Source organism: Crinia signifera, chromosome 3 (genome assembly GCF_055691185.1).
Source record: "Crinia signifera chromosome 3, ASM5569118v1, whole genome shotgun sequence".
In the NCBI taxonomy this organism is placed as follows: domain Eukaryota; kingdom Metazoa; phylum Chordata; class Amphibia; order Anura; family Myobatrachidae; genus Crinia; species Crinia signifera.
Window position 1 is genome coordinate 207,363,950 of NC_139219.1, and position 72,089 is coordinate 207,436,038.

Genomic DNA, 72,089 nt, shown 5'->3' on the forward strand with positions numbered 1-72,089 from the left:
AATGGTTGCCGAACATTAAATTATATTTTTCCCTTTCACAAATAAAAGTCAGTCTAGACTGACTTTTATTTCTGATGGAGATGGCCAAAAAGGCGGCGGGCACTGATGTCATGTGACATCAGCCGCCCGCCCTGATCAAGAATCGACCCGCCTGCGTTCACAGGGGAATGCCCAGCATTTTTATGGGGACACCCATAAAATGCTGGGGTTCCCCTGCTCCAGCCCTCTTTCTGACCACCCTCCTCCCCTGACAGTGTGAATGCCTCAGTAAGTGTGATACTGGCCAAAGGCATTTTCACAGTGGGTTGGAAGTGCACATGCACATATTTGTGCATGTGCACACCCCACCACTGGAAACGGCCCCATCCATTCAAACCCGAATCAGGCCCCATGTTTGCAAATGAAACACCAAAATAAGACTTAAATCAGAAAGGCTGTATAGTAGAGCCCAGGACTGTAAGTAGAAAAGGTCTGTGGAGTAGGAGGAGAAGCACTACCTGTGTTGACTGTAGGTGGGGACCATAATGTGCCTTGTGACCCAGTACTGAAACAACTATCCAATATTTAGGGAGGGTGGAAAAGCCTCCCCCAGACGCCCCCATGCTCTGGGAGTATTTATTCCAAGGGTACTCCTCTTGTGTATACTGTGTGTTATGTATCCATATATAGGAAGTCAATTATCAAATACACAGCACCTACTGTACTTAGACAAGTATGTGGAAGTATTTTCTTATTTAAATTAATTGTATGGTGGAGTTATTATAATGGGGAAATGGTTATGATACTAAAATACAGACACTTGAGAAAACACTATACAGTATATTCATATTTTCACCTACATTTATTAAAGATAAATACTCATAGATTCCACAGATGATAAAGAGCATTGTTGTGCCGCAATCCAATTCATTATTCAAAAATGATTCAAGTTTATTTTGTTTTCATATTGGTTACATATGAAACACTGCTAAGCTGTAAATGACCCAATAAGTAGAAATATATTATCACATATTTTCTGGAACACAAAAATACTTACTTTTCCATATCTCCATAAATATTATGGCTTAGGGGATATTTATCAAATCTCCAAGAGAGATAACATTTTGAGAGATAAAGTGCTATTCAATCATCTTTTACCTTACAGGCTGCGTTTGGAAAATGATAGTAAGGAACTGATTAATAGTGACAAATAGTAGTCAACAGCCAACGGCCCTTATTCTGGTCCATTCACAGCATGAGGCTGATGTTTTTTTATGCAAATACGAACAGACTGTTCCCCGGGTGCACGCACCCAGGACAGCGGGCAGGGGGCGGAGAGGGGCGGCGGGCAGCCCCATTAGTATATGGGAACACCCAGCGTTTCATGGGCGTTTCCATGAGAACGCTGGCTGTTCCCGTGCTAATGAGGCCATGACGCGAGTGCGGGGAGCTGGCAGCTGACATCACCAGATTCCTTCCCAGCTTGCACGCATATGTGAGTGACTTAAGAGTCACTTTTATATGTGTGCACCTTCCACATCTTTTGATGGTCAGCGGCCATCGAAAGATGTGGGAGGTTTCCCCTGCCCTGCGAATGGATGGTGCTGCTCCATTCACAAGCCCCTGCGATCGAGTTATCCTTGCGAATGGGTAGCACCAGCCAACCATTAGCAAGGCGGGTTTGGTGGACTCGCAAGGCTGCAAATTCGAAATCAAGCAGAATAACCCCCAACATTTGCTTAGCTTTTTGATTTCACAAGGCTATAAAGAACTCTAGGACCTAGACTACTGTTTATCTTTAAATGTATCCAGTTGGAGAGCGCCAATTAGGATGAAGCTGCCAATTAGAATCCTTCATATCAAAAATGGTTATGTTGACCAGTCTCATTTCATCTCATCCACATACACAGAGATAACAAATGAGCTCCTTTTGTTACACCTTTGTCAGTGGCTTTTCAGCACCTTTACAGTTAAGACTACACATTTCAGCTTTTCAGTTTTTGCTTCCATTACATAGCAGGCTTTATATTCTGGGTCATCAGTTGTTGACCTTTGCCTTCCATGTGCAAAGGCATTTCAGCACTCTGTTCCTGACTCCAAGTAGCTTCATCTCTGATCACAGCTAGCAACCATGCATTTTGCAGCTTTCCCTGCATTTTTTTAACCTCAGGTACTCCAATACCCATTGTCTTCATTTACAGGGCAATTTATTGCATTTTATGGTATTGGATTTGGCTGCTTTTAAAAAGCTCTTCAGATTCTATTTCCCTGCTCTATTACATCATTTTTTTTTTCTATTCTTTAAGCTGTGACCTTTTTGTGACTTGAAAACTGTTTTCACTTAAGAGTGCTCTGAACAACCATCAATCTGTTTTGATATATATTTGGGACTGCTGGGACATGTACATCTACTGCTAATATATTATGATCCACAAAGAGTGTGCTGTACACTATACAGTATATTTCTAGAATACTGCAGATATCCCTATATCTTGGCTGTGTACGTCAAGGCGTCTCTGTGTCACTGGGGGTCCCTAATAATGGGTATGGGTCTGGGGTGTGGGCCCCCAACATACAGGCACAGGCTGACTACTCCAGGGCAGCACACAAATGAAAGTTAGTAGGGGTTAATAAGAAGCACATAAGTGCTATGTAAGAGAGTGAAGGTGTGATTAAAATAATACATACAATGTGATAAGGAAAAACATAAGTGTAAGGGTGTGCTAACCTGGAGCAGACCAGCCATACCAACAAAGCCAGGGATATCTCCGGGTAAGCTGGCTCTCAGATGTTGTAAGCCATTATCAGGTGGCCTTACACTGGGCTATTAGGCCCAGACATATATGTTATTGTCAGTGGCGGAGCTAAGTTTTGGGCGCCCCCCCCCCCCCCACCGCCGCCCATGCAACCCCCCCCCCCCCCCCCCCAATCCCCCGCAGCCTTACCTATCTCGCTGGTCCCGGCGGCTCCGTTCTTCTGCTGAGGACCACCACAAAATGGCAGCCCCCATACAGCAAACAGTTTCAGAGAACTGTGTGCTATATGGGGGCGGCCATTTTGTGGTGGTCCTCAGCAGAAGAACGGAGCCGCCGGGACCAGTGAGATAGGTAAGTCTGCGGGGGATTGGGGGGGGGGTGTAACTATAGCACCGCAGCCCCTGGTGCCCCCACATGCACAGCGCCCCCCCCCCCCCCCCCCCACGGTGGCGGGGGCTGCGGTGCTATAGTTACGCAGCTGGTTATTGTGAATGGGATGGGTTAGGGAGTGTGAGTCCCCCTTTGTTGGTATGGCTGGTCTGCTCCAGGTTAGCACACCCTAACACTTTATTAACATTTATGTTTTTCCCTATCACATTGTATGTATTATTTTAATCACACCTTCACTCCCTTACATAGCACTTATGTGCTTCTTATTAACCCTTACTAACTTTCAATTGTGTGCTGCCCTGGAGTAGCAGGGCCGGATTATAATGGGGGCACAAGGGGTCAGTGCCCCTGGGCCCCCCTCTAGCTAGGGGCCCCCTGTGGTTGGCATGTATTTAAAAAAAAAAAATTCTTTTTTTAGCTAAAGGTTTTGTGCATGGGAGTGGGTAGTGCTGCAGCTTCACCTATCTGCCAATGTGACAATGATTAATGGTGCTGAGCATTGGGAGCCAAGTGTGCAGTGCATTACTGGGAGTTGACTAAGTCCCATGACACTTTGCACCAGAGGGCAGAGACTGAGACGTTTGTGCTGAGCTCTGATTGGTGGAGCTCATTACATGCTACTCAGGCCCATGGATAACAGCAGCAGCAGCAGCCTAGTCATGGGAGGGTTTTTAATCAGAGGCAGCACTGGGACTGTGAGGTCTCCTACAGAGTAAGGTGCAGAGGGACAAACACAGGCTTTTCATGTGGTATGTATGTATTTATGTATGTATGTATGTATGTGTGTGTGTGTGTGTGTGTGTGTGTGTGTGTGTGTGTGTGTAAGTATGTATACATATATATATATAATCTATCCCCTGAAGTTACCCATTGACCAAGTTTATACTGCCTTTACTCTGTGTTTTGCCAGTGTAATATTCCCCCATGCAGTTTTGCGGCCAGTAATGACAAGTGCAAGGGGGCCCCCCTGTCTAAAGTGCCCCGGGCCCCCCAAAGGCTTAAACTGGCACTGTGAAGTAGTCAGCCTGTGCTGGCATGTTGGGAGCCCACACCCCAGACCCATACCCAATATTAGGGACCCCCAGTGACACAGAGACGCCTTGACGTATGGCCTGGGGGCTTAGCCCTATATCTGCAGATATATGCAACCAAGATCTCTGTATTATGTAATAATCATGTGTATATTTTTCACTCAGTGTGCAATTGGGATACAAAATTTTTTTTTTCCTAACCAGAATTACCCCTCCCTTTTGGCACCTGAGCGACACACCTCTGATTGAGCAGCTTGCCAACAAATGTGTTGTGTAGTTGAGAAAGGGATAGATGGGTCAGCATTAGAAGGGATTTCTGACTCCTGAGTGCCATTGGAGAAGCTAGGGGTAGCTCCAGGTAAGCTGGCTCTCAGATGTTGTAAGCCATTATCATGTGGCCTTACACTGGGCTATTAGGCCCAGACATATATGTTATTGTGTATGGGATGGGGTTGGGAGTGTGATTCCCCCTTTGTTGGTATGGCTGGTCTGCTCCATGTTAGTACACCCTAACACTTTATTAACACTTATGTTTTTCCCTATCACATTGTATGTATTATTTTAATCACACCTTCCCTCTTACATAGCACTTAAGTGCTTCTTATTAACCCCTACTAACTTTCATTTGTGTGCTGCTCTGGAGTAGTCAGCCTGTGCCGGCATGTTGGGGGCCCACACCCGAGACCCATACCCAGTATTAGGGACCCCAAGCGACACAGAGACAAATTGATGTAAGGCCTGGGGGCTTAACCCTACATCTGCAGATATATGCAACCAAGATCTCTGTATTATCTGATTATTATGTGTATATTTCTCACTCAGTGTGCAATTGGGATACCAAATGTTTTTTCCTAGCCAGAATTACCCCTCCCTTTTGGCACCTGAGTGACAACACCTCTGATTGTGCAGCTTGCTAACAAATGTGTTGTGTATTTCTAGAATACTATCAAGCAGTTTCTGCATGTTTAGGGATCTTGGTACTTGTAGTTCTACAGTTACCTTTACAACATCATCCAGCTACACTACATCATGCGGGTCATTCTGGTTCTTGCGCTCCCCTGCGCGTTCACATGGGGGAACGATGTTTTGTTTCTGCACATGCGCATAATGATTTATGCACATGTGCAGGCTATCTTGACGGGCAGACTTGGTGACTTGTGTAGTCGCTGGCCCATTTGCAAGGTGCAGTGCGGGTGGGGTGGCGGTCCCGGGTCGCTCCCATGAGGTGTGTCACATGACATCAGCTGCAGGTACTACTTCAGCCGCAATATAATAATAAGCCAGTCTCCACTGACTGGTTGTGAGGGGATATGGTGGCGGCGGGGGGGAATTGATTCCGCGGGCGGTGGGGCAGGCCCTCTGGAACTTGAATTGCATTTCTAGGCTATGAGCTTGGCAGCTTACAGAGTCAACCAGAATCAGGGTCCATCTATGTTACATATTTTTTGTTAACTTTTTCCAGTTTCAGCCAAAGCTGCTACCTCACACTGGAAGACTCTCCCTCCCCCTATCAGACTCTCTATTTCTTTACAAAATTTCAAACAGGCTCTCAAGACCCACTTCTTTATCAAAGCCTGTCATCTGTGATCCTAAGTCACAGCGCCACACACCTTGCTCACTCTCTCCCCTCTGTCTTACCTTTGTCTCACAATCCACTTTAGACTAAAAAGCTCTGATGAACTGTGCTTTTCTTTCCAAATTTATAATATCATCTTACTGCATTAAGTGCTGTATTAACAGATTTGTTCTTTTAAATTGTTTATGCTTTGATATACAGAAAAGCATCACTCCTTTTATATCCATAATCTATCCTCTGACTGGGGGTAAGAAGCTGGCGGGTAGTTTCCCGGTGGACTGACACACCCATTGGGCTGCCTGTGACCAGGAGGGGATATAGAGTGATAGATTAGTGACGTGGGTGTGTTAGGGGGATGCTAGCAAGGGCGTTACTACCATAGGTGCAAGGGGTGCAGCTGCTATGGGGCCCAGAGCTGAGAGGGGCCCACTTTGCCTGTCAAAGTATCATATGCTGTATACATTGTTCAGCATTAGGTGATAAATAGGGGCCCTTACAAACTTTTGCTATGGGGCCCACATGTATCTAGTTACGCCACTGGATGCTAGGGGATGCAGTTTAAATCCCGGCGGTCGGGATCCCAGCGTTCAGAATCCCGACGCCGGAATCCCGACCGCCGAAATCCCAACAGTTTCTCCCTCCGTGGGTGTCCATGACACCCCTGGAGGGAGAATAAATTAGCGTGCCGAGCGTAGCGAGGCACCGGGCCCGTAAGGGGGGGCGATCCACATCCCCCCTTGTCGGGATTTCGGCGGTCGGGATTTCGGCGGTCGGGATTCCGGCGTCGGGATTTTGAATGCCGGGATCCCGACCGCTGGGATTTCATACTGAATCCGATGCTAGTGTTGATGAGTTGGAGAGTTGAAGGTGGCAGGATGGTGATGTTGGCATCTAGGGAGCCATTTTTTTTAAAAAGCGCCACCTTAAATTCCCAATCCTTCCATGACACAAGTGAATTAAAAGTAATGGAACTAGCATAATTAGCATAGAGTCGCAGACACAACTGCGGGAAAAGAAACAAGGACTCATGCACCTGTGTCCAACTCAGAATCAGGCCCTATGAGGAGGGATCCCGCCCACTTTAACAGACCCTCACCCCCTTAAAAGACCCGCCTCTTTGAGGGCTACTTCCAGAAATGACCTAGCCTTTTCATACCAATTCTTCCATTCTGGGGGTTGTTGATGTACAGTGATATTACATAATAAGAGGTGGTTATGTAGTAATTATTCAAACTGCTGCTTTAGAGAAAGAATTATATCTATTGCATTTCTATAAAAATCTCTGCATATCACTGAATAATCTTTCTTTGAGATAAATGTGTGTGTCAAATGGAAGTGATTGTACTAATGCAGATATATTGTCATTTGCTTTTATGAAATAAATAATTGGTAAATGTTTTTATTTCTATTCTTATGCAAACCTGCACTTTGTATAATTGGTACTTGTTTCCTAGCAGGGCGCCCACGATCGTATGGCATCTTATGCATTGTATTGCATGCCATATAGCCGCATGCGATGCGATTTTAAATTGTATAAGCACCCTAATGGGTGTTTCAATGTTAAATGGCCCCCCTATACAATTTTTAATTGTATAAGCACCCTAATGGGTGCTTACAATGTTAAATGCACCCCCACGCCACCCCACTATAAACACCAACCCAAAGCGTGGCAAGCACAGCGAGCCCGCGAGGGGCAGCGGTACGCGTCCTACTACCTTTTCCTACCCCCACTATCCCCCACTATCCACCAAGCCTGGAGCGTGGAGAGCGCAGCGAGCCACGCGTATTACTTTACATGTATTCCGCGTCCGCTCGCCGTGCTTCAGGCTCAGTGGCTCACTGCGCTCACCACACTATCTAAAATCAACTCCACAATTTAAAATTGTATAACATCGGGTGCCATCACGTTGCATCGCATCGCATACCATTGTAAGGCTTATACGATGCGATGGGCGCCGTGCTAGGAAACAAGTACCGTATAATTAATAATCCAGTCAGGATAAGTTATACCTCTTTCCCACTGCTGCTCTTAAACGGTAAATTACCAATTTTTTTAGCCTTTTTAAATGGGTAGAGCTGCAGTGGGAATGCTCCAGGTTGTTCTACCTTTTAACAAATAGCGGCATTTGTTAAACGGGTAAAAATCAGTGTTTCACCCGTCTAAAAGCCGTTTTTTTTAAGCAGTGGGAGAGAGGTATTCATTCTGCCCGTTAAAAAAAAAAAATACGCCATGCCCCCCCAACACCCCCCCCCCCCCCCCCCACACACACACACACACACACACACCTCTGCTACAATATGTGGACTATGGTTCAGTTATTTCATAAAATATATTAGCACTAGCATATACAGTACAGTACACTTTTCTTAACAATCTCTTATATATTTAGCTACATGTGTCAATCATTCTGGTAGTGTGTCTATAACGCTGGGCGGAGTCAAGGCTCAATTAGAGCCTCTTTTACTCCGCCCACACACAGTCCCAGAATGACAGACAGGAATCCATGTGGCAACTTCCTACACATGTAGTAAATATATAAGAGACTGGCCTGCAGTGGCCGATGATCCATTTGCACCCCACTTCCTGCAGGCAGATAAACTACTGTGCAGAGGTTGCTCCTACCCTACCTGCTGCTGGGGACACTTACAATCAGAGTCCCGCTGCCACTCCCCGCCCAGACCCGACCCCGCCTGCCCCCTCCTTCCCTGTCCTCATCATGCTGCCGGGGAACTTGCTATGGCTTTTGAACACATAGCTGCCAGAGCTGCCCCATCCCTATAATCCCCCTATGCTCAGTCCCCCCCCCCCTCCCCACCCCTCTCTCCCACCACCGCTAAACAGCTTACCCGGGTACAGATGGGGCATTCGCACAGGAAGTGGATCTTTTGGACGGATCGGATAAACGAGTGAGTGAGCCGCTGCTCACAAACAGGTGATCCGTCAGTTTAGTTTTCCATTACAATGCATTTGCCTGAGCTCAGCACTGCCACCTGTGGCAGCTGAGATGTACTAACTCTGGAGACTGAGTACAGTGCTGCGACTGCAAGTGAAAGAAAGAATAACAAGGCTGCTCTTTTTTGTGACCCATTCTGCCCATCTCTATTCCCGGCCATGTATATTGCTAAGCAGGTCCCCGCCCAAAACCAACCGTCCCTGTCATCGTCCACCCCTCTGCCGCTTAAAAGCTGACCTGGCCAGGTATGTGTGTGTGTGTGTGTGTCCGAAACAAGTCCCCACCCAGACCTGACTGTCCCAGTCACACCCCACCTTGCTCCCATCTCCCACCGCCGCTAAACACCTACCCCGCCCAGGTATATCACTGAGCAAGTCCCCGCCCAGAACTCCCCGTCCCTGTCACCACCCACCCCACACGCCTCTCCCACCACCACTAAACAACTGTGTCCGGAGAAAGTCCCCGCACAAACCCAGCTGTCCCAGTCACGCACCACCCGCTCCCATCTCCCACCACCACTAAACACCCACAACTCCTACACCACCAGTATTTCCCCACCAGCCCCTCCTACACAAACCATATTTCACGCAATAACTGCTTTCCCCGGTTAAGGGGGCGGAGCCCCTTAAAATGGTGTGAAGAGCGCCCTTATGGCGCCATGAATCACCTAGTGGGATATATTTCTACAAACATACTGTAATTTGACACTTATTGGAACAAATGCTGAATATGGGTTTAATTAATTATGTGTTTCATAATTTTGAGTGTGGGATATATCTGCAAATGCCATATACTGTAGTACTATAGAATCTACATGTATTACATGCATTTAATGATTTGTTTTAATATAATATGATATTACAGTAGGTCTGTTAAAAGCACTGTAAGTGCGTTATGTAAGTAACACCAAAATTGCCACCAGAGTGCTTGTGTATGTGACTTTCCCCTGCTGTCCATCATTTCTATGTGTGTCACCACTTCTCTTATGACTGTGTAAAGACTTCAGGTGCCTGGGGGTGATATGCTGGAGCAGCTGTGACTGCCTTATCCTTAGCTATCTCTGTGTATGTGCATGAGTATGGATCATTCGGTCAACCCAAGAAAGGTCGACACTGGAAGGTTGCCAAAAACGAAATGTCGACAGGGTCCTTAGGTCGACCGACGGAAGGTCGGCAATGCAGAAGGTCGACACATTTTTTTTAGGCATCTAGATCTAGACGTCTAGTTCTAGACAGTGTCTAAGTGTACGGCAGCCACCTTGCATCGCTACCAATGCTTCGGGCACGGTACCTTGCTGCACTCGGCACACTATTCTCCCTCCATGCCCTAGTGGTTTGTAGGGCATGAACTACCACCTGTTCTGGAACCACAGTGGGGAAAAAAAATCCCTATCGACCTTCTGCATTGTCGTCCTTCCACCGGTCATCCTAAGGACCCTGTCAACGTTCAGTCCCTGTTGACCTTGTGCCTGTCGACCTTTCTTGTGACTAATGACGAATCCCATGTGCATGAGTCACTGTTTTGGTTACAGGCTGCCATTATATACTGCCCTGTATGTCTCTGGACAAAGAATCTGGTGGGATGAAAACCTGCAGCGCTATTTTAGTGAGAGACACAGGAAACTTATGCTGAATATATAGCTGGAGAGGGTTCATGCATATCTATCTATCTGCTGCCCACCCCCTGCACCCGAATCACGGGCAAATTTTCATGGGAACGCCCAGCCACTCCATGCTCTATGCCTGCACTGCTGTGTGCAAGCAACAGCAAATAATCAATTTGCCATGCCCGCTCTCACAGAGGCTGCACATGCGCATAAATACGCATGCGCATGTGAATGAGCAGTCTCTAAAAATGTATGAATGCGCAGGGGAGCGATTCAACTATAATCACCCCCTATTTGTACAGTGAGTTTGTTGACCTCACAATGAAGGTTTTGGGATCCTGACATACATTTTTGCCCATTAGACCATTATACTAATGCGATTGAACTGTAAATGTCCTCATTTATAACATGTGTGTAATATTTAAGGTACTTGTTTCCTAGAAGGTGCCCAGTTTTCCTACGTACGCTAACGTAGTGAAATTGCATCGCATGACGTTATAGGAGCATGCGATGAGTGCAATGTGATGCGATTTCAGTACCGCTCCCGCTCCCTGTCATTCCTGCCCCACGTGATTTTGTGACAGGAGTAGAAGCATCCCTCAGAGCTGCTGGTGAATTATTGCTGAATTATTGAAAGTATTCAAAATGGCTGGATAGTTCGACATCTTTAGCTTGCCTCAGACAGAGGAGGGGGCGATACACTTTTTCCAAGACCAAGAACTCCATCCGCTGGTGCAGAATTGAGCAAATGGGCACGTATTGCGCCTCTCAGTGAAGGAGTCGATGTGGTGGTGCCATGTGAATGTGTGCCGGCTGAAGGTGAGTCTCAGTGCGGCACACTGGTTTGCAGGGTGCCGCTTACCGTTTTTGACCTTGGTGCGTTTCATTTACTCCTGGGCACAGGAACTCACCTCCATTGACTATTGTGGGCAGCAGCTTAACATCTCAAAGAAAACTGCGGTCCTGTACAACCGCTGGGTGCGGGAGCCTTGCACCCTGGACATTATGGGGCAGCCACAGCGGCGGATCGGTGGACCTGGCCACATTGTGGAGGTGATGAGACATTATTTGTTAAGCGCAAAAAATAACGCAGGCCGGATTTTACCACAGCAGTGGATTTTCAGTGGAATATTTAGGGGAACCGGATATTGTTTCCTGAAAATGGTGCCCAGGCGTGATGCCACCACAGTGATGGACTGTATTATTGAGAATATAGAGACAGGCACCACTATCTATACAGACTGCTGGAGGGCATACAGCACTCAACAGCTCGAACTGGCAGGATACCAGCATTTCACAGTGAATCATCGGTACAGTTTCATTGACCTGGCCACAGGGGTTCATACCCAGAATGTGGAGAGATTGTGGGGCGCATGTAAATGGCGCAATAAGTGTCAAAGAGGCACAGCGCGACATGCAAACTTATCTACAGGAATTCATGTGGATAAAGACATTGGGATGATCCATTCCACCGTATAGTCCAAGCACTTAAGCTCCTCCCTAAGAATGCTTAAGTGTGGTTTTATTTGTTGATTTTTAAGCATTAATGTTGTTGTTTTTGAAGTTCATATATTCTTATTATTTTCATTAATTATTGTAATCAATGTTCTTAATTATTTATGCTTCTTCAATGAAATTATTTCAGTAAATTACAGTTCTTAGTTAACACATGTTGTCATTACTGTGTCAGCTGTATGATTTTGCAGGCGTGAATGTGTTCCTAAAACACCACCACTATACACACCACCCCGAAGCGTGGTGAGCGGCGGCAGAATGCGTCGTCCGACCTTTTCATACCCCCACTATCCACGTCAGCTTGGAGTTGATGTGGCGAGCGCAGCGAGGCGAGCACAGCAGAATTTATGTAAAGTAATCCACGTCCGCTCGCCACGCTTCGGGCTCATTGGCTCGCTGTGCTTGCCACCCTACATAAAATCAACTCCACGCCGACGTGCATAGTGGGGGTATGAAAAGGTCAAAGGACGCGTTCACTTCAGGGTGGAGTTGATACTGGGGGGTGGCGCTAAACAGTGGCATAAGTGCTTTCATTGTAAGCACCAATCACACTTCATCCTATGACATCTCATAGTAAAGCACACATCGCATGGGTGCTTCTACTATGAAATATCGCATCGCATCACATCGCACCTTGTCTATGGTGCCCTCTGATCCCATGCGATATTTCATTGTATAAGCAGTCCTGTGCACTTATTATGGACATTGCATCGCACAGCACTATAGACGCTGTGCGATCCGATGTGATGCGATTTCACTACGGAGAATAGCCCAGTACACAAAATGCGTACTGGGCACCCTGCTAGGAAACAAGTACCATTTTTAAAAAGACAAAAAAAACTTTACGCAACTATTATTATTATTATTATTTTTTTTTTAAAATGTCCACAATCTTGCTGTATAAATGTATTAACAAATCTATATTTTTGTTTAAACAATTATACTGAATCAGGTACATCATTTGATAATAAAAATCAACAATTTTAGGGAATTTTTTTATTTAAAAAAGTGGTTAACCAACATTACACTAGTCATGATATCTGTCACATATTGAGATCCTGAACAGTAACTACTTTTATTATTATTTTTAGTATAACTTCGTTTGCTTTTTTTAGACCACTGTAATTATTTTAAAAACCTTGCCGGAGGTTAAAACCCTTGTCTGGAGCACTGGAGGATTGTTGACATTTTCATTAACCTTTTTGTGCTACTTCACAAAATATAAATGTAAACACAATTAAATAAATTTTCTTCATAAAATAACTTCTTAATTAAACAATTTCTACTCATTTTTAAGTTTGAATATCTGACAATAATGTGTACAGATTGCATTAAATATTCTAATGTGACATATGTATAACCCACATTAATCAAAGTTCCATAAATAAAAATGTTAATGAATATTTCAAACCAACCTTTTTCTATTATCAGTCTTGTTTAAAAATAAAACATGTTTTGATTTTGTTTTTGCATGTACTTTTGTATTCCAATCCCTTACATTTAGCTATATTTTTTGAGAAAGTAATATTTTGCATTTATATTACCTTTTCATGTGTCGCTTTCACAGTTTCCTAAAGTACAGTAAATTGCTTCCATAGATGCAACTCAGATAGTTTTTGTTCTTTGATAAATTTGCTGAATCACTTGATACAGTTAAGACCAGTTACAACTTTTCCTGTGTTGCAGTTGCATTATGGGCTGCATGCCACAGCATAGTGTAAAGTGTAAGGTAGCGGTGCTCCCGCTACCCATTGGTATGAATGGGGGAGCCACTGGCTACAGGAACGTGTGGGATATGGCAGCACCATGATACGCTTCCTCTCGCAGCTGCAACATAAAATGACAAATCTGTGTCACGTTTAGAATTATTTTTTGTCAACTTTTCAACACTATATTCCATTTTCTTTTGAAAATATGGCTCTGATTGAAAATAGGTAGACACACATATTTATTTGCTTTAAAGATGAAAAGAATAAATAATGCAATGAAAGCATATTTAGTCTTTTATGTCTAAAAGATCCTTGAAAGTTTTCCACTGACAGCTAAATGGTAACTTCAGCTACTGTAGTTTGGTGTTAATTGCACTAAATTGTTCACTTTTATCATGTAAAAAACTAATAGTACCAATGAATATATGGTAATATTACATTATTTAGAAAACAAAGTTTCCATGAGAAATCAAAGCAGAAACTAGCAATATTCAAGGCTCGGTGAAATCAATGTTTAGAACATCACCAGAGAGTTATGCTTAGAAACTGAACTATAAATACAGTACATGGCCAAAAGTATATGGACAATTCTAATTATTTATTCATCCATTTCAGCCACACCTATTGCTTACAGGTCCCTGCAATCAAGCATACAGCCAAACAGTTGTAAAATGGGTGATACTGAAGAGCTCAATGAATTTTGGAAGGGCTTAACATATTGTGAAATGAAAATGTTTAGGAAAAATTACAGCCTAGATTCAAAGCAGTAGAAAACACAAGCTTGAAGGTAGTATTAAATGAAAAATAAGTAATTGAGTGTTTTTTATAGCATAAGTTTCAAACAAAGTTTATTGGCAAATTCAAAGTATAGTGGGCAATTGAGAGGTCTTGTTATCTTTTTTATTGAACCACTCTTATAAATGCTCGCTATTAATCATGGAAAATGCTCTAAGATCCAATTATACATATTATATCCAATTATCCATATTATTTGAATTTGCATTTCCAGAGCCAAAGACGGAAGGTTATGGCCTATTTAGATCAGTTCTTCTGCAGTGTGGAATATATTGAAAAACCTTAGATAGATATCCACATCCTTCAAAAAGAGGAGCATGTAGCTGGTCTATAGAGCAGTTTTGTCTGTTTACCCCAAAAATGTTGCACCACGGGTCAAAGAATCATACATACTTGTCAGAACTGTGAGATTTTATGAACTCAGATGTGACTGCAGTGGTCCAATGGTGGATCCTGAGCCTGAGTCAGTGGCTTATAAACTTGTGCTGCTTACAGGGCCAGATTAACAAAGGGCCTGATGGAGCTGCAGCTCCAGGCCAAACCTCCAAATTAGGCCCACAGCTTCCGCAGATGCCTTTACTTATTTCTATTGCTAGTACTGCAGACTGCCGTGTCCTAGGCCCCACCCCCTCTGACACCAACAACACTCCCACCCAGCCCCAGCGCTGATGAATGAAATACCAGCATCCATGCTCCCTGTGGCTCAGCGCCTCCTCCGCCGCCGCGACACATGATGTCACACAGCTGCCAACCAGATACCACTGGAGAGACTCTGCAGTACCTCTCCAGGCCAGGAGCAGACAGCAGTCACAGGATATGCTGCTCAAAAACAGCGTAAATAGCAGCCACATGCTACACAGACTTATGTGTGAAGTCCACTTTCACGGCTATTTAGCAGTGACTAGCTTGTCCTCAGCCTGGAGCAGGGACTGATTATAGATGGGTGGTCGTCAAGGGGCCCCGGGCCCACACTGCAACAATTCTTTCCCAAGCCTGCATACTCTACCTAGCCGAAGAGCAGTGCCGCGATTCGTGGGAGGAATGGGGACGGAGCCTGAAGTGTGAAGTGCCCGCCATCTCCAGAGACCTGTGCTGAAGCCTAGGCAGATTGTAAAGGTAGTTTCCCTTCCTTCCTCCATCCCTCTTTATCCCCCTCTCCTTCCCTCTCTCCCCTGCCCCCTCCTTCTCTCCCTGTCCCCCATCTCTCCCTCCCCTCATCTCTCTCTCTATCTCTCTCTCCCTCTCTCCCTACCCTCATCTCTCTCTATCTATTTCTCTCCCTCCCTCTCTCTCTTTGGGGCCCTTTTATTATTGGACCACATATGCAATGGGAACTGAGCTGCATTTCCCTCCCAGTATCATATTACAATACGCAATCCTTTGGGTTGACTGTATTAACTTGCAAACACAGGGACAGGGCTCAGAATGGAGCCAGTCCCTGCGCTTTGCTTCACTTGGTGCTGCAGGTCTGCACATGCATGGTTAGCACTTACCCCCGGCCTATCCCGCTGCCAGTGGGGCAGTGCGGTCTGTTGCCCATAGGCTACAATGGGCTACCGCCATGTCAGAGTGGTCATGCTGCCCAATGTTGATACATTGGGCAGCTTTGCATCCACCATAGTAACTGGGGCAGGAGGGACCACAGCTGGGATTGGAGATTCAGGTATAGAAGTGCACTCTATGTATTCACCATATGACGAAACTGAACATTAACGAAATCATAAATAAAATGTAGTCTAATAAAATAATAATTTATTCAGCAACTGCAACAGGTAAGTAAAATAGTCAATTTTTCAAGAGAATTCAATTTCTGATCCAACATCTGAATGACGTCAATTCATAAATGAAACCCTACACGTTTCGTCTAGAGTGGACTTCATCAGGATCTACATGGTGAAATAAGCATGCCTGAAATCAATATATTTCTTTATTTAAAATAATAAACTGTACTTAGTACAGTGTATTCAATGTTCTAAAAGAAAGGGACATAAAGTAAGGGAAGAACATGATATTTAAGGATGAATACTAGTGAAAAAGAGAGTTACTGTGAAGGATAAGAGGAAAATGTAAAGGTGGAGGATAGGAGAACATAACTTTTAGGGTAGTAGACCTTTTCTATACAGGGGTGAACATGGTGTATTGATTGCATAGACATGTTCATCAGGATTTGGCATAAACATGTTATCCTGTGTAACCCTGCAGCTGAAGCCATTGGGAAGCATGGGAGGCTGGGCATATCTCTAGCACTGCTGAATAGTTTTGCTTCTATGGGCTGACACTATATCAGATGGGAGCTTCAAATGGGAAGTGCTCTCTCTGCTATCATATGTGCACTGGCCGCCCTTGGTGGGGAAAACACCTCTTTCTGGCTAGTTAAAGCTTATTACCCGGCCATACACACTAGAAGCTTTTGAGCACAATGTAGCTCAAAATGGGAAAACTTAGCTACTTTCAGCTCAAAAATGGCTAGTGTGGGCCTTCACGACAGTCATACAGTACAGTAGTAATAAAAATGCATAGGCAAGACTTACCTTAATAAGCAGTTGATCCTTCCGAATTGTGGCTAGCCAGAGCTGGTATGGTGGGATGTTCACTGTGTTGACCAGGATACCTAATGTAGCAAACTGATGTGGTTACCATGGTAATGCAGGTTGTCGTCTGCCCCAGCCAGCACATAGACCAGATAAGAGTATATAAACAGACCAAAAACAGAGGAAAAGAAAGTAAACAATAATACATAATGGGCATTGTAGGATAGACTTATAAAATAAATACCGGAGATATGTAAAAAAAACATACAATCAATCCTTTGGGACATAGCAAGGTGCATCTAAATGTGAAAAAATCACAATGTAGGAATATATATATATATATCGTTGTTGTTTTCACCTTGATAAAGAGGCCGCTGCGCCTCGAAACGTTGGCTCACTAAACCTGCCTGGTGTAATCTTTTCCTGCTGAGTGCCACCGTCCCCTCCAAAACCCTGCATATGGTCAGTATCCCTGACACGGAGGGCACCAGACTACCTGCAATAATTGCACATTGGTTATAGCCACAGTGGAGTGCCGCCCCTACAGATTTGTATATATATATATATACATATACACACACAGTATATATAATTCCTGAGGTTACAATATAGATACTCATTTCGTAGGTTGCGATCTTTAAACATTTCATAGTCCCGGTGACAATCTGCATTACAATAGTAACCAGACTAGTCTGAGTGACGTCATCAGTGTGGGAAAGTAGGGATGCCGGTCAGCATGGTGCTTCTCTTCCCTCACCAGCCCCAGCTGGGGGATTATTCTTAAACATTATATTTTTTACTACTCCAAATATATTATTGTGAAGTAAAGCTATATTAATATAGCTTTACATTGTTTAAAAATACTTTGAAGTGCCACTGCCTACTTTTCACACACATTTAATAATGGTAACTCACATATTCAGACATTGCTTAGCCGCTCTGTCAACATGGTGTTTATGGGCCACACAGGACCCCTACATCAGGAGAATGGAAAATGCAACAGCATCCAATTGTGTACACACAAAACTTTGTGTGTTTTACACTTTGGTTGCTGCGTGCGTTTTCTGCCCTCCTGATGAAAGGATCTTGTGTGGCCCGGAAATGCCACATTGACATAGCAGCTAAGCAATGTTTGAATATGTGAGTTACCCTTATTAAACACATGGGGTCAACGGGGGCGAATTTAGGGGTCAGGCCGCCCCTAGGCACAACATTTTTGGCCGCCCCCCCCCCCCTGTTTTAATATAATCATTATTAAAAGATAAGTCCTAACTTGCCAAGTTGTCTTGAAAAAGGGCATACTAGCCCTAAAACATTCTTCCTCACATCATATATATATATATATATATATTTAAATAAAATTTAACTTTAGCCCACCTCAACATTTTTTTCAAGGACCTGGAGGGAGGGAGGCCGGGAGGTGGGGGAGTTAGCTTAGCACACACGGATAGTCTGTCACACCGCAGCAGTGCAGGGACGGGCGCGCTGCTCAGCTGCTGTACCCGCCCAATGTATACACAGCAGCCAATAGGCGGTGTGTATAGAGTAGCCAATGGGTGGCAGCAGCAGTGAGCATGAGCTCAGCCATTCAGCGCACCCAGTGGCGGAGCCCTCCGGACTCTGGATGCGCAGTGGGATCACTCCGAAAGATGCTGTAATGTGCATGCCAGTCAGTTGTGTAGCTAGGTGCCACGGTGCCCGGAGCAAGGGCATGTTTGCGTCCCCCGATTTGTAGTAGGCGGGGCTCTTGCGCAGCGAAAAGGGGGCAGGCCTAACATTATACCACACACCGTAATGCCCATTGCACATTTTAGCAAACTTTGTAATGCCAATTACACATAAGCCCACAACTGATGCCCATTACATAATATATAACTTTCAGCTGGTGATTGCCAGCTCCCTCGAGCGGAGATACATGGTTATAGCGGCATCCTCTCCTTATAAGCATTGCGATCTTCGCCACCTCAACAAAGCGCAGGACACACTCTGCTAAGGCGTGCTGTCTCCTCACACTGGGTGCGCTGACCCACTAAAGGCGTGCTGGTGCACAACTGACACATTGTGCAGAGACACTGTAAGGAAAGGGGAGCGCAGAGGGACAAACAGCCTGAGGCCTGATGCTGCTGCTCCTGATGCTCATGAGACAGGTGCTGAGCACACCTTACGAACATTAGGCATACTTAACCAGGTAGTAAATAAAATAAAAAATAGGAGAAATGGGAATAGAGGGGAGAAGGAGGGAAAGAGAGGAAGAGAGTATACATGTGATGGTGGGAGTAAATGGGTAGGAGATTAAGAGAGAGGGAGCGGGAGAGAGAGGGGGTGTGTGATGGATGGAGAGTGGTAGATAGAGAGGGGAAAGTACAGATTGACGAAGAGTGATGGAGAGACAGAGGGGGGTGGAAAAAATAGAGTGAGAGAGGGATGGAGGGTGTCCCCAGCTTGTGTCAGGCTATTGGCAAAAGTCAAACAAAGTGAAAACCATTTTTTTATTGCATACATACTCCCTGTTAAATCTGATTACATTCACCCTGCTCTCACTTCACTAATAAAAGATCTCAACCCTATTCTCCTACCCTCCTTGGACCCCACCTCTAACCTTACAGCCACGGCCACACCACCTCACCTCCCCACCTGGCTCCAGATCCAGGACTTCTGCTGCCTGAAGAAAAGATGTCCAGGGTGCAGAACATATGTCCGAGTCTGCGGCTGCGAGCACGTCCAGTATAGGCAGCCGGGGAGCAGTACAGACGGACGAGCCTGCAGCCGGAAGCACACGCAGCCACAGCACAGACAGCTGAGTGAGCCAGCCCCGGCGGCCGCGGCACAGGCAGTACAGTACAGCCAAGCGGCAGCGGGGCACAGAAAGCCAGCCGGGAGAACACAATAGACGGGTGCACGTCACTTCTGCCACAGCCATGCTCAGCATCTGGGGCCTGTCAGTCCCCCTTGACTTCCCCTATTGCCAGGCTTGGCAGGGAGGGGGGAGGCTGGAGCAGAGTGGCAATGAGAGCAGCCTCAGCCTGCCTCCAGGCTTTCACATTTCAGCATCACGACCCTGCGCCCCCCGGGCAGAGCGGGTGAGGGGGGGGCTGCACGGCTCCGGCGCCATTTGATGGCTCGGCACCTGGAGCGTGTGCTCCTCGCTCCCGACGCCCCTGATGACAGTGCGGGTGGGCAGCGGCGGGTGATGAGCAGCACTGCCTCCGACATTTGATCAATCATGTCGGCGGCGGCGTTGCTCGTCACTCACCGCTGACCGCTCAGCTCGGCCAGCTATTCATTTATTCACTGTCTGCCATGCCGCCCTAAATTGGTGTCACCCCAAGGCCCGTGCCTCACGGGCCTAGGCACTAATCCGGCCCTGGGGGCCAAATGTAATAGTCAGAGATTTAGGGAGCGTTTTCCCATTTTTTAAAGCAGCAGTCATTTACACTGCAAAACCAGCCAGTTGCATTTTCCACTTATTTTACAAATACTTTCTGAATTTACTAAATTAATTTTGCATAGCTGTTTCTAGTATTCTTTCTATATTGACATGTTTATGTGGGAAAATGGCTGTGGTAGGATAATCTCTGGTGATGAACACTCACCTTTAAGAATGGCATCTTCTCTATCTGTCTGATATCAATGATTTCTGCAGGGACTAATCACCACATACAGTATATGCAAGTCTCCTCGAGTTAATTATGGTTTTCTCACTCACTGCATTTTAAGAATAGATATGTGCAGTTGGTTTATTCTAATTTAGTTATGTTCTAAGAGAGTTATTTTTTGCTTATTTTCTCATTGAATAGTCTTCCCTTCAATGCAATGTATCAGATATTGTTACAGCAGGGCTAATTACAGTCATTATGACTCGATTTTACTTTGTTCTATAATAGAGAGCAGACATGAAATGTAGCTTAATGTGTTCACCTTGTTATCCTGACTGAGGATCTATTGAAAATCTCTTACCTGCAATGTAATTCAGTCCTTTCTTTCAAGTTGCTATATTGTATTGCTTCCTTTTGTTCATAATGTACCATTCATAAGTATTGATCAGTGCTGTTAGTTCATGCTTGTTATTATAGCATCTAAAGCTGGTTGTGGGGAGGAATTCTTACACCACCATTAATGAAACAGAAAAGCGTTATAGTTTGCAGGGGCGTGTGAAAAACCCTACCACTGTCCTGGCTCTTCCTAATGGGGGGAGGGGAGGGAGAGGAGTTGGGTGAAAGAGGGAAATGAGTTCCACCACCTCTACAGGACCACTTTAAACCCTTACTGTAACCGTCACTTCTCAATGGCTCTTTATGTATTATTAGAACTTTATTTAAAATAGTGCTGGCCTCTACGCCCTTTTCCAAAATGGCCTTATTTATTGTGAATTACACTTCAAGCAATCCTAGAAAATGTGTCTGAAATAGGTTTACCTAAAGGTCTCCCAAATATTTAATGATGAGTCAATCCCAATTTTATATGGGATCAAAGGTAAAGATTACGGATGGGAACCCAAACTATTCACAACAAATTAAATAGAAGTAAAATGATATGTTACCATTATTTATATTATGAAACTGAACCAGTGCCTTTATATAGACATTGGGGGTATTCACTCCCGGATCCAGACTGTCGGTAGGTCCTGACAGTTGCTCGCCAATTTATGGGCATGCTGGTTTGAATGTCCCTCCTGCCGTTTGGTGAAAAGGGGGCATGTCTGTGAAAACACCTGCGGCCATGATCTCAACATTCCACGGCTGTTTTCGGCAAAACGGGCCCAACTGCTGTTAAAGTCGGGTCCGTTCTGATGAGCTTTCTCTTCAATGCTGTTGGGAATGACAGCTTAGAATAAGAGCCGTGACAGATATAGAGACGGGGATTGAATACCCCCCATAATCTTATCCAATATATTTTTATTGACTGTTATAAAACCTTTTGAAGGATGGAAACTTTTCTATTTATTGTAGTTTACATTCCTGCCAAAAATACCAAAATGTTATCCATTTATACAAGTACACTGTCTTTCCATAATGAGAAAATAAGTTGGAGATCTGAGATACGGAGTGATTTTTAATTTGTGTTAGGTTTTCTTTTCAGAAGAGAATTGATTCACTACTGAAAGCCGTGCTGACCATGAACAACTAGGGATTTACAACTATAATAATCTAAAGGCAGAAGTTAGAAATCCTCCAATTCAATAAAAAAGGGATTTATTTCTCTTTCACAAAACATTCCACTATGGACAAATACTGTGATATTGTATCTTTATATTTTACAAAGAACAGTCCAATGTTGATTATTTCCAGGAGGAGAATTTGTGTTAAAATCAAAACAATTGCTAACTTTTTTGTAATAGAACTTTTGAACATACAGTATATGCAGTGGCGTAAGTTTGTTTCAGTTGCCCGGAGGCAAGATATATATTGGTGCCCCCCCCCACACACACACACAAACATACGTACACACACAACCCTATATAACCTTATATAAAATATATTCTGTTCAGCATAAAGATAGATCGATCGATCGATATATAGATAGATAGAATATGTATATATATATATTTCAGAACTCAGCCACATAAGCAATATCGTTGGCTTTTAAATAACTTATTTAAACTTCCAGGGAGAGGTGCCCCTTTGGGAGCAGGAGCCTGGCGGCAGATGACTCCATTGCCTCCCAGAGTTCTGCCTCTGAGTATATGGTTCCTGTGCAAATCCACTAACTCTGCAGTTGACATGTTTATAAGTTATTAATCATTGTCACAGTCACACATGCTCATAAAAGGTTCTTGATCTGTTCATTCAAGAGTAGAGCAAGATCCTTGGGAGGGTAATCTGACACTCCTGACCCCTTTCTCCACAGCATCAATACTTATGCTGGGAACACATCTATACAATTGTTTGGCCGTTCTCTGTACATTGGATGAATGGGCGTTGGATTGTATATGTGTGTACGCTGTCCCAGCTCATGTGGTGCAATAGCTAACACTCTGCTTCAGTTGGTGGAATCTTATGTGCAGTTTAATATTCATCCGACTGAACGGGCCAATATTGGAACAAAAGTGCAATGTGTACACATGTTCAGTCGATATGCTGGCCATTCTTGCAATAATACCCGAACGATTGAATGAAAATTAGATTGCATAGGTGTGTACCCAGCATAACTGATATTAGATGTAACACTTTTGTTTCCTTTTGCTTTATATAATTGAAGTGAAAAACATTTCTTGACCACAATATCCTCTAATTATCGCTCTATATCTGGAATTACATCATATACTGAGCAACTCCAGACTGAGTTCCTCCAAAATCAGTACTAATTTTTGCCTCTGTCTCTGCCTCTGTCAGTTTCTTCCTCTTCCAGTCACCCTCTATCTCTTCCTGTAACCAACTACAGTACATCTACCTCTCACCAGTGGTGGATTTAGGGGTGAGGGTGCCCCTAGACACAACAATAATGGCCACCCTCCCTAATTGTATTATTTGATAAGTTATAAGTGCTTATTTGATGATAACCAATTAATTAGAATAATAAAAAAAGCCACTAACTGTGACATTTTTTTATTATGTATACATATTTACTACTGTAAGTAGGACAGCTTACATGGGCAGTATCTGCATGTCCTATCCATTTTCACTACATTAAATATAGAATATGGTACAGTACAGTGGAAATATGTTACTGGTACATTTCAGGCTAACAGTACCACCACAAGCATACAAGTGCCACCCCTAGGCATGTGCCTCAATGCCTAATGGGATATTCTCCACTGTCTGTCACCCTGTACCTGTCACCCACTGTCTCTCCCTATAATTTTCTCCCCATTAAGCTCTGCTTTTCCTCATCACCCACTACCTTCTCTGTCAAAATCTGCTTTTCCATGTCCCCCTCCCCTGTCACCCTCTGCCTCTTCTCATCACCCACTTTCTTTACCCATCAAAAAACGTGACTCACTGTCACCCACTGCTCTATACCTTCACCCATGGTCTCTTACTGTGACCCTCTGCTCATCATCCACAACCTCTCCCTTTTATCCATTGCTGTGTGGCATTTTGCAAACTTGTGACAGATTAGAGGAGGGTAAGCCAAGCTATAATTTTGAAGCCTTCACAGATCTGACTGATCTGTGCAGGCTAAAGCCAAATACGCCTGGAAAATGAAGTGTATTTTACAGGCATATTTTACCAGCAATTAGCGTCTGTATCCCGGTAATTACCAGCTGTATTTTCAATAGGGCCGCTTAGTAAATTAGGAATCACCATTCTTTTGAATGGTGATTCATATTCGTATTCTGTTAATGGTGCAAGGAATACCAATAGGAATTGTTGTATTTTTGGCAAATGCCAAAAATACGAATATGCCTATAATAATCATATTTACTAATATGGATATGAATATTGTAGGCGTATTTAGCTTAGAAGATTTCCCCCAATTTGTCAGGTTCTAATCCAGTTATTGTCATCTCAATGAAATTATGTCATTGTTGATCAGTCCTACATTACCCATATTTAAAGATGATGGAAGTTCCTTGGAAAACGGCATGTGGTCCTAAGGTCATATACATAAATAATATATCACAGACTTGTGGAATTACATTTTTCTTCTTTGAACATTCCTCACTGTGTATAATTATTCTCCTAAGCCTTGTTTTCCTCTATTGGAAAGATTAAAACTTTTGGAATTTTCTTTTCAATGAAATTATTTTTGCAGAAATATATACAGTACCTTCAAAGAAATATGACTTTCATTTTATCTGCTCCAGCAGAAAACCTACAGAACAGTTTCAAGTGACACAATGATTAATTACAATAGTTTTTTTTTTTTACTTTTCCAGAAACAAAATTGGCAAAATATTTGAAATCACAATAACGTTACTGTATTGCCTGAAGCAGATACAGTTCAGTTATGTGAATATGAGAAATACTATATTGGATAGAGCAGGCCTTAAAAGAAGTTTTTGCTATGCTCAACAATTAATGCTGAGCAACTCATCCTCCCTCCCACATGTTACCATTAAAGAAAAATATGGCCTTATTTTGCATGTAACATATAAATGCTGAGCCGCTTTGACATTAAAAATAAGAATTGAACTACTGTGTATAGGATTTGGTCATGCCCTTCCCCTCTAAATCTGTACCCTCAGTATAAGTTTCTTTACTTCCCCCAATGCAGTAAAACATGGGCCCTTATTCTGATCTGTGCGGCCGGAGCCGCATACGTTGCTCCGGCCGCACAAACCAATCCCCGCCTACAATACGGATCGCCACGGCCGTCCGTACGCGGACGGCTGGCGATCCGCATGAAAATGGTGGGGCGTACGCCTCCACCATGGTGGGAGCTGCCCCCTGCATTCGATGGTCGGCGACCATCGAAGGCAGGGCCGCACGCTCCACCAGCTCCCGCAAGCTTAGACCACACGGACAATCGTCCGTGTGAAAGCTTGCATGGGGGCGGAGAGCTGACATCCGGCGATGTCAGCTTTCTGCCCCCATCACTGGCGTCATAGCCTCATTACCATGCATACGCCCCGCGTTTGCATGGGAACGCCCATGAAACGCTGGGCGTATGCATAGGGTAATGAGGCTATTAAGCCCCTCACGCCCCTATACGCCCCCTTTGCGGCGTATACATTTTTTGTGCGGCGATTTCGCCTGCACATGCGCAGAGTGACCTCTGCGCATGTGCAGAGTGAAAACATCGGCGGTACGGCCGCACGCGGGCCGTACCGCCGAGATCAGAATAAGGGCCATGGTTTTGTCAGGGTGCAAATTTGTTTCTTTTTTGCTCTTTTGCTTTGCTCCAAACTCTTCATGAGGTCCATAATGCAAGTCATAGCGTAGTTTACAGGCTATACTAGTAAACACATAACATTTAGGGCAGTATTCAATGCTGCGGCGAGCATATATATAATATATATATATATATATATATATATATATATATATATATATAAAAAAATAAAACAAAAAATAAAAATATATTACTGTGGTGCTTGTAAAGAAATAAAATAAGAAAGATCCTTCAAATAATAAATAATCTGACTTGTGGACACCAAATAAATTTGTAAAAAACATTTATTTAAAAAGTACAAATTTCAGTTCACCTAAAAAAAGATGTTGAAAACAGAACAGAGAACAGTTTGGCATTGAATATACTTTCGGCGAACTACGGCGAACTATGCAAAAATCCCCATAGAAATACAACAGCGAATAGCGGTGACTATGAAACGGCGAATTGGCCAGCAATCGCTGTTCACTTTTGGCAAACAGTATTCATTGAATCGGCAATTATAATTTTCGGTGAAAAAAATTTGCAGATTTGCCAAAAAACAGACCTGTTTGCGGAAAACAAATTAAGAAAGTGCAAAAGTAGAGTGCTATGAAAACCGGAGAGTAAAAGGCCCTGCTCCAAGGAGTTTACAATCTAGAGTGAGAGAGACAGGTAACAGGAGGTGCAAGCAAGCAGAAGGTGGTCTGAAGTAGGAAGTATGTGAAGTAAGTAGAAAGTAAGTGAGGCAAGGATGGCCATGGCATGAGGAAGGGGGTTGGGAAAGCAGACTCAAGACTAGATTATGCTGTAAAATGCACACATACTGTGTGCATTATACAGGTATCATGGCTGATTAGAATGTGGTGAAATGCACAAGCCACAAAATATATGCTATTTATACATTTATATGCGTAAAGGAATATTTTATTATCCTGAGGATTTGAACTTAGCCACACTTTTAACATCACAGTCCTTGCACTACTGTAGGTGACATAGAGCCTGCAAATTGTGATTGGCTCAGTTTGACTCCATAAAGATTGGGTGCATTATTATGGCTAGCTATTCTTGAGTTCACTCTGTGCCAGGATTTCTAACAAGCTGGGTCAGTCAACAGAGGTCATATCCCACATTGTATGGAGTTAAGTCTGTTGCCAGCTGTTGCGGAGCTGCAAGAGGGCAGGATGTTCAAACATCCGCAGCCCAGCTCCGCCCCCCTTCGCCAACATAATTATCGAATATGCTGTAACATATGCTATAATTATGGCAAAGGACAGCTCTTGCCTTAAGAGCTGTCCTTTGCGGTGGGAGTCAGCGGGTCCCATGGGGACCCGGCGGCTCTTTCCTCCCTCTCCCTTACACGGCACTGCTGCTGCAGGAGGATCATAGTGCAGGGAGGATGAGGCCACATAGGTGAGGGGGGGTTGGTGTGGGGCGGCGGTGCGTCGTGGTAGAAGCCCATAGGCTTCTATGGGGCATCACCAGATATTTCTGGTGATGCCTGCTGTTGCGTTATTCTGGCGGAGGATGCTTAGAGCATCCCAAAATTCTGTAAAAACCCAGATAACGGGGTTTTAACACATTTTTAGTCTAGAGAATCTCCCCCTCTGAGTCTGTTATTGTGTCCTGCCAGGAGAGCAGGCATAATAAAGCTAAATGTCTTCAGATGGTCTGTTCTTTACTGAAACTCTACAATGTTGTATGCATGGGCTCACCAATGATTCAGGTACTGGCTTATATTGAACATAAGGTGGTCAGTGGCTTGGCAGATTATGGGTTTAGCAATTCTTTAATTAAACTGGATTTTCTCCCAGATTAGAAAGTACAGTATCTAATTACCAGCCTATCCGTATTGGCTGTAATAATGGGGATCTGCAAACATATCCAACTGCCCTAGCACCTTTAGGCAAAACTTCCATATCAAGGGTAGGGGTTTGCTCTTTTTGTTGGCATCTTTGTTTTATTACGTTGCCAAAATTCTCCTGACTTGTAGAGAAAAGGACACACGGCTTGAGACATTTTCCTCTTGCCATCATTTATTTTCTAGCCAGGTAAAGACTGCAAAGTTACTGGAAACAGAAACAAGGTTAGATGAATTTGGTCTGTAAGGAAGTAATAATGCGTGTGGACTTTGATATGTGTAAATCTGAGGATACTATTGATTTGCATTAATGGACATATACATTAATGTGCAAGAATCTACGGTACTTGTGTATTAGCACAGCGCCCACTAAGCAATTTGCTTAGTGGGCTATTCTGCATAAGAAAATCGCATCGCATTGCGACGCATGGGCCATTTTAGTGTCATGCGATGTGCGATGTGATTTTCCTATGTAATTTATTCACTGCTCTCTCAGCCCCTGGGGATTGCATCGCATGGCATTGCACCTCCCGCAAAATCGCATGCGATTTTATAGGGTGTGTGATGCCATGACATGACCTATACCATAAAATGATTGTATGACATACAGTCATGTTTTAGGGCCCCCACTGTCAATGCCACCCCGAAGCATGGCGAGCGCAACGTGTCCTACAACCTTTTCATGACCCCACTATCCAATTTGGCGTGGAGTTTATTTTATATAGAGTGGCAAGCGCAGCGAGCCACCGAGCCCGAAGCGTGGTGAGCGCAGTGAGCCCCGCGAGGGTACGTGGAATACATGTAAAGTAATCCGCATCCGCTCGCCACACTATATAAAATCAACTCCACGCCGATGTGGATAGTGGGGGAATGAAAAGGACGCGTTCTGCCGCCGCTCGCCACGCTTTGGGGTGGCCTTAATAGTTGGGGGGGGTAAAACATCATTGTATGTCATACAATCATATTATGGTACAGCTAATGTCATGGGATCACACACCCTATAACGGATCATGTGATGCGATGCCCCAGGGCTGAGAGAGCAGTGAATAAATTACAGTAAAAAATTGCATTGCATCGCATAGCATGACCCTTAAATGGCCCATGCGATGCGATGCGATTTCACTACGGTGCCGTACGTAGCAAAACTGGGCGCCGTGATAATACACAAGTACTGAATCTACCAATGTTTTTCATTGATGTCAATTAATCAGTCAATGTTTTCATTGATTCATCTAAATCTGCTGATCACTGTCACTGATGAAACTGAATTTACTGATATTGATTTGCAGAGCGAGGCAGCACTGAGTGGCATGAAATTGATGTTACAGTAGATGCAATTTGCTCAATGCTGACGTAACTGGTAACCAAGATTATGTGGAGTTAACAAGTTAATGAAGCAATAGTGACTCACTAGTTGCTGAACTCAGATGATCAATTGGGAAGATCCAGAACTCCAGAAAAAAGTTGCAAATGTAGTGACTGTTGATAGTCAACCTTTGGAGCAATAGTTACCATGTAAAAAAAAATCAATGGCAATCTTTTCTATACAAATCATTATTCTATAAAACAAAGCAGGGCTATTTGTCAATTAATAGTACCCATCTGTTTCCATAAGCATGTTTTGTTTTTTGTCATTACCATCCCTTGGGGTGAACATTTTGAGCAATACAAAATTAGTTGGAGAGTTAAGGCCATGTTCTTTTAGCAAGGAATGTGAGCTTAAGTAAAGATCAGAAGCTAAATATTGTGCAACGTGTCCAGATTGTCAGCCTATGTCTGCAATGCTCCTTGTATATGTGAATTTGGATAGGAATGGAGTGGATTTGGTGGGTCCTATTGCACCATATTCAAAAAAGATGGATGATGAGTATGTCACGCCTTATCCTGGGACATTTCTGTTATGTACTGTTGCAGCTAAAAATCTAGTTAGGAAGTACTGTAGTAGTCATTTTGTAGAGTTGGGCTTCCAAATGTAATATGTTATGGCAGAAAATGTATATGTAAAATATACGTGTAAAAATGAACTAATTTCCGGTCCCACTTATAGAAGCGTCAAACCTGTGGATACCTGTGAAGCCCGGATACCTGTGAAGCCCGCGAAGGGATGCGTTTACCTGTGAAGGTATCCGCGTCCCCTCGCGGGGCGCGCTGCGCTCGCCACACTTCAGGCTCGGTGGCTCGCTGCGCTCGCCACACTATCTATTCTCAACACCACGCCGACGTGGATAGTGGGGGTATGAAAAGGTCGGAGGACGCGTACCGCTGCGCTCGCCAAGCTTCGGGTTCACGTTCATCGTGGGGTAGCGTTAACTAATTTTGGGGGGCCATTTCACTGTTCAGGGGTGTTTTGGGGGGGCTCTGGCCCATTTAACATTGTTCCCTATGTTGATTTGGGTAAATTGAGGCATTTAACATTGTTCCCTATGGGAAATCGCGGGCATCGCGTCGGTCGCATCGCATGCGATTTTTTAGCCCGCATGCGATGCGACCAACGCGATTTTTTTACCTGCGATGCCCGAGATCATGATCGCTGTGGCCGTGCTAGGAAACAAGTACCCAATTATTATTTTTTTAAACATTACATCTAAAAATCTAATTTATTTAGTGTCTAATACACTGATTTACAATGATTGGAAACAAGAGAGAAGGCACTTTGCACATCGTTTTGCAATAACATGAACATGAACTTGGCTTTATAATGAGAAAATATTACAACAGAAGCTAAATAAAATGTTAAATGAAATGTTTTCTGTTTCTCTGATATTTGATATCATCTGTGGAAACATAACAATCATAAGCCAAACCTGTCACTCTAACTCCAAATTCAAAGCATCTTCTTTTGTGAGCCTGTTGAATGCTTGTCAATATGCACTGTGGTTATTACAGATCCGAATGACAAGTTTTAGATAAACTTCAAGAAAATCTGTTTGGTGTGTTAGTACAAGAAGGCTGAGTCAACATGAGCAGAAAACATTTAATTAAGAAAAATGTGCTGTTTAGATTGTGCCAGTAAATTAAGCCCATGATTCTTGGCAATTCAAGTGTTTGTTTTAGAAAGATGCCAGGGACAAACATTATGACAATACTTTTAGTCATCATGTTGATAGATATGTGTTTTCTTCTTTATCATCTAGATAGATTTGGATAACGGATATTTGGATAAGGGATACTCAACCTGTATATGGAAACAAAATGAAATACTTAAGCAATGATTCTATTGATGACAGTGTTGAGGGGTGTGGTATGCGACTCCAACAGTCGGGATCCTGACAGTCATTATACCGACGTCGGGATCCCGAATGCCCGGAGTCAGACAGCATGGCGAGCGCAAAAATGCCCCTTGCGGGCTCGCTGCGCTCGCCACACTGCGGGCACGGTGGCATGCTTCAGGCACGGTGGCTCGCTGTGCTTGTCACACTATATAAAATCAACTCCATGCGTAGTTTGATAGTAGGGGTATGAAAAAATGGGGTGCATTTAACATGGGAGCCCAGATAATACATAAGCACCGCATAATTATGTTACTGAAAAATGTAAATGCTAAGCGTGGCGGACGCATTCATGCATAAAGACTTTTAATAAAGACTTTAAAACCAAATTTGATGATTGCACTAGTCTTGACAGGGATTGCACAAAGTGAGACTGTTGTTATTCCACAAATAGATGTTGTATCAACTAATGCAGACCTTCCATTTGATTTGAGACATAGGCAATTTCACTGGTTAAATTGTTCTGGAGTCCCGGAGTGACTCTCTATTAAACAGATACAAGGTATCTGTTTAATAGAGATGGTGGTACTTGTTTCCTAGAACGGCCACAATCGTGAGTGATCGTGGCTCTTAATTAAGGGACACAATCCTCACGATGTGGCCGATTTTTTACAATTTTTTCACTTTGAATGACAAAAATCGGGTCAATCGGTCGGTCGCGACCAATTAAAATCGGCCGCGATGCGACCGACCGATTCACCCGATTTTTACATAGACTTCAATGTTAAAAAATCTTTTAACATTGAAATCGGGAGGATCGCGTTGGTCTTGTGCCATTATAATGGCACAAGATTAGATGGACTTGATTAAGTCCATCTTACATAGGGAAAAATGATAAAAAAGGTGAAATGGGCCAATATGACCCATTTCACATTTTTTATGTGCCCGCCATGACCCCACGATAGACGTCAACCCGAAGCGTGGCGAGCGCAGCGAGCCCGCGAGGGGCAGCGGTACGCGTCCTCCGACCTTTTCATTCCCCTACTATCCACGTCGGCGTGGAGTTGAGAATATATAGTGTGGCGAGCGCAGCGAGCCACCGAGCCCGAAGCGTGGCGAGCGCAGCGAGCCCCGCGAGGGGACGCGTATACCTGTGAAGTTATACGCGTCCCCTCGCGGGGCTCGCTGCGCTCGCCACGCTTCGGGCGCGGTGGCTCGCTGCGCTCGCCACACTATATATTCTCAACTCCACGCCGACGTGGATAGTAGGGGAATGAAAAGGTCGGAGGACGCGCACCGCCGCCCCTCGCGGGCTCGCTGCGCTCGCCACGCTTCGGGTTGACGTCTATCGTGGGGTCTAGCCCACTTAGTAACATTTGGGGGGACAATTGAAAAAAATCGGGTAAAAAAAAAAAAAAATCGGGTGAAAAATCGGTCGATCGGATCGGTCGCATCGTATGCGACCAAATCGCATGCGATGCGATCGATCCGATTTTTTATCTTACGACCACAACGATCTAAATCGTTGTGGCCGTGCTAGGAAACAAGTACCGAGATGGTTGCCCACCACCTGGAGCGAGCACTCGGCAAGGTATTCTGACTGGCTATTTTGAGTGCTGGACCTGTTGGAATTGTGTATATACTGTGTATATATATATATATATATATATATATATATATATATATATATATATATATATTATACAAGCAACTGTGTTCAAAAATGAAAGTTTAATACATCAAATTATTAAAAACATAAAAATAGCCACTCAGGCACAGATATGCAAGCATGGGTCCTCTGAAACACTCCTTTTCTTTGTTTCATATCTGTACATCGGGTTCTATCTAACAGAGGACCCTTCAGAGGTGCTGCTCTTAATACATTGAGTGCAGATTGGGGACCCCTTTTCTATATAAATATATATATCTATATATAGGTGGAGGGCGGATCAGCATTCACTATATGGGTGCAGCGGTGCTCTGGTGGCTACAAAAACAGTAGGTATATAGGGGTGGACGAGGCACTCAGAGGCTGGTTGTTAGTATCAAAAAAAGTTTTTTTACTAAATAACATGGTGCAAGGTAACTCCAACGTTTCGGGGTACTTGGACCCTTTTGTCAAGGTGCGGAACAAAAAACAGTGTGTGACTCCTACCGTAAAGTGAAGAAGTGGAGAAAGGTGTAGAGACCCCTCACCAGTGCTGCAGTGGACTGTCCGGTCTCCATCATCCAGACCTCTCACTTCCTGCTGCTTATGGCTTGCATCATAAATTGTATATATTTGCATGTCTACCATGACACTACATATATACCCTGCTATATATCTATATATATATATATATATATATATATATATATATATATATATATATATATATATATATATGTAGAGAGATAACCGGCACTCCACTGCTTGAATGGTGGTATATGCACCCGGTGCATATATTTCTGCCAGCCAAATTAAGTGAATGAGCATTTACACAAACTTTGTTTCATATTTTAAAACCTTATTTTATGCGCTAATACTGTAAAATGTATTTGTGTGTATTTCATGTGTTTGATGTGCTTATAGAACATAAATGCAAGATACCTCAAGATACCTAATTGAAATATAAAAATGTTCCAAAATACGGAATAATCCGTTATCCAAAATTCTTCTGGTCCCGATCATTTTGGATAAGGGATACTCAACCTGTAATGATTGTGCATTCATGATAATGTGATAATGTAAGAGATTAATAATATCATTGCACTGTAGAAAATACACCATAGTCTTGTGCAATATTAAGTAACATATGTACATGAAGTAACATATACCCAGTCTGGAACTTGATCCCTAGAGAAGAGGTGAGCTCTCAGGCAGTAGGGCCCACCAAGGGTTTCCCCTGTAGCTCTATGAGCCAGTGCTAACCTGTATACACATACATATTTATTTATATTATTTATTTACAATGTTACTATATAGAGCAGCAAATTCTGTTGGGCTGTGCAATAGAAAACAGTGATAAAATAAATTGGGTAGTAACTAACTGACATAGAGGTAGGAGCATACAATCTATAGAACACATTCATACATATAGTACATGCATATACACACAAGTAAACACACTTATTTAAAGAGTGGGTCCTCAGAGGATGCTGCAAGAAGTCATTACACAGGGCTGGCACAGGGTGGTCAAACCCATTACACAGCTTCTATAGCACTGTCCCAGTGCTACAGAGGCTGCTAGTGTGGTTGGTCAATGCATCTCCATGGAGAGGCATAGCTCAGCCCTGATTGGCTGAGCTATGCCTCTCCATGGAGACACATATGTGTAAAAGTGAAGTGTGCGTTTGTGTGTAATAAAGTTCTACTTTTCTGTGTGTGTGTGGAACAGAGCATTTTGTACCTAATGGAATGGGTCATGTTGGAGGGTATGGAGATGTGCAGAAAAGGTTGCCAGGTGAGGCTGCCATAGACTTTTTACCCAAGAGTTTTGACTATAAACATAATTGGAATAATAAAAATAAGATTTTTTTATATATATTCTTTGTATTTTTTAACATACTTTATAAACTCAATACTCCAGCATATACGTTAGTATGACAGGAAAGGCTGTGCCTCACCTGCCTCACCCCACCGCACGCCACTGACACAGCGATCTGTGCTTACTTCATAAGCGATCTAGTCAGATTGCTTAGAAAAGAGCACAAAATCGCTCCGTGTGTATGTCCCTTTAGACTTTATTCACCCGGTGATTTAAGACACATAACTTGCATCTTTAACATGAAGTTGCAGCAGTTTACCGTGTATGTTTAAAAACTGCACCAAAAAAGTATGCAGGTGAAAGCTGACCACACAAGTCACGTGAATGTGATCTGCCAACTAATTTTACCACTGGTTTAAAAATACCCTTTCCCCAGCTGACACCAGCTAAAGCAAAGAGTGACAATATTTGTTCTCAGAGTTTTCAATTATCAGTGCAGCTGCCTCTATCTCTCATAGATGAGTGCTAGAAATACTGCACTAGATGCATCTGTTGTTGCTAAAAGCCAAAATTATAGATCAAATTGTAAAGAGGGTTTGGATGTATTAACCTCTTGGAAAGGGTGACATTAAACAATTGGCTATTTTTATAATTTTGAATTATTTATTTTGCATGATTATATATAGCAATACAGGAGGTTAATATTACTTATATTATTATAAATTATATATTGGAGTCATATGAAAAGATTTAAAGGAATTCTCATAAATATTGTGTCAGGCACCACAGAACAACATGCTGCTGTTTAGGTTTAAAAGAACGTGTATTTTGAATCTACAGTATGTTTGCATCAATGGATAGAAGAGGGGCAGGCATCCTGTTAAACTACCAGCATGCCCTGCACTGTTTTTCTGTTAGCGCATGCTAAACTGTGGCAGAACATGCTGGGATATGTACAGACTCTAATGCGAAGATGTCTGGAAAAATGGCATGTTCCACGTGAATCCAGAGGGGTAAGTATTCAAAAAATGGGTGCAGCATGAGCTGTTGCGCCCATTATGAATATGCCACTGGCACAAAGGCACTGTTTTGGTAGAGACACTTCGGGCAGATTTATTAAGCTTGGAGAAGAGATAAACTGGAGATAAAGCGGAGAAAAGGTAAAAGGAGATAAAGCACCAGCCAATCAGCTGTGTTTGAAAAAGACAGTTGGGAGTTGATTGGCTGGTGCTTTATCTCCTTTTACCTTTTCTCCGCTTTATCTCCAGTTTCTCTCTTCTCCAAGCTTAATAAATCTGCCCCACAGTACCAAAAAAGTCTCGGAAAAAGTGATGGGTGGTGAATGGGATGCAACTTATCTCATGTATGGAGATGATCCATCTAATATTCAAGTTACAAATTGTTGCAGGCATATCCATGAAATTGGTTGCATAGAAAGATGCTCTACCATTCATATCGGGGACCACTTGCTGGTGCAAGTTTCAGTGGTACAATCGGAGGCAGAACTAGCATTGGAGCTGCAGGTGTAGTGCACTGAGGATTAAGGGTCCTATGCTGCCACTGTCACACTATTCATGTCACCCACTGTTTTTCCCTGTAACACTCTGCCTCTCCCTGTCAGTCTGCCTCTCCTTGTCACCCACTGCCGGGTGGCATATTTTGGACTTGGGTTGGGGTGGAGGACAGGGGCCCAAATTATATTTTAGCACATGGGCCCACAACCCACAAGTTCCACCACTGGGTGCAACAATTGATTGCATCAATGGTATTTCAGTAGCTATGGATGCTGATAATGTGTCTCACCTTGCACACCAAGGCACCTTTATGCAGTTAAAGATTAATGTCCATATGGGCCCGGAGCTGAAATTTATGAAGGACCTATTGTGTGCCTTGGCAATTGGTGTGATCATTATGTTATGGGTGTGGTCTAAATAGAGGAGTGGTCTTTGCCATGGGTGTGGCTCTCCTTGGAAGTCATAGCTAGTGCTGACCTTTATTGAATGGTGGCACAATAACAAGAATAGGTTTTTGACCACCATACAATACAGATAATCAATGACCAGAATTTAATATAGAGAGCTGGATTATCATGCAAAGAAGGTGAAAAGGGAAGTACTGATGGGGCAAAACAGAGCAGATGTGGAAAGGTAAAGTAAATGGGGGCAATAAAGAGTAAATGTGGAAAGGGGGGTACCTGGGGCAAACTTACTGACAAAGGCTCCACTTACCAACACAAACACAGTGACAGACATTTCTTACTGACACAGACACCCCTTACTGACACAGAGTCCACTATCTGACCCAAACACACTGATACAGACCCACTTACTGACAAAGACACACTTTCTGAAACACCTTACTGGCACACATACCACCTACTCACACAAATGTACTGCCACTTACCTACACAGACACGCTTACAGACATAGACACCCATGACAAAAAATGTACTTACTGACACAAACACACTGATATAGAAACAACCACTTATAATAATATGGAGGATCCAAACCAGGTTTTGGAGTCGTAGCAGAAGCTAGCTTGTGTAATCAGCAGTAACTGTGCTCTCTTGATTTAAGTGTTTCCAGGGCAGAGGGAAAATGCTCTTGATGGTGGATTAGCTGCCCAAGTGATAGGCCGGGGTTGGGCTACAGTAGGGACCACTAGAGCTTCCTAAAGTGCTTGTATTATGCTGTGACTTGTATGCTGCAAACGCTGTAACCATCATTACTGTGCTGATTACGTGGTATGTTGTTTACCTGCTATGAAAAATAAAGACCAATCATCTACAGTATATACAGTATATGTCTAGTGTCCATGAGTCTTTGAAACACTGCCATCTGCTGGTAAGTAAAGCTACATCTCTTTCTCACACATGCACAAACACAGAAGGTAGCAGACTAGCTTTCAAAGCTTTTGCTTCAAGTGGGCTTACTAGTACTTTATCTGATCCAGTGTATGAGCTCTATTCATCACAATATGTATATATACTGTATACTAGTAAGCCGGCCCGAAGCAAATGCTTCAAAAGCTAGTCTGCTACCATGTGATTTCCTCTGTGTTTGTGCACGTGTGAGAGAGAAAGAGATGTAATTTCACTTGCTGCCAACAGGCACACAAATAGGTATTAGACATCTATATATATAAGTATATAGTCACGGTCCCCTCTGCAAGTCAGGAATGACACGTCACTGCAGCATATGTGAAACAGGCACGCTTTATTGCCTCTACGAATTTGTTTTGGGGACACCACCCCGTTCTCAAGAGGAACAAGCAGACATACAACAAGTGCAGTGCTGAATTACCTTTTAAATGGAAGCTTTGACGCCGTCACCTCCCCATCACAGCACCGCCCAGGTCCACGCCATCAGCCAGGAATGCAGGAGACCGTCAGTAGTGTGCACCAGCCAGATCTGTCACTATGGATACCAGAAAACAGTCTGGATCACAGAGTGATGTCAGTGGCGGCCACCCACTGTAGCCATCTCCATTGGAACCGGCAATGCCGGACAGATCTTATGCAGCGGTGCTATTGAAAGAGCAGGTTAAAGCTTAGCATTTAACAATAACAATAATGACATATTACATTACACTTAGAAACATATATGGACAGCAAATATTAAGGATATATTTCCAAAAAAAGTCAGCATCATAAATATCTGTATTTTGAATGAAATGCAAGATATATTACCAAAAAGATCAACAATAAGCTATAATAGTCACACAATGGTCTATAACCAACTAGTTAAAGAAAGGTTCTCCAAACAATCATTTCAATGAGGCCAGCAGGGGCCACAGTATTACACTTCCAAAGATTGTCCCTGGCACATCTACAGAAAGCACCCCAGGCGGGGGGGGGGGGCATCCGCCGATGAGTCCGGGGGGGGGGGGGCAATGCTGCCGAGTCCGGGGAGGATGCGGCCGCTGTTGCCGAGTAGAGGGGGGGAGCTTGAAGGTGAGCCAAGGCCTATTGTTCTCAGCTGCAATACAATACATAGAACAATACAGTAGGGAATTAGAATAGGATTAAGTCCGACAGCTCTGGCTCACTTAATCCTATTAAAGGGCTAGACGAGGATGTCTCCATGTGTGGGGCAAGTATAAGAATCAGATACCCCCATTCTATTTTTGCCCGTGTGGGGACAAATAGGTCCTATGATACACGTTTAGGAAGAGCTCATTATATGCACTACAAGTCAGCAGTGTGCATGATCTCAGCAGTTGAATTCATCAAAAGAAAGAGAAGGTAATTGTATCAACCATTGGTGCATTCCCATGATCTAGGTCCTCCTTCAGTAGATTGCAATGGTCTTACGTGAGGTTATTGATCTAGAAAGACATTGATCTAGTAAATTATCCCAGTCAGCATCTGAGATTGCACACACTAGAGTATATGTCATGCTGTGCCTGAAAGTTAGCAAGGGGATAAACGTTTAGTTGCAAATATAGCAGTTTCCTCAAGGAATGTCAGGGGTCACCTTGTATAAGAGTCAAGCAGATGATTTAAACTGTGAATCCCCCACCCCTGCACCCTTTACAATGTAAAATGATAGGCCACCCTATACCTCTTGGAAGTCTAAATTACAAAGGAGTGGGACGTCAATCAATGTATTCGATTCTTGTCATAGGATGTATCAGAGGCATATAGTTGTCATTAATAAGGGGCTGTCCCGGTTATGGATATGTGTGTGATTAGATGTCTATGGCTAGCAAAGAATTTACAGCCATGCAAATATGTCCAAAACCATTCGTTAGATGCTCACCATCGAATGTATTTTGTTTTACTTGTCACCAGTCATTGCAAGCGTCGTGTAGCCTTGGACATTTTTATTGATATATTATCAGTTTCTTATACAGCGCAGCAAGTTCCGCTGCACTTTACAAATGGAAATAGGGATAAAACAAACTGGATAGTTGCAGACAGTAAAAATGCTAGTAGGGCCCTACTCGCAAGCTTACACTCTATAGGGAAACAGGCAGGGGCGGATTGGGGACTAAAAGTGGCCCTGGAAAATTTCTGAAAGTGGCCTCATGTGGGCGGCAACAAATCAATAATGGGTGGAGCCAACATAATAGTAGGCGGGATTATTACATCACTATACTTAGATAATTGTTGACAGGCAAAACTAATGCCACACACTGTAATGCACATTACACATCATGTCAGGACGTTACAAATTTTCGTAAAATAGGGACAACAGGGATAGTGCGCGCCGCAGGCGCGCGCCAAAAATACACACCGTAATGCCTATTACACGTCACACACCCATTACATAGTATACCATATGCAACAATGGCCTGCCAGGCTTGCTGGTGCCGCGCCCCCGGCCCCCCCAACTAACGACTACACTATGTACAAGAACCGTTGTTAGTGTTACCTATGATTTTAATTCTAGCCCAAAAAGCAATTTACTGCAGACTTTTCTTTAACCGTAATCCTGTATTAAAACATACATCGCTCTCATACATACATACACACACCGCCACTCTCATACATACATACACCGTTCTACTACAAACACCAATCTCATACATACACCGCTGTTTTACATAAAACACAGCCACTCTCGTACGTACATACATACATGCATGCATGCATACACTGTTCCCATTCATCCCATCCCTCCCTTACGCTAGTGCACACACCGTAATCCTGTATTAAAACATACATCGCTCTCATACATACTCTGTCACTCTCATACATACATACATACATACATACATACACCGCAACTCTCATACATACTCTGTCACTCTCATTCATACATACATACATACATACATACATGCATACACCGCCACTCATACATACTCTGTCACTCTCATACATACATACATACATACACCGCCACTCTCATACTGTACATACACCAATCTCACACATACACCACTGTCTTACATACAACACCGCCACTCTCATACATACATGCATGCATGCATACACTGTTCCCATTCATCGCATCCCTCCCTTACGCTAGTGCACACACCGTAATCCTGTATTAAATCATACATGCAGCCCTGGCAGAGAGACAATAATGTTGCCTAATCAGTGATGCTGGGCGGCTGGCAGTGCTGTTACTTACAGTTAGTTGATGCCACAGCCACTGGACTGCTGAGAGCAGTCTTTTGCTGCTGTGATCGGACTCGGAGCAGGACTCAGTGGAGCAGGGCAGCAGGAGCCACGACTGAGGACTCCAACTGCTGCACAACACAGGCTTCTCCTGTTCTCCTTCTCCCACCCTGCCCCAGCACAGTTTGCGCCTCTTGTAATGTGCGCGGTGACGTCATGATGTCCCGACGCACATACAATCACAGACTCAGAGTGAGACCGTCACTACAGAGTCCGCTGCCCCACATCCTCCCAGTGCACTCCCCGGCGTACAGTGCCCTGCCTGCTACTGGATGCGGCCTCTCTCCAAGCGGCTACTGTCCTGCCTCCTCTTCAGGCCATGTACTATATGTTATATAAAATTAAAATGAGTCCCCTGCCCAGCCGTCACTGATAAGCGGCCGCCCATGCCGCATGCAGCAGCGCTGTCCACTGCACTGCCCCCTCCAGAGGCGAAACAAGCGAGTTGTGGGCCCCGGTTCAAAAATATGGTTTGGGCCCCCCAAACACACACAAAAAACCCACATTGTGGCATGTTTTCTTTACTTCAAAGTTATAGCCCATTACACACTGTAGTGCCCATTACATATTCACACACTGTGATGCCCAGTACACATTATACCGCACACTGTAGTGGCCATTCCATATTATGCAGCACACCATAATGCTCATGACATATTATGCCGCACACAGTAATACCCATTACACATTGTTACACACCGTAATGCAAATTAAACATTATACTGCACACCGTAGTGCCCGTTCCATATTCTGCAGCACACCATAATGCCTTTGGCATATTATGCTACACACCGTAATGCCAATTATACATTATGCCACACACTGTAGCGTCCATTACAAATTCACACACTGTAATGCAAATTACACATGATACCGCCCATTACCTATTATGCAGCACACCATAATGCCCATGACATTATGCCACACACCGTAATGCCCATTACACATCATAGTACCCATTCCATATTATGTTGCACACTATAATGCCCATGAAATATTATGCCACACACTGTAATGCCCATTATGCTGCACATTGTAATGCCCATTACACATTGTGCCGCACAACGTAATGTACATTATACTGCACACCACTGGGTCCTTGTGTATTGTGGCTCCGCTGCTCTGCTGGTGGTAGGGAGCTTCCAGTTGTTTGGAGCTGCTGTCGGCCAAGGTGCCACTTTATGGTTTGTCAGGGACGGGGGCAGAGGAGAAACAGCTTCATGATTTGGCTGGAGAGGGGGACAACATCAGGGCTATTCGGGAGGGTGTGGGGGGGGAGCTGCAGGCTCTTGACTGGCTCTGTGGGGACAGGGGGAGAGGTGTGGCAGCTTCATTAGCGTGTCGGCGGGTACAGGGGGAGAGGAGCAGCAGCTTCATGAGCATTTTGGCGGGACAGGGGGAGAGGAGCAGCAGCTTCATGACTCCTCCTCCTCAACATGGACCATGCTGCCAATAATCAATAATGCCATGATCACATAATGTATTAAATAAAAATATGAGTCCCTGATCAGCGGCAACACCGCATACAGTGCCCTGCTACTATATGCAGCCCTGCCACCTCCCGCCCCCCGGTGTTCTCCGAGTGACCGAGTCCTGGAGAACAGCGATCGGAGACTCGTATTTTTATTTTATACAATTATGTGATCACGCATTATTGATTATTGGCAGCATGGTCCATGCACTCTCATACATAAATACATACATACACCCTGCCGCTCTCATACATACACGCACCATCACTCTCACACTATACATACATACTCCGGCACTTTCATAGTTACATACATACACTATCACTCTCATACATACTCCGGCACTCTCATACATACATACACCCTGCCGCTCTCATACATACACGCACCATCACTCTCACACTGTACATACATACTCCGGCACTTTCATAGTTACATACATACACTATCACTCTCATACATACTCCGGCACTCTCAGACATACATACATACATACATACACCCTGCCGCTCTCATACATACAGTACATGCACAAACACTCTCATACATACATACATACATACATACAGTAACACCATCACTCTCATACTGTACATACATACTCTGGTACTTTCATAGTTACATATATACACTATCACTCTCATACATACATACATACATACATACATGCACCATCACTCTAATACATATATACACCCTGACGCTCTCATACATACACACACCATCACTCTCATACATACATACATACATACTCACTCCGGACACTTTCATTGTTACATACATGCACCATCACTCTAATACATACATACACCCTGACGCTCTCATACATACATACACCCTGCTGCTCACACCACCATTTTTATACATGCATACATACGCTGCTGGTCTCATATATACATACATGTACCCACCACCACGCTCATACATATATGCATACATACACTGCCTCACTTATATACATCCAATAATATATACATGGACACACCTCCTCCAGCTCCATACACATATACAACACATACCCCCCCCCCCCCCATATCCCCTCCCAAACAATAAAACATAACCCCAGTGCGGTTCCATACTCAATTATTACTAACTACCCCCACTTAAACCTTAGCGCGGCACTGCAGCTCCATATGAATACACAGATCCCCCCTGCGAGCATTAACGCTGACACTACCTACCCCGGGTGGTGACCTCTATCAGGCGGGCCTCACTTTGCAGGAAGGATTCCGTCCTTACTGCTGGCAGGCCTGCTACCCTTTCCCTGCTTATGATGCAGCCGCCAGCCATCCCGGATCCATGGTCCCTCCTGCTGGTCTGACTGTCTGCTCTGCTGCTCGGCAGTCACGCTGCGGGGGCGGAGCGGAGGCGGAAGTGGAACCGGCAGTATGTGTACTGTATTGTGAACCCAGGACTACACTCACTGCACACAGGAACACACGGTGTGGCGGCAGTGTGCAGGGGCCGGCCCAAATTGCTGGAAATGGGACTGGCCCGGGCAGCAACTGTCACCCTGCTCCCCGGCTGCACCTGCAGCCTTCGGCCTCAGGGGTGGCCGGCCTCCCGGGAAACTTCCCGGTAAGTTCAATGGCCAATCCGCCCCTGGAAACAGGCATTAATACACAAGGATAGGTGTTCTCTATTGCATAATGATCCACCGGACTTACTCGGCAGCTGGGATGAAATCAGCCTAATCAATGTCACACACCCTCCCCTAAAATGCTTGAGCATGCTGCATTTTTCATAGGCATGTCTGCATTTAGTCAGTGACGCCTGCATTTTTTTTTTTTGGGGGGGGGGGGGGGGTTTGCGTGCTTATTAAATGGCCAATTATCACCCCCAGAAACCGGCTTCCTGTCATTCACCTTGGGAACAGCTAGCAAAGGGAAAAGGCAGCCGGATTTCATCGATGGAAGGCATCCTGCATGCGCAGTATATCGATAATCAGTCACTGTGCCAATTTGCACAGCAGCGATCAGTTCTAAATCGGGCCCATTGTCTGTACAGTAGTGATCAGGAAAAGAGTACGATAGTAGATATTATAATAAAAGTAGCCAATTTATGGACAACTCTAGCAAATAATTCATTTTAAAAGGGACTGTCAATTAAAAACTGTTAAGGAATATAATTAGTGGATACAACACTAAGTAAAAATAATTGAGTTGCTCTTTAATAAACGAGTTGATCTTTACCATGGTTAATTAAAGCCTACATTTTATGTGACCAATTGAATTATAATTAGAGCTAAATGACATACAGAACTCATTTTCCCAGCATGGCACTTTAGTAATAATATAGAACATAAGATGGAAACTGAAGTTGAAAAATGAGTCTATTTAGAAGCAGAAGCCTGACAGATTCCTAGAAGGGATTTTCCATACTGATAGATTGGATCCCAAGGAGCACAGTCAAAGCATGAATTACATCAATTATCTTAAAATGAAATTATATATTCACTTCAAGAAGCCTGAACATTACAAATCTTGTGTTTTATTGGTTTGTCAGTATAAGAAAATCAGATATGACAGACCGATAATGTAAGATAATATGCAAGGATTTATGATTCTACTAACAATGATGGACAAAGGGTGTTTCAGAACCGCTTGTTTGGCAGTGTATATTCACTACGAGAAAGATGGGTGGGAGGGGGTTTGTAATATTTATTTGTGCGGCATAGATCCCAAGAACCCACTAAGGGCCTTATTCTAGTTCACTCTTTCTGACAAAATCCTTCTTAGATGGACAAAACCATGTGCACTGCAGGTGGGGCAGATGTTACTTGTAAAGAGAGAATTAGATTTGGGTGTGGTTTTACTTTAAAGTGAGATCTGTATTGCAGTGTAAAAATAAAGCAGCCAGTATTTTCACTGCACAGAAACAAAATAACTCACCCAAATCTAATTATCTCTGCACATTTTACATCTCCCCCCCCCCCCCCCCTGCAGTGCACATGGTTTTGTCCATCTAAGAAAGATTTTGTCAGAAAGAGTGAACTAGAATAAGGCCCTAAATGCCCAAATATTAGGGGATAGACTTAAGCTGCAGTATGAAGACATCCAATAGCTAACTCATCCATTTTAAATCTGTATACTCACTTTTTAATTTTCTTCAAATTAACACTATGGGGGTTATTTTGGTTCACTCTTTCTGACAAATTCCTTTTTAGATGGACAAAACCATGTGCACTGCAGGGGGGCAGCTGTAAAATGTGCAGAGAGAATTACATTTGGGTGAGTTATTTTGTTTCTGTGCAGGGAAATACTGATTGCTTTATTTTTACACTGCAATATAGATCTCATTTTGAAGTAAAACTCAAGCCAAATCTAATCCTCTCTGCACAAGTAACATCTGCCCCACCTGCAGTGCACATGGTTTTGTCCATCTAATAAGGAATTTGTCAGAAAGAGTGAACCAAAATAACCCCCTTTGTCTCAAAGCCTCTGCAAAGTGTAACAATTGTTCCTCTAATGTCATCCTCTGTTGGTTTGTTTGGCAGGGAATCAAATGAGACAGATAGTGTGTAGTCCTCTGTTAGTTTATTTTGGCAGTGGATCAGATGAATACTCCCACAGGGGGACTGCACAGGGGGTCTGCACATGCACATATACGCATGTACAGACCCCCTGCAGTGCACATTCAGAACCCCTACCACTTTTTGTGGATAATAGAAGTGCATAACATAAAAAGTTACATTTTTGTTGTATGTATCATTTGAATTTCCTGCCATGTACAAACACTCAGCAAATAACAGATTGATCAACCCCAATGCAGATCCTAAATTAAACTTTAAGGGGGGAATTTTGTCAATACTTGAAGAGAGGTAAAATTGTAAGTACGTCTGTAAGATGTAAGGCAGAGGCTGATTGATTGGTACTAACATTTTCGTCTCTCTTCAAGTGTTGATAAATAAATACACCAAAAACAATGTAGCATTAACCCATTGGGCAGTATTCAATGAGAAAAATTCTCCGTGTTTTATGGAGAATTTGTGCTTTGTTCGCCTTGGACGGAGCATTTTGCTCTCCAAAAGCGAGCAACCCTATTCAATGTGAAATATTCTCCGTCTTTCTAAGTGATTTTCTCCGTCTCTCTCCGTGTAGAAATTCTCCATCTTTTGATGGAGATCTGGAATGTGAACTTTTAAACTAAAAGGTTTTTTTTTTTTTTTTTTTTGGTGTCAAAAAATCAGGTTTTTTTTTCTGTGAAGGGGCATGTTATTTTTATTCATGTGATTATAGCACATGAATATATATTGAATTTTAAAAAATATATATTTTGTAATTTTTTTTTTTTTTTTTTACACAGTGCAGCCAGCAGGGGGCCGGAGCGCTCGAGCCGCTCATTAGATATTCATATATTCACTGCACCCGATCGTTAATATGCACGATCGGGTGCAGTGAATACTGGGTCCCCCGCTGGCTATAGGGGGGGCAGCCTGTGCTGCCTGGGTCCAGGGGAGCCCCCCTACCCTCCACATTCCTCTGGAGCAGCCAGGGAGACTTTAATCTCTCTGGCTGCTTCCATCCCCCGGTTCCCTGAAAGCTCCCTGCCGCGCACACTCGTCCGCTGCAGGGGTTAAGACTCGCCGCGAGTGGCGGCGAGTCTTAAATACATTGAATAGTGGGAGCAGGAGGCTCCGGAACAGGGAGAATCTCCGCTAAAACACGGAGAGTGCATGGAGAGCGAAATAAAACGCTCTCCATGCACGGAGAACTTTCTCATTGAATACTGCCCTTTGAGTGCCAAAATCTATGTGAGAGATGCACAACATATCTGCTATAAATTCCAGAGTCACTCACATTTGTTATATAAATTTAAACAATAAATGTTGTGTAAAAAACGATTATATTTTCCTATATAAGGGAAACATTACAGGCTATTATGATGAATACAAATGTTTTCTTGGCAATTTTCACACCTATTTTGACAAATTCACTTGGTACTCAAATTGCATTTTTTGTTTTACCTAATAAATTATATACTGTATGTATGCTGGCAACAAAACTAATGAATAGGTTCACATGGAGCTCATGCATAATGGCAAAGATGATAACAACACTTGAAAGAGTCAATTTCCCTTCTCAATAGCAATTATACTGTACTGTATTATACGGTCTCCAATTTCCATACCAATACACTACATACACTTATCTATAAGGAATCCAACCTCCAATCTTAACCCAATGAACCAAAAAGGTGTAGAATGTACAGGCAGCGTGAACTCCCGGGGCAGACACCGCCCACCAGGACAGCATGGCCCGCTCTCGTTTCCTTGACTACGCAGCAGCTTGCGTGTCAAGCTGGTTCTTTCAGCCGGAAACTGAGGAGGCAGACCTTTTCCTGCAACACAGCTTCCGCCCACTCACGTCTGGGGGGGGGGGGGGTGCGAAATCAGCTTGAGATGTCACGCTGGCTACACTAATCACTCTCTATAAGGTGAGCACTTTATTTGGTTTGTTGTTCTCACCTACACCTTGACAAAGGGGCGCTGCCCTGAAACGTTGGTGGATTGTTCCATGTTTTTCTAAATATACACTTTGAAAAGACCGTGGAGTGCCAGTCTTCTTTCCCATCCTTATCCTACACCAGGACAGGCTCCCAGGGCAGCCAACCAATAGGAGAGAGTGGCGGGTCGCAGCAGGCTATATATATATATATATATATATAAATAAAAAATGTACAAAAATTTATTAAAACAATAATTACCCAAGATAATAAAAAACACTGAATGACGTTACCATATAGGTAAAGAAACACCGTTCATATATAACCATTAAAGATAAAAATACAATTGCATATGTACATGCTTTATACATTCATATACGATACGCAGATCATTAGTAACCACTATAGAATGAATTACCTTGCACCATAGGGTATAAAATATTTGGGGACCAAAAAAGATTTTGACCATATTATTCATGGTAAGAAATACATTTATGAATGTCTCCCTTATTATAGTAAATCAAAAGATAGATTTGAATTATATCTGTCTGGAAATAGACTATTCATATTACAGATCCAAATAGACTTCCTAATGACACAGGAGTCTGAATTCTGTCTCTCTTCCTTGAGGTTGGAGAGACAGTCTCCAAATGTATCACGCTCAAAGAGCTTTATAGCAATATAATAATGTGGAAATTTGGGGGATTGGGAAAAAAAATGGTACATGGTATCACTTTTTATTTCCCAAATATAGATATAAAAAAGTTTATTTTACTTTAAGTTTTAAAAATCATATCATCCCGATGGTGGCCTTGATGGCTGATACACATTTGGAGCTGTTCTTGGAAGTTTTCCCTCACTCTCACTAGCATAGCAGGTGACACTCCTTCAATTTCTTCTTGAATGGCCTTCTATAGGTAGTCCAAGGACGATGTTTGAAAATCTCAGCCTTGAGGTACCACCGCAGAAAAAGTCACATGGACTTAAATCAGGCGAGCACGGTGGCCACAGAACTGCCTCATGTAAGGAGACCACTCAACCCAGGAACATCTCCTGCAAAGGTTTGCGCGGACGACCTGCAGTATGGGCCATAGCTCCATCCTGTTGGAACCAGATGTCCTCTAGGTTATGTTCTTCCCCATACTCAAAATTTACTGGCAGAAAAAATTCTCCAACATGTCACAGTATCGATTGGAATTCACAGTAACTGTGACTCCACCCTCTACAAAAAAGTAAGGCCCAATGACACCTATAGACGACACAGCATACCAAATGGTTACAATTGAGCTGAGAAGAGGTCATGCATGGAGTTTTCGAGGGTTTTCAGCAGTCCAGTAGCAACAATGTTGTTTATTAACTATGCCAGAAAGGTGGAAATGGGCTTCATTGCTACTCCACAGAATGCCAGTGGGAGGTGCAGCTGCAAAGTTCCCATTACAGCTATCCATATATATTCCTTAGTCTGCTGGATACAAATCCTGACCAATCATAATATTGTATGGGTGTAAATGAAGGTCAGTATGCAAAATTTGCCTTACAGTTGTTTCCGAAATCGGAAGAACTGAGGCATGTTTCCGTGCTGAACGCGCTGGAAACAGCTTAATCAAAGCCCTCACTGCAGCAATGTTTTCGGGTGTTCTCACATTTTTGAGACGTCCAGGTGGTTTTCTCTTTAGGGAAGATCCTGGTACCCTTACTCTCTGGAACACTTTCATTAGCACGTAAACTGAGCCGCGTGCGAAATGCCCTCTGTGTTGAAAAAAGCCTCCACTACAAAGCCTTGATGCTCACCCGACCCGTTATTAAAATGTTATTAAGTACCCTACCTAACAAAACGGACCAGACCACTCTTCCTGATTTGGAGACCCCACAGTGATTATTTTTGAAATGTGGGAGTTATTTCTGCCACATCCTGTACATTTCAATGCAGAGCACACCAACCCGCATGCTGGGTCCCACCCCGTATTGTGATTTCAAAATCTCATTGCCATTATGCCAGTGCTTTCCTATACAGCAAAAGTGCTCACATGTTAAGGTTAGGCCCCTGGCTGTGCAGCCGAACTGTGAAGCCAGTTGTCAGGTCACCGTGATTTGTGTTGCAGCGGCTGCATGTGACCCAGCCACCATGGCCCACCCAGTAAATGTATGGACATGCCTGGGTTGTCCAGAACCCACACTGATAACACTTTATAGAAGCCCCATCAACGCCAATTCGCCACCCCCCAATGGACCTATTGACTGTGGTTGCATTTTCCCAATTGCACCCACAGCTTAAATGTTCGCGCTTGCCCATAGTTTGTTAAATATCATATGTTAAATGCATACTTATAGGATACAGAAAATCTAATGTTATTACCAATGCTGTAATTATTCAAAATTCTGTATGTGTATTTGTGATTTAGTCAAATCATTATTCAAGAGAAAAAAAATGTTGTTAGTAAATTTCTTCTTTCAATAGAAGCTTAGAAAAACTCAAGCAAAAGCTTTACTAGAACATCTATTTACAAGGATAAATTAAAGTGTTCTGCACTTCTGATATAAATACAATAAAGGACTATTTAAAAAAAAAACTATAATCTTATTCTAACAGCATTTAGCTTAGAATTAATAGAAAATATAGCTTTTTTTAACTATACCAATAAAGGAAAACATGCAACATAATATTTTGTACATACAGTAGGATTGTGTATTAATAAATATCTTGATGAAATCAGGTAACATATTTTGAGGGGTACCGTTCATTCCACTACCCAAAGTACCACATTTGAGAATATGTACCACCCACACTGCCAGAGGCAGATCCAGAACAAAATTACAGAGGTGGCAACATAACAAGGGGAAAGGTTTTTTTTGGGTGCGCCCTAAGAACACTTTCCTATAAAAGTGGATGTGGTTTTGCAACAAATGGTGTGGCCTCAAAAGGAATGCCATAACTATGAGGCACGGATTGATCTTTTCACGCCACCACCCCTTCTGCCCATAGTAATTACCGCATGCGCTATACATATTTTTAAAAAGCACCTAAATGACTGGGGGCCACCTGCCTTGGTGCAGCCCCCTCCTTTAAAGCCGTCACTGAGTATTGCCTTTTCCTGACTTGAAACCTTTTCCTGGGACTTTGGTGTTGGTGCGGTGCACAAAACCAATGGGAGTGTTATTGTAATTCCATTTGAAGGTGGCAAGCATAGAGCTTCCGGACCATTCCGATTTTGACCCAGTCCCATAGAGAGGCACCAATGCAAGATGATGCACATTTTCATATGACTAGACTTTTGGTGTGTACACACAGTGAGATTCCTTTGCTATTCAACTTGCTATGCAATCTTTGCTAACTCATGTGCTATTTACATAGAATTCATACAATCAGCATTATATTTGCACTATATAGTCATTGCTGCCCTGTCTATCTGGGTTTCAAGCTCTGCTGTCACAGGAGCGCGCATCAAGATCGCAAAAAAAGAATTGCCTACTCACTTTTTATGTACATGTATATAAAAATATGCAAACTGGATTAGACCTAGATTAAACTGCCACTCACATTCAGTGGAAAGCCTGGAATGCTTCATACTGAGTATGAGCGCACCTTTAAAAATAGCCCACAGACTGTACAATGCTGCAACTATAGAGATCTGTGACTGAAATACTGTACTGACCAATTAATGTTTTTTAGTTCTAAAAGCATCAACAAATTGTATAATTCTGAACTCCCAAATAACTAATGCCTGCAGATAAGTAAAATGTTGAAATTTCTGTACAAATGTGTCTTTAAACATCTAGATTGGTGCATACTGTGATGTCACATCACAGACATCTGTTCTGGAGGAGATAGAAGTGTGGAACTACCTGCTATGGCACCACCCTGGCTAAAGCTACCATCTCCTACCCGTAGAAAAAACTTTGTTTGGAATTTTCCATAGTTTATTTACCGTTCCTTGTTTGGTTGTGTGTGTGTTTGTATGTATACTGAATGGGTGTATGTATGTACAGTATGCTGTGTGTATTGTATGCATGTATGTATGTATGTATGCAGTGTGTGTGTTGTGTGCATATGTACATACATACGTACATACGTACGTACGATGTGTGTATATGTGTGAGGTGTGAGTATGTATGTATATATGCAGTGTGTGTGTGTTTTGTTTATATGTATGTACTTAGTGTTCATGTTGTTTTTCCTGCCTAAGGCTGCGGCTTGCACTGGCTTTCCAGGGCCAATAGGATAGCCCCTGGTGATACAAATTACCTGCAGCAAATGACAGTAGGTAACTGAATAACTGAGGGTAACTGCAGAATTTCCAGTCGCTTATAAAATCATACTATCTATTCATTTTTTTCTTTGTATTTTGTACATATGCAAATCATCAGTGGCAATCTTTTTGCAAGATTGGATGAAAATTAGTTAAAAGCTCTAAAATTGGCACTTGCTAAGTACTTCATTATTTCTGCTAAAGTACAGTAACTATGACATAATTTTAATGTATATGTAAATTAAATAATGTCTATTCTTTTATACCCCTTTCACACCGCACTTGTTAAATCGTATATTGTCGTTTTTTTCTCATTTTAAAACATTTAAGGCTGCAGTGAGAAAGCTTCCGAGTTGATTTACTGGTTAAAGACAAACACCACCCCCCCCCCCCACGCCCCCACCCCCACCAGCACAAGGCTGAAAAGCTGCAGTGGGAAAGGGTCCTTATGGCTCTTAACCATTTAAAAACCCTGTTTTAAATAAGGGGTCATTACCTATTTAGGCAGTGGGAAAGTGGTATTATATCTTCACAGTGATTGTGTTTATTTTTTTCTTTTGTAATGCTTAGCTTTCAGATCAGTAGTGTGGCATTGTGTATATGAATAATGGCTGCATTTTTTGAAGGCTTATTTGAATAGTTCGGTACTTGTTTCCTATCTGGGCGCCCACGATCAAAATCGCGGTCATCGGGGGTAAAAATCGCGGTGATCGCGGTCATCGCGGTCATCGCGGGTAAAATTGGATGGTCGCGATGCCCGCGATGACCGCGATCACCGCGATTTTCCCATAGGGAACAATGTTAAAAAGGCTGATTGACCGCGATTTCACTGTAAAATGGCTCAATTGACCCGATTTGGCCATATTAACCCTGAATTAGGCCCAATTAACCCTTAAATGTCCCCCCAAATTTTTGACGCCACCCCACGATCGACGCCAACCCGAAGCGTGGCGAGTGCAGCGAGCCCGCGAGGGGCGGCGGTACGCGTCCTCCGACCTTTTCATGCCCTACTATCCACTAGGGCGTGGTGTGAGAATATAATAGTGTGGCGAGCGCAGCGAGCCACTGAGCCCGAAGCGTGGCGAGCGCAGCGAGCCCTGCGAGGGGACGCGGATACCTTCACTGTGAAGGCCGCGAGGGGACGCGCATAATTGTGAAGGTATCCGCGTCCCCTCGCGGGGCTCGCTGCGCTCGCCACGCTTCGGGCTCGGTGGCTCGCTGCGCTCGCCACACTATTATATTCTCACACCACGCCCTAGTGGATAGTAGGGCATGAAAAGGTCGGAGGACGCGTACCGCCGCCCCTCGCGGGCTCGCGGCGCTCGCCACGCTTCGGGTTGGCGTCGATCGTGGGGTGGCGTCAAAAATTTGGGGGGACATTTAAGGGTTAATGGGCTCTGTGGCCCATTTAACATTGATTCCTATGGCCAAATCGGGTGGATTGAGGCATTTAACAGTAAAATCGGGTCCATCGCGGCTTTTAACATTGATTCCTATGGGAAATCGTGAGCATCGCGTCGCGGGCATCGCGGGTACATTTATGGCCGGCCGCGACGCGACCGACACGATTTCCAAGTTTAACATTGGTTTCAATGGGAAATCGCGGGCATCGCGTCGGTCGCGGCCATACATAAATGTACCCGCGATGCCCGCGACGGGCGCCCAGATAGGAAACAAGTACCAATAGTTCTATATTTTATTTATTATGCATATCCCTGAACCTTTGCATTTGTATATTTTATTATGTTCCACTGTGTACTGTGTATGCAATTTAAAGAAATAAAATTGTTACTTTTTTAAATTCTAGAAGATACAGATGTACTTATTTTGCTACACTCATGCTATTAAGTACATATCTTGGATACAAGAGTATGCACATTCATGTATTATAAAATGTAAGAACTTCTTTTATGAAAAAAAAAACACAAAAAAAACAAGGTAAAGATTGTGGCTTAAATCCAGGAGGCAACTCCCACACAGGTCCGTGTGGGAGGAATCTGCAAAAGAGAAGGTCCCTATACACTTGCCAAGTTTGCCCTTGAGAGCCCCCTGGCAGCTCCACAGAAGGCTCACATGCAATCTGGCACTTGATGTCCATTTCACCTCCTGCATCTCTTCAGCCTCCTCCCCATCTGTAACTCCATCCTCCTGCTCCTTGTGTCACCTTTAAACTCCTGCTCCCTGCATCAACTCCTGACTCCTGCTCCCTGTCTTACCTCCAGTTTGTCATTTCAGCCTCCTACTCCTTCTGTCTTTCCAGCCACATTCGGTCCCCTGTTTTTCTAGCCTCCTGTCCACTGCCTTCCATATTTCTGCACCTATGTCTTTCCAACTCCTAACCCCTGTTTTTCCAGCCTCTGCTCCCTGTTACACTCTGTGCTGAGAGGGGGTGTCTGCTGAGAGGGAAGGATGCTCCATTCTCAAAAGCAAGAGCTTTATCAAAAACATTGATGTTTTCCTGGAATCTTACGGTATATATGGATACCACCATGCAGGGTTCATATGTGCAGCAAACTGTCTCACACATATATAATCGACAAACTTCGGCACTCTGGTCTCAATGAAGACTCAAATCATGGTGCATCAAAAACATGATTTGAGTCTACATTTACACACTTCTATGAGACAGGGGCATAACTGGATATTCGCAGGCCCCATAGCAAAAGTTTGTAAGGGCCCCTATTTACCAAATATTGGTGATAAATGGATATAGAAAATATAACTTATACAGCAAAGATGGGCCCGATTCAGCTCTGGGCCCCATAGCAGCTGCACCTCTTGCAACTATGGTAGTTATATATATATATATATATATATATATATATATATATATATATGTATACAGTGCTGAAAGTGGAAAATTTAAAGTGGGGGTATGGGAAAATAAAGGATTTAGTTATGTACGCGCTCTGAAAAATGGGGGTGTCTTTAAGTGCTTCACATACCCCTTATACACCACACTAGTAGGACTCCTTATACTATGTAGTACTAGTGCCAATTTCACATTGTGCCACACGGTATGAGCCAAATTTCAAAGACAAAGGGACAGGGAGAGTGACATCAGAGAGAGCGTGACAGCGGGGACTCAGGGATAGCCACATATGTATATTGGGCATCACGGTGTGTGGCATATGTATAATGCGCATCACGGTGTGTGGCATAAGCTCATTATACATAAGCCACACACAGTGATGCCCATTATACATATGCCACACACCGTGATGCCCATTACACATATGCCACACACCGTGATGCTCATTATACATATGCCACACATCGTGATGCCCACAATACATATGCCACACACCGTGATGCCCATTATACATATACCACACACTGTGATGCCCATTATACATATACCACACACCGTGATGCCCATTACAGATATACTGCACACTGAGATGCCCATTACATATTATGGCACATAAGCGCCGCTTACCGACATGCTCATTCCAAGGAGGTTTAATGCTTGTTGCCAAGGGGGTTTACCTGCTCCTAGCCAGGGGGAAGCAGTCTGACAGCCGGGTAGAAGCGGTGGACTGCCGGCTGTCTTTAGAGTCTGCTGCTGTTTAAAATCTCCCACTGGGCCGCAAGTCAATAGGAGCACACATTTGCATGACACCACCTCTACCCAGCACACATTTACATGACACTTCCCCTCCCCAGCACATATTTACATGTCACTCCCCCTCCCCAGCAAATATTTACATGTCACATACTCGTATGCTGGAGAAAGCGGGACATGAAAAAAGCCCACCATTAGGCACAACCTATCCAGACCTGAGTTCCTGGCACTACAGTCGCTAGGAAAAAGAGAGGACATCACGATCAGAAGTGCTGACAAAGGAGGTGCCGTGGTGGTGCTCAACACAACAGATTATATCCGTGAATGCAATCGTTTATTGGGTGATTCTGCTACTTATCGCTGCTTGGCACAGGACCCCACCAAGGAGTACCAGCGGACATTAAACCGTATACTTCAGCAAGCAGTGGATGACCAAATTATCTCAGCAGAAACCCATAGGGCTCTACTGGTTGAACATCCGGTTGTACCGGTGTTTTACAGTATCCCTAAGATACACAAAGACACACAGAGGCCTCCTGGCCGACCTATCATCTCCGCCAGGGGGTCTCTGTGTGAACCGGTTGCTGTCTACCTGGACTCATTTTTACAGCCTTGCATTCAAAGAACTACCACCCATCTGAAAGATTCCAGGGCGCTTCTGCAAAAGTTTGCAGTAAGCCCCCCTGTTGGGACTAATGCTGTTTTGGCCACCCTAGATGTATCCAATTTGTATACATGCATCCCCCATACAGCTGGATTAGAGGCGGTTAAACACCTGTTGGTAGGCAATACTGCATATGTGGGCCCGGATATCACATTTTTTCTTACACTACTTGAATTTACCCTCAAAAATAACTATTTTTTGTTTAACGGCCGGTTTTACTTACAGCTAATCGGCTGTGCTATGGGTTCCCCAGTGGCGCCGTCCCTGGCGAACTCATACATGTGGCAAGTTGAGAGGGAAATTTTCTTTCAGGACCCCACAGTTGCAGAAGGGATCATACAATACGTCCGCTATATAGATGACCTATTCCTCATCTGGTCAAAAAGCAGTGAAAGTCTGATTGACATAGTCAATGCCCAAAACCAGTCAGACCACCCTGTTAAATTAACCCTTACCCATAGTGTTTCTGAAGTTTGTTTTTTGGATCTTCGGATCATGTTGAATGCAGGCAAAATTACAACATGCCTGTATTCCAAACCTACAGACCGAAACACCATGCTGAGGTATAACAGTTTCCATCCTGTTTCCACAACCAGGGGACTGCCCTATTCTCAGTACCTCAGAGTATGTAGGTCCAATAGCGAAATCCCAGAAAGAAATGCACAGCTGGACTTAATGTCTCAAAAATTCTTGAACAGAGGGTATCCCACACAGGTACTAGCATCAGCCAGAAAACGGGCAGAAGCTGTTCCTAGGGACGCTTTGTTACAAGATAGGCCCATCAAAGAATCCACAGAACAGATCTTTCCATGGGTCAATGCCCATAATCCTAATACCAACTTTACCACTAAAAAGGCCAAAGAGCTTTGGCCAATCATCACGAGTGACCCAGACCTTAAAACCTTAAAACATGCCCGACTCATGCCCAGTTACACCAGGGGCAAGAGTATTCGGGACTATTTAGTAAAAACCACCATTAGTGAGTCTAAGCCTAACACCAGGAATTTCCTGTCCAAGAAAAATGGGTGTTTTAAGTGTCTTGGCTGCACCACGTGTAATTACATGGCCACAGGGGACTTCATTAGCCATCCAGCCTCCGGGAAAAAATTCCCCATTAAATGGCCCCTAACATGCAGCACCAAATATGTTGTCTATGTAATAATTTGCCCTTGCGGGCTATATTACATAGGCAAAACAGATTGTGCTTTCAAGACCCGCATGGCGCAACATCGTTTGGCCATCAGAACGGCTTTACAGAGTGGCACAGGAGATCAACCTGTAGCCAGGCATTTTGCCGAGGCCAGGCATGGGATGGCCACTCTCAAACACAAAATAATAGACCATGTACCCTTATCACCGAGGGGCGGGGACCGCTCTAAGAAATTATTGCAACTTGAGTCCAGATGGATTTTCCGTCTGGACACCCTGCGCCCCAAAGGGTTAAACGATTCATCAGGTCTCATACATTTTCTGTAACCCTTGCACTCAGCTAGCGTTCATGTCCGTATTTACAATAATATATTTTGTTTCATCTATGTATGTAGGCTAAATAGCCAAGTTAGCGCACATAATGATATTGTGCACACATTTATATTAAGCTGCTATCTGGCCATTAGCCAGCACAGTGCCTTCTGGTGCTTTTAACAACCTATTTTTATATGTATAGCCAGTTTTTGGCCTTTTTTATATATGTTTGCACGTAACATTATATGTATGCCCGCAGTATTAGTTGATTTGTTTTGTTGATTGTTCATTTTGCACTCCAGATCTCTATTGTTTAGAGTTCCTTCTTGCTTTGCACGTGTTGTGTTTACATTACAACTAATCAGGGCCTGTGATTCGTCCCTAGTTGCCATGACAGCGCCGCCGGGTTCATCGACGTCACCCAGGACCGGAAACGGAAGCGGACAGACGAGACGGAGCTGCGGGCGGCGTTGCCGTGGGGCGGGGAGGTGATCCGTCCCTGACAGGTAAGCCACTATTTAAATGCTTACTGTACACATTGTCTGTATCCTGACGAAGGGGAGCACGTCCCCGAAACGTAGATCCACCATTGTGTATCCAATACACTTTTTTCTTTGACTACCAGCCTCTGAGTGACGCCCATTTATTTCCTTTGTGTGTATGGACCAGTTCCAACGGGAAGGCACCAGAGCAGATTATCCCCATGGGGGCCCCAGTTGAGCCGGAGCACAACCCGCTGTATATTGTCCTCTATAGCCGCATGGGCTAAATAGGACCGCTCAAGGCACCTGGATTGTGATAGCGCTGCTATCGTTCTTGTGGTATTACTACGTCAGCCAGTCTGGATCACCACTTCACTTCACCCCTTCACTGTGCACTTCGCACCAGTACGTCACTTGCATCATGGCCACTTCAGCAGCAGAGGAGGTTGATCCGACTGCATTGTTTTTACAATGCGACAATATGGACATGTTCAGCTATTCTGATGTGGAGGCAGATTCCATCCTCAACAAAGAACCTGCCTTTGACCAGGACCTGGAAGCATCGGATGAGGATGTCTACAGGGAGATCTTTAAACTTAAGAAACGAGAACTTGATTTCTTGTACCATAGTAGGACTTTATCAGACTACTATAGAGCCAAGCAGATCCCCAGGGGCTTTCGGGTCCATAACACCCCCACGATTGGGAGACATAACATGGGGTTCTGCAGAAAGTGGATTTCAATCCTCAATAAATGCTCCATGGACCTCATGCTCCTGGTAATTGAGGAGTCTACCAGGGAGCATGCAATTGTCCAGGAGAGGATTGCCAACTATATAGGTGAAAATAAATCCCATGAGGTTTTCACCGACGCCACGCCTGCCTTTGAGAAATTAAAGAAACAAGTAGAACAATATAAAACTGAACTCCTTAAGTACAAGAAATCCAAACTCCTACGTGTGCAACAAGACTATGCTCAGCACACAGTTTATTCCTGGTTACTCGCCCCAGTGCCAAAAACCCAGCCACGGGTCCCCTATTACCGCCGCAGACCAACGGGAGGCGCTAGGAGTGAGTACCGTTCCAGCGCGTCGGCAAGTGAAGCAGACGACACTAGGCCTCAGACCCCATATAGCCAACCGACCCCTTTAGGGGCCATGACGCGGGCCACTACATCGGGCCGCGGCAGAAGCGCACGAGGCGAGGGCGACAAGCCCAGAGGCAAAAGGGTCGGCAGACCCCCCAGGAACAGGAGGACTTAATTTATAATTTATCCTCTACCCCATTGTCACCCGACGAGACCAGGGTTCTGAACAAGGGCCTTTCGTTCATCCCCACCCATGGAGCTGACCTGTTCCAATGGAAAATTGATTTGTTTAAATTAAACCGAGGCCTAAAAATTAAAGAACATTTTGATAAACACCCAGCACCTGTAAGAAACACTGACACTATACCTTTACCCAAATTACTTAAGAAAAAATCACGGTTTGACCCCATTTCTTCAAATGCATCTATTAAGACGTTTACTCGTATGCTGGAGAAAGCGGGACATGAAAAACAGCCCACCATTAGGCACAACCTATCCAGACCTGAGTTCCTGGCACTACAGTCGCTAGGAAAAAGAGAGGACATCACGATCAGAAGTGCGGACAAAGGAGGTGCCGTGGTGGTGCTCAACACAACAGATTATATCCGTGAATGCAATCGTTTATTGGGTGATTCTGCTACTTATCGCTGCTTGGCACAGGACCCCACCAAGGAGTACCAGCGGACATTAAACCGTATACTTCAGCAAGCAGTGGATGACCAAATTATCTCAGCAGAAACCCATAGGGCTCTACTGGTTGAACATCCGGTTGTACCGGTGTTTTACAGTATCCCTAAGATACACAAAGACACACAGAGGCCTCCTGGCCGACCTATCATCTCCGCCAGGGGGTCTCTGTGTGAACCGGTTGCTGTCTACCTGGACTCATTTTTACAGCCTTGCATTCAAAGAACTACCACCCATCTGAAAGATTCCAGGGCGCTTCTGCAAAAGTTTGCAGTAAGCCCCCCTGTTGGGACTAATGCTGTTTTGGCCACCCTAGATGTATCCAATTTGTATACATGCATCCCCCATACAGCTGGATTAGAGGCGGTTAAACACCTGTTGGTAGGCAATACTGCATATGTGGGCCCGGATATCACATTTTTTCTTACACTACTTGAATTTACCCTCAAAAATAACTATTTTTTGTTTAACGGCCGGTTTTACTTACAGCTAATCGGCTGTGCTATGGGTTCCCCAGTGGCGCCGTCCCTGGCGAACTCATACATGTGGCAAGTTGAGAGGGAAATTTTCTTTCAGGACCCCACAGTTGCAGAAGGGATCATACAATACGTCCGCTATATAGATGACCTATTCCTCATCTGGTCAAAAAGCAGTGAAAGTCTGATTGACATAGTCAATGCCCAAAACCAGTCAGACCACCCTGTTAAATTAACCCTTACCCATAGTGTTTCTGAAGTTTGTTTTTTGGATCTTCGGATCATGTTGAATGCAGGCAAAATTACAACATGCCTGTATTCCAAACCTACAGACCGAAACACCATGCTGAGGTATAACAGTTTCCATCCTGTTTCCACAACCAGGGGACTGCCCTATTCTCAGTACCTCAGAGTATGTAGGTCCAATAGCGAAATCCCAGAAAGAAATGCACAGCTGGACTTAATGTCTCAAAAATTCTTGAACAGAGGGTATCCCACACAGGTACTAGCATCAGCCAGAAAACGGGCAGAAGCTGTTCCTAGGGACGCTTTGTTACAAGATAGGCCCATCAAAGAATCCACAGAACAGATCTTTCCATGGGTCAATGCCCATAATCCTAATACCAACTTTACCACTAAAAAGGCCAAAGAGCTTTGGCCAATCATCACGAGTGACCCAGACCTTAAAACCTTAAAACATGCCCGACTCATGCCCAGTTACACCAGGGGCAAGAGTATTCGGGACTATTTAGTAAAAACCACCATTAGTGAGTCTAAGCCTAACACCAGGAATTTCCTGTCCAAGAAAAATGGGTGTTTTAAGTGTCTTGGCTGCACCACGTGTAATTACATGGCCACAGGGGACTTCATTAGCCATCCAGCCTCCGGGAAAAAATTCCCCATTAAATGGCCCCTAACATGCAGCACCAAATATGTTGTCTATGTAATAATTTGCCCTTGCGGGCTATATTACATAGGCAAAACAGATTGTGCTTTCAAGACCCGCATGGCGCAACATCGTTTGGCCATCAGAACGGCTTTACAGAGTGGCACAGGAGATCAACCTGTAGCCAGGCATTTTGCCGAGGCCAGGCATGGGATGGCCACTCTCAAACACAAAATAATAGACCATGTACCCTTATCACCGAGGGGCGGGGACCGCTCTAAGAAATTATTGCAACTTGAGTCCAGATGGATTTTCCGTCTGGACACCCTGCGCCCCAAAGGGTTAAACGATTCATCAGGTCTCATACATTTTCTGTAACCCTTGCACTCAGCTAGCGTTCATGTCCGTATTTACAATAATATATTTTGTTTCATCTATGTATGTAGGCTAAATAGCCAAGTTAGCGCACATAATGATATTGTGCACACATTTATATTAAGCTGCTATCTGGCCATTAGCCAGCACAGTGCCTTCTGGTGCTTTTAACAACCTATTTTTATATGTATAGCCAGTTTTTGGCCTTTTTTATATATGTTTGCACGTAACATTATATGTATGCCCGCAGTATTAGTTGATTTGTTTTGTTGATTGTTCATTTTGCACTCCAGATCTCTATTGTTTAGAGTTCCTTCTTGCTTTGCACGTGTTGTGTTTACATTACAACTAATCAGGGCCTGTGATTCGTCCCTAGTTGCCATGACAGCGCCGCCGGGTTCATCGACGTCACCCAGGACCGGAAACGGAAGCGGACAGACGAGACGGAGCTGCGGGCGGCGTTGCCGTGGGGCGGGGAGGTGATCCGTCCCTGACAGGTAAGCCACTATTTAAATGCTTACTGTACACATTGTCTGTATCCTGACGAAGGGGAGCACGTCCCCGAAACGTAGATCCACCATTGTGTATCCAATACACTTTTTTCTTTGACTACCAGCCTCTGAGTGACGCCCATTTATTTCCTTTGTGTGTATGGACCAGTTCCAACGGGAAGGCACCAGAGCAGATTATCCCCATGGGGGCCCCAGTTGAGCCGGAGCACAACCCGCTGTATATTGTCCTCTATAGCCGCATGGGCTAAATAGGACCGCTCAAGGCACCTGGATTGTGATAGCGCTGCTATCGTTCTTGTGGTATTACTACGTCAGCCAGTCTGGATCACCACTTCACTTCACCCCTTCACTGTGCACTTCGCACCAGTACGTCACTTGCATCATGGCCACTTCAGCAGCAGAGGAGGTTGATCCGACTGCATTGTTTTTACAATGCGACAATATGGACATGTTCAGCTATTCTGATGTGGAGGCAGATTCCATCCTCAACAAAGAACCTGCCTTTGACCAGGACCTGGAAGCATCGGATGAGGATGTCTACAGGGAGATCTTTAAACTTAAGAAACGAGAACTTGATTTCTTGTACCATAGTAGGACTTTATCAGACTACTATAGAGCCAAGCAGATCCCCAGGGGCTTTCGGGTCCATAACACCCCCACGATTGGGAGACATAACATGGGGTTCTGCAGAAAGTGGATTTCAATCCTCAATAAATGCTCCATGGACCTCATGCTCCTGGTAATTGAGGAGTCTACCAGGGAGCATGCAATTGTCCAGGAGAGGATTGCCAACTATATAGGTGAAAATAAATCCCATGAGGTTTTCACCGACGCCACGCCTGCCTTTGAGAAATTAAAGAAACAAGTAGAACAATATAAAACTGAACTCCTTAAGTACAAGAAATCCAAACTCCTACGTGTGCAACAAGACTATGCTCAGCACACAGTTTATTCCTGGTTACTCGCCCCAGTGCCAAAAACCCAGCCACGGGTCCCCTATTACCGCCGCAGACCAACGGGAGGCGCTAGGAGTGAGTACCGTTCCAGCACGTCGGCAAGTGAAGCAGACGACACTAGGCCTCAGACCCCATATAGCCAACCGACCCCTTTAGGGGCCATGACGCGGGCCACTACATCGGGCCGCGGCAGAAGCGCACGAGGCGAGGGCGACAAGCCCAGAGGCAAAAGGGTCGGCAGACCCCCCAGGAACAGGAGGACTTAATTTATAATTTATCCTCTACCCCATTGTCACCCGACGAGACCAGGGTTCTGAACAAGGGCCTTTCGTTCATCCCCACCCATGGAGCTGACCTGTTCCAATGGAAAATTGATTTGTTTAAATTAAACCGAGGCCTAAAAATTAAAGAACATTTTGATAAACACCCAGCACCTGTAAGAAACACTGACACTATACCTTTACCCAAATTACTTAAGAAAAAATCACGGTTTGACCCCATTTCTTCAAATGCATCTATTAAGACGTTTACTCGTATGCTGGAGAAAGCGGGACATGAAAAACAGCCCACCATTAGGCACAACCTATCCAGACCTGAGTTCCTGGCACTACAGTCGCTAGGAAAAACAGAGGACATCACGATCAGAAGTGCGGACAAAGGAGGTGCCGTGGTGGTGCTCAACACAACAGATTATATCCGTGAATGCAATCGTTTATTGGGTGATTCTGCTACTTATCGCTGCTTGGCACAGGACCCCACCAAGGAGTACCAGCGGACATTAAACCGTATACTTCAGCAAGCAGTGGATGACCAAATTATCTCAGCAGAAACCCATAGGGCTCTACTGGTTGAACATCCGGTTGTACCGGTGTTTTACAGTATCCCTAAGATACACAAAGACACACAGAGGCCTCCTGGCCGACCTATCATCTCCGCCAGGGGGTCTCTGTGTGAACCGGTTGCTGTCTACCTGGACTCATTTTTACAGCCTTGCATTCAAAGAACTACCACCCATCTGAAAGATTCCAGGGCGCTTCTGCAAAAGTTTGCAGTAAGCCCCCCTGTTGGGACTAATGCTGTTTTGGCCACCCTAGATGTATCCAATTTGTATACATGCATCCCCCATACAGCTGGATTAGAGGCGGTTAAACACCTGTTGGTAGGCAATACTGCATATGTGGGCCCGGATATCACATTTTTTCTTACACTACTTGAATTTACCCTCAAAAATAACTATTTTTTGTTTAACGGCCGGTTTTACTTACAGCTAATCGGCTGTGCTATGGGTTCCCCAGTGGCGCCGTCCCTGGCGAACTCATACATGTGGCAAGTTGAGAGGGAAATTTTCTTTCAGGACCCCACAGTTGCAGAAGGGATCATACAATACGTCCGCTATATAGATGACCTATTCCTCATCTGGTCAAAAAGCAGTGAAAGTCTGATTGACATAGTCAATGCCCAAAACCAGTCAGACCACCCTGTTAAATTAACCCTTACCCATAGTGTTTCTGAAGTTTGTTTTTTGGATCTTCGGATCATGTTGAATGCAGGCAAAATTACAACATGCCTGTATTCCAAACCTACAGACCGAAACACCATGCTGAGGTATAACAGTTTCCATCCTGTTTCCACAACCAGGGGACTGCCCTATTCTCAGTACCTCAGAGTATGTAGGTCCAATAGCGAAATCCCAGAAAGAAATGCACAGCTGGACTTAATGTCTCAAAAATTCTTGAACAGAGGGTATCCCACACAGGTACTAGCATCAGCCAGAAAACGGGCAGAAGCTGTTCCTAGGGACGCTTTGTTACAAGATAGGCCCATCAAAGAATCCACAGAACAGATCTTTCCATGGGTCAATGCCCATAATCCTAATACCAACTTTACCACTAAAAAGGCCAAAGAGCTTTGGCCAATCATCACGAGTGACCCAGACCTTAAAACCTTAAAACATGCCCGACTCATGCCCAGTTACACCAGGGGCAAGAGTATTCGGGACTATTTAGTAAAAACCACCATTAGTGAGTCTAAGCCTAACACCAGGAATTTCCTGTCCAAGAAAAATGGGTGTTTTAAGTGTCTTGGCTGCACCACGTGTAATTACATGGCCACAGGGGACTTCATTAGCCATCCAGCCTCCGGGAAAAAATTCCCCATTAAATGGCCCCTAACATGCAGCACCAAATATGTTGTCTATGTAATAATTTGCCCTTGCGGGCTATATTACATAGGCAAAACAGATTGTGCTTTCAAGACCCGCATGGCGCAACATCGTTTGGCCATCAGAACGGCTTTACAGAGTGGCACAGGAGATCAACCTGTAGCCAGGCATTTTGCCGAGGCCAGGCATGGGATGGCCACTCTCAAACACAAAATAATAGACCATGTACCCTTATCACCGAGGGGCGGGGACCGCTCTAAGAAATTATTGCAACTTGAGTCCAGATGGATTTTCCGTCTGGACACCCTGCGCCCCAAAGGGTTAAACGATTCATCAGGTCTCATACATTTTCTGTAACCCTTGCACTCAGCTAGCGTTCATGTCCGTATTTACAATAATATATTTTGTTTCATCTATGTATGTAGGCTAAATAGCCAAGTTAGCGCACATAATGATATTGTGCACACATTTATATTAAGCTGCTATCTGGCCATTAGCCAGCACAGTGCCTTCTGGTGCTTTTAACAACCTATTTTTATATGTATAGCCAGTTTTTGGCCTTTTTTATATATGTTTGCACGTAACATTATATGTATGCCCGCAGTATTAGTTGATTTGTTTTGTTGATTGTTCATTTTGCACTCCAGATCTCTATTGTTTAGAGTTCCTTCTTGCTTTGCACGTGTTGTGTTTACATTACAACTAATCAGGGCCTGTGATTCGTCCCTAGTTGCCATGACAGCGCCGCCGGGTTCATCGACGTCACCCAGGACCGGAAACGGAAGCGGACAGACGAGACGGAGCTGCGGGCGGCGTTGCCGTGGGGCGGGGAGGTGATCCGTCCCTGACAGGTAAGCCACTATTTAAATGCTTACTGTACACATTGTCTGTATCCTGACGAAGGGGAGCACGTCCCCGAAACGTAGATCCACCATTGTGTATCCAATACACTTTTTTCTTTGACTACCAGCCTCTGAGTGACGCCCATTTATTTCCTTTGTGTGTATGGACCAGTTCCAACGGGAAGGCACCAGAGCAGATTATCCCCATGGGGGCCCCAGTTGAGCCGGAGCACAACCCGCTGTATATTGTCCTCTATAGCCGCATGGGCTAAATAGGACCGCTCAAGGCACCTGGATTGTGATAGCGCTGCTATCGTTCTTGTGGTATTACTACGTCAGCCAGTCTGGATCACCACTTCACTTCACCCCTTCACTGTGCACTTCGCACCAGTACGTCACTTGCATCATGGCCACTTCAGCAGCAGAGGAGGTTGATCCGACTGCATTGTTTTTACAATGCGACAATATGGACATGTTCAGCTATTCTGATGTGGAGGCAGATTCCATCCTCAACAAAGAACCTGCCTTTGACCAGGACCTGGAAGCATCGGATGAGGATGTCTACAGGGAGATCTTTAAACTTAAGAAACGAGAACTTGATTTCTTGTACCATAGTAGGACTTTATCAGACTACTATAGAGCCAAGCAGATCCCCAGGGGCTTTCGGGTCCATAACACCCCCACGATTGGGAGACATAACATGGGGTTCTGCAGAAAGTGGATTTCAATCCTCAATAAATGCTCCATGGACCTCATGCTCCTGGTAATTGAGGAGTCTACCAGGGAGCATGCAATTGTCCAGGAGAGGATTGCCAACTATATAGGTGAAAATAAATCCCATGAGGTTTTCACCGACGCCACGCCTGCCTTTGAGAAATTAAAGAAACAAGTAGAACAATATAAAACTGAACTCCTTAAGTACAAGAAATCCAAACTCCTACGTGTGCAACAAGACTATGCTCAGCACACAGTTTATTCCTGGTTACTCGCCCCAGTGCCAAAAACCCAGCCACGGGTCCCCTATTACCGCCGCAGACCAACGGGAGGCGCTAGGAGTGAGTACCGTTCCAGCACGTCGGCAAGTGAAGCAGACGACACTAGGCCTCAGACCCCATATAGCCAACCGACCCCTTTAGGGGCCATGACGCGGGCCACTACATCGGGCCGCGGCAGAAGCGCACGAGGCGAGGGCGACAAGCCCAGAGGCAAAAGGGTCGGCAGACCCCCCAGGAACAGGAGGACTTAATTTATAATTTATCCTCTACCCCATTGTCACCCGACGAGACCAGGGTTCTGAACAAGGGCCTTTCGTTCATCCCCACCCATGGAGCTGACCTGTTCCAATGGAAAATTGATTTGTTTAAATTAAACCGAGGCCTAAAAATTAAAGAACATTTTGATAAACACCCAGCACCTGTAAGAAACACTGACACTATACCTTTACCCAAATTACTTAAGAAAAAATCACGGTTTGACCCCATTTCTTCAAATGCATCTATTAAGACGTTTACTCGTATGCTGGAGAAAGCGGGACATGAAAAACAGCCCACCATTAGGCACAACCTATCCAGACCTGAGTTCCTGGCACTACAGTCGCTAGGAAAAACAGAGGACATCACGATCAGAAGTGCGGACAAAGGAGGTGCCGTGGTGGTGCTCAACACAACAGATTATATCCGTGAATGCAATCGTTTATTGGGTGATTCTGCTACTTATCGCTGCTTGGCACAGGACCCCACCAAGGAGTACCAGCGGACATTAAACCGTATACTTCAGCAAGCAGTGGATGACCAAATTATCTCAGCAGAAACCCATAGGGCTCTACTGGTTGAACATCCGGTTGTACCGGTGTTTTACAGTATCCCTAAGATACACAAAGACACACAGAGGCCTCCTGGCCGACCTATCATCTCCGCCAGGGGGTCTCTGTGTGAACCGGTTGCTGTCTACCTGGACTCATTTTTACAGCCTTGCATTCAAAGAACTACCACCCATCTGAAAGATTCCAGGGCGCTTCTGCAAAAGTTTGCAGTAAGCCCCCCTGTTGGGACTAATGCTGTTTTGGCCACCCTAGATGTATCCAATTTGTATACATGCATCCCCCATACAGCTGGATTAGAGGCGGTTAAACACCTGTTGGTAGGCAATACTGCATATGTGGGCCCGGATATCACATTTTTTCTTACACTACTTGAATTTACCCTCAAAAATAACTATTTTTTGTTTAACGGCCGGTTTTACTTACAGCTAATCGGCTGTGCTATGGGTTCCCCAGTGGCGCCGTCCCTGGCGAACTCATACATGTGGCAAGTTGAGAGGGAAATTTTCTTTCAGGACCCCACAGTTGCAGAAGGGATCATACAATACGTCCGCTATATAGATGACCTATTCCTCATCTGGTCAAAAAGCAGTGAAAGTCTGATTGACATAGTCAATGCCCAAAACCAGTCAGACCACCCTGTTAAATTAACCCTTACCCATAGTGTTTCTGAAGTTTGTTTTTTGGATCTTCGGATCATGTTGAATGCAGGCAAAATTACAACATGCCTGTATTCCAAACCTACAGACCGAAACACCATGCTGAGGTATAACAGTTTCCATCCTGTTTCCACAACCAGGGGACTGCCCTATTCTCAGTACCTCAGAGTATGTAGGTCCAATAGCGAAATCCCAGAAAGAAATGCACAGCTGGACTTAATGTCTCAAAAATTCTTGAACAGAGGGTATCCCACACAGGTACTAGCATCAGCCAGAAAACGGGCAGAAGCTGTTCCTAGGGACACTTTGTTACAAGATAGGCCCATCAAAGAATCCACAGAACAGATCTTTCCATGGGTCAATGCCCATAATCCTAATACCAACTTTACCACTAAAAAGGCCAAAGAGCTTTGGCCAATCATCACGAGTGACCCAGACCTTAAAACCTTAAAACATGCCCGACTCATGCCCAGTTACACCAGGGGCAAGAGTATTCGGGACTATTTAGTAAAAACCACCATTAGTGAGTCTAAGCCTAACACCAGGAATTTCCTGTCCAAGAAAAATGGGTGTTTTAAGTGTCTTGGCTGCACCACGTGTAATTACATGGCCACAGGGGACTTCATTAGCCATCCAGCCTCCGGGAAAAAATTCCCCATTAAATGGCCCCTAACATGCAGCACCAAATATGTTGTCTATGTAATAATTTGCCCTTGCGGGCTATATTACATAGGCAAAACAGATTGTGCTTTCAAGACCCGCATGGCGCAACATCGTTTGGCCATCAGAACGGCTTTACAGAGTGGCACAGGAGATCAACCTGTAGCCAGGCATTTTGCCGAGGCCAGGCATGGGATGGCCACTCTCAAACACAAAATAATAGACCATGTACCCTTATCACCGAGGGGCGGGGACCGCTCTAAGAAATTATTGCAACTTGAGTCCAGATGGATTTTCCGTCTGGACACCCTGCGCCCCAAAGGGTTAAACGATTCATCAGGTCTCATACATTTTCTGTAACCCTTGCACTCAGCTAGCGTTCATGTCCGTATTTACAATAATATATTTTGTTTCATCTATGTATGTAGGCTAAATAGCCAAGTTAGCGCACATAATGATATTGTGCACACATTTATATTAAGCTGCTATCTGGCCATTAGCCAGCACAGTGCCTTCTGGTGCTTTTAACAACCTATTTTTATATGTATAGCCAGTTTTTGGCCTTTTTTATATATGTTTGCACGTAACATTATATGTATGCCCGCAGTATTAGTTGATTTGTTTTGTTGATTGTTCATTTTGCACTCCAGATCTCTATTGTTTAGAGTTCCTTCTTGCTTTGCACGTGTTGTGTTTACATTACAACTAATCAGGGCCTGTGATTCGTCCCTAGTTGCCATGACAGCGCCGCCGGGTTCATCGACGTCACCCAGGACCGGAAACGGAAGCGGACAGACGAGACGGAGCTGCGGGCGGCGTTGCCGTGGGGCGGGGAGGTGATCCGTCCCTGACAGGTAAGCCACTATTTAAATGCTTACTGTACACATTGTCTGTATCCTGACGAAGGGGAGCACGTCCCCGAAACGTAGATCCACCATTGTGTATCCAATACACTTTTTTCTTTGACTACCAGCCTCTGAGTGACGCCCATTTATTTCCTTTGTGTGTATGGACCAGTTCCAACGGGAAGGCACCAGAGCAGATTATCCCCATGGGGGCCCCAGTTGAGCCGGAGCACAACCCGCTGTATATATATATATATATATATAAATAAAAAATGTACAAAAATTTATTAAAACAATAATTACCCAAGATAATAAAAAACACTGAATGACGTTACCATATAGGTAAAGAAACACCGTTCATATATAACCATTAAAGATAAAAATACAATTGCATATGTACATGCTTTATACATTCATATACGATACGCAGATCATTAGTAACCACTATAGAATGAATTACCTTGCACCATAGGGTATAAAATATTTGGGGACCAAAAAAGATTTTGACCATATTATTCATGGTAAGAAATACATTTATGAATGTCTCCCTTATTATAGTAAATCAAAAGATAGATTTGAATTATATCTGTCTGGAAATAGACTATTCATATTACAGATCCAAATAGACTTCCTAATGACACAGGAGTCTGAATTCTGTCTCTCTTCCTTGAGGTTGGAGAGACAGTCTCCAGATGTATCACGCTCAAAGAGCTTTATAGCAATATAATAATGTGGAAATTTGGGGGATTGGGAAAAAAAATGGTACATGGTATCACTTTTTATTTCCCAAATATAGATATAAAAAAGTTTATTTTACTTTAAGTTTTAAAAATCATATCATCCCGATGGTGGCCTTGATGGCTGATACACATTTGGAGCTGTTCTTGGAAGTTTTCCCTCACTCTCACTAGCATAGCAGGTGACACTCCTTCAATTTCTTCTTGAATGGCCTTCTATAGGTAGTCCAAGGACGATGTTTGAAAATCTCAGCCTTGAGGTACCACCGCAGAAAAAGTCACATGGACTTTAATCAGGCGAGCACGGTGGCCACAGAACTGCCTCATGTAAGGAGACCACTCAACCCAGGAACATCTCCTGCAAAGGTTTGCGCGGACGACCTGCAGTATGGGCCATAGCTCCATCCTGTTGGAACCAGATGTCCTCTAGGTTATGTTCTTCCCCATACTCAAAATTTACTGGCAGAAAAAATTCTCCAACATGTCACAGTATCGATTGGAATTCACAGTAACTGTGACTCCACCCTCTACAAAAAAGTAAGGCCCAATGACACCTATAGACGACACAGCATACCAAATGGTTACAATTGAGCTGAGAAGAGGTCATGCATGGAGTTTTCGAGGGTTTTCAGCAGTCCAGTAGCAACAATGTTGTTTATTAACTATGCCAGAAAGGTGGAAATGGGCTTCATTGCTACTCCACAGAATGCCAGTGGGAGGTGCAGCTGCAAAGTTCCCATTACAGCTATCCATATATATTCCTCAGTCTGCTGGATACAAATCCTGACCAATCATAATATTGTATGGGTGTAAATGAAGGTCAGTATGCAAAATTTGCCTTACAGTTGTTTCCGAAATCGGAAGAACTGAGGCATGTTTCCGTGCTGAACGCGCTGGAAACAGCTTAATCAAAGCCCTCACTGCAGCAATGTTTTCGGGTGTTCTCACATTTTTGAGACGTCCAGGTGGTTTTCTCTTTAGGGAAGATCCTGGTACCCTTACTCTCTGGAACACTTTCATTAGCACGTAAACTGAGCCGCGTGCGAAATGCCCTCTGTGTTGAAAAAAGCCTCCACTACAAAGCCTTGATGCTCACCCGACCCGTTATTAAAATGTTATTAAGTACCCTACCTAACAAAACGGACCAGACCACTCTTCCTGATTTGGAGACCCCACAGTGATTATTTTTGAAATGTGGGAGTTATTTCTGCCACATCCTGTACATTTCAATGCAGAACACACCAACCCGCATGCTGGGTCCCACCCCGTATTGTGATTTCAAAATCTCATTGCCATTATGCCAGTGCTTTCCTATACAGCAAAAGTGCTCACATGTTAAGGTTAGGCCCCTGGCTGTGCAGCCGAACTGTGAAGCCAGTTGTCAGGTCACCGTGATTTGTGTTGCAGCGGCTGCATGTGACCCAGCCACCATGGCCCACCCAGTAAATGTATGGACATGCCTGGGTTGTCCAGAACCCACACTGATAACACTTTATAGAAGCCCCATCAACGCCAATTCGCCACCCCCCAATGGACCTATTGACTGTGGTTGCATTTTCCCAATTGCACCCACAGCTTAAATGTTCGCGCTTGCCCATAGTTTGTAAAATATCATATGTTAAATGCATACTTATAGGATACAGAAAATCTAATGTTATTACCAATGCTGTAATTATTCAAAATTCTGTATGTGTATTTGTGATTTAGTCAAATCATTATTCAAGAGAAAAAAAATGTTGTTAGTAAATTTCTTCTTTCAATAGAAGCTTAGAAAAACTCAAGCAAAAGC